Source organism: Triticum dicoccoides, chromosome 7A (assembly GCF_002162155.2).
Source record: "Triticum dicoccoides isolate Atlit2015 ecotype Zavitan chromosome 7A, WEW_v2.0, whole genome shotgun sequence".
Lineage (NCBI taxonomy): Eukaryota > Viridiplantae > Streptophyta > Magnoliopsida > Poales > Poaceae > Triticum > Triticum dicoccoides.
This window is the reverse complement of record NC_041392.1, coordinates 449,906,177-449,968,233: the sequence shown is the minus strand read 5'-3', so window position 1 is coordinate 449,968,233 and position 62,057 is coordinate 449,906,177. Positions and strand designations below refer to the sequence as shown.

Sequence of the window (62,057 nt, the reverse complement as noted above, 5' to 3'; positions counted from 1 at the left end):
AAACTAGGGTGGCCTGATGAGGTCCTGTATGAGGCTTGAGGTTCTATTTCATGTCATATTTATTAGTCCCTCCTGTATAATGCGTGTGGTTGATGCTCAAGTGACTTAGTTTCAGTAGGACTGTTGCCTAAATTATTTAAATGGTCATATTGTAGTTACAGTAATCTTGGGCATGTCTAATGGAGATTTGCACCTTTTCTTTGATTCAATTACTCAAAGTGACTTACTCAAAGCACCTTGTTACTATGCTTATTAATGCATCTTGTTGATGCTCATTTCAGTCATCAGTTAACTTCCTACACACTAAACAGTAGATATTATAGTAGAATTTTATCACATACATAATTCTTTTACACAAGAATAGACATTGAATTATGTGTATTTGGGCCAGGATATAGAATAAGAAACCCCATGTATTTTGCTGGGGCTTAATGTGAGCTGTGCAGTTTCCAACTTGTAGATGTGTGTGCTGATGATGTTGCTATTTTTGGCTTTTTTTATATGGACTCAAGATCGATGTTTTCTTGCAGAGTTATTATGAGTATTTGCTGCTTTCCAAGCTGGACTTAGATGCTAGCAAAGGAAAGATCTCAATTGCGAATGGCAATATGAAATGCAGCTAGCGAAATACAAACGTGGCTACCACCCTCTGTTAAACTTGGTTGTAACAGAATATTGTGCTGAGGACCTGTTGTTTTGGCCAATATAGCACTAGCCAGTATCAATATTGTGAGGACCAGTTGTTTTGTAGGTGTCGCCCTTAGTTTTGCTACTTTGCATATTCTGGGAGCAAGTAAAAGTGAGGTTATATGTTATTTTTGTTCACTTGATATCTGCACTGCCCTTCCTTGCATAATCTGCATATCTCACGTTGACCAGAAACATTTTTTACTTAGTGATGATATCTGCTACCCTTGTCTGCACATGCTCCTTTTGTTCTGCATACACTTCACTCAAACATCTACTACTTATTTGCCTTATGTTCTGCTAGGGCACTCGCTCAATTTGCAATTGCGAATCATGATGTTTGCTGGAAGGAAGCTTGAGTGAAAATACACATAATTCAATGGTTATTCTTCTAACCAAAAATTCAGTCTGTGCTTTTAAATATGATGTTGTTTTACTGGGAAAGATTGCATTTTTAGACGTTTGCACTATCTTATCTGAATATCTCACCTGCCAAACAAGTTTTTCATATGGAGAGAATTGTGGCTGGAGGGGTTTGGGGGTTTTGAGGGGATTGAGTGGAAGGAAGGAATTCACCCAATCCTCTGAAATCCCCTCCTCTCCAAACCTTCCCAGTCCACTTCTACCAAACAAAGCCTTAAGGGTTGAATATATCATCATTTAGATTTACCACATTGACTTCAAGAAACAAGTATAAATCTTCAACGTGCTCAACATATTTGTGGATTAGAAAAACAGAAAAAATACGATTCTTCCCTCTCTTTTTAAATCACGATTATTCCCTTTTGATGTAGCTTAGTTTCTAGAGACAAGAAAAAACAAATACTTCATTGCTCTGAATGTGTTTTCACTTGGCGCACAGAATTAGCTCGGTCCCTTGGATCATCTACAGCGGGTCCCCTCTTATCCTCCTTATATGTATCAGAGGACAGCCCGGTCATTGTCCAAGGGAGACAAACAAGTGACACATAAGTTACTTAGGAATTCATATGATTCAAATTCGTGTAATTTTATGGGATGATGACCCTCCGCAGTTTATCCTAGCTGAACTTGTTAATGATGTAACCATGCTTTGATTTGAATAAAGTGTGCCACAAGTTAAAAAAAAACTCCATTGCTCCCATGGTGTTTTTTTACTTCGTTGGAAACAGTTCGTCACATTATTCAAGACAGTACGGAAAGACTAGATAAACAGTACTGCTTACGTTTTGACGTTATCAGACAGCAAGAAACCAGTCCACATTTTGTATTCACGACATGCCTCTGGGGTTTGGAGGCATAGGACCAGTCCAGGTCCCAGATTACAGCTGAACAACCTGACTCAAAGAAGATAACTCGTTGATCTTAGACATCATGTTCTCGTCTACCTCCAGCCTAGTTGTGAGCTTTGGAAATGAATAAGTGGGCGCAACTGCGGGGGTTGATTCTTGGTCGCTTGACTTGTTTGATGTGCCCATGGAGGAGGAAGCAATCTCCTTCCCAAACAGCTGTGCGATGATATTGAGGCAAGGCTTCAAATCATCCTCACTCTGTGCTTTTGTCAACTTACCAAGCAGCTCGTTTGTTTTCGCGTTTCTCACTGTTTGCTGTTTTATGTTCCACTTCACCGGCTTTGTATGGTCATCTAGATTTTGGTCAGAGGAGTTGTCATCCTCGTAGGCACTGTTCTTCTCTTGCAGTTTCTTCAGCTTCTGGTCCAAGACAGTGGCAATCCTCTCTTTAAAGCCAGCTGCATTTGCACCATCAGATTTTAACCTCACCTTTGCCTCAGAGACCATTATTTCCATCATTTCTTCTGAGGAAGTTGCTTCAGTTTCATGTTCACCAGAAGAATCTTCTTTGAGATAGAATGTTTCCTCCAGCAATCCAATATTCTGTGTGTACCTATCATATGCTTCATTTTCAATATCAATATCTCCTTGCATATGTTCCTTTAGCTTCATAAACCTCCACTTGTTAATGCTTGCAATGTCCTACAACACAAGTACTGCAAGTTATTAACCACGGGAGTATAAAACTACTCTAAATAATCAAACAGGGTGGAACAGCCAACAACCTTCTTGGCAAGGGACTTTCTTGTTCGGATTGAATTCAGAAAATGATGGGGAAGCTTTTGTAGGGAAGACAGCCTCGACGAAGAACTACAAGAAATGACAAGCAAGCATTGGAAATAAGGACCCTTTCTTGCATAAAGATGAATTTTTACTAGTGGGGTTTCTGAAGATTACCCGGTTAAAGGTGAATTGGTTGATGGTTGGTCTGACAAAGGGATAGGAGCTGGTGGTGTCTTCTCTGGCAATGTGTTGTTCTGTTTGAGAACTGCAGTAATAAGTGGAGCAAGAAAAGATTAGTGCCATTTGTCCAAAATAAAGAGTTTAAAGATAAACTACTATTACCTCAGTTCCTAACTGCCAAAACATCATATATTTAGGAACGGAGGTAGTAATATATTTAATGCAGACATGATGCTGCACCAAAACAATGTAAAAGGATGTACTCCCTCTGTAAACTAAAATGTCTTATATTAGATCACTAATGATCTAAAACGTCTTATTTTAGTTTACAGAGGGAATAGAAACTAAGATAAATGAAGAGAGGCAGATTTAAATAGTATCATAAATAAAATACCGAGAGACATAAGCAAGTGTTCTACCTTAATAACTAGTAAGCCTGCCATGAAAAATGAGGGAGCGTTCTGATCCTAAATTCTCAAGGCCTAAAGCAAAGATCTCTTATAGGCTTGGCTGATTAGACTAGGCCTTTGAAACTGTAAAAAACTTGCTGATGCACTCTTGGCTACAATTGTCGGATTTCGGGTTCCGGCAGACCCTTGAGGTTCGAACATTGAGGTGCGCGCGGAGATTTCGCCTCCTACCTACCTGCACCCCTCCGCCATGCTAGGATCTAAAACTAAGGAAAGAACAACACGAGACACAGGGTTTATACTGGTTCGGGCCACCGTTGTGGTGTAATACCCTACTCCAGTGTGGTGTGATGGATTGCCTCTTGGGCTGATGATGATGAACAATACAAGAAAGAACAGCCTCGCGAGGGTCTGTTCTTGGCTAGGGCGATGAACTGCTCGGAGGAGTTCAGTCACCTTTCTCTCTCTCTCTAGCCAATCGACCGAACCCCCTCTCTCTCTAGAGCCCTTTTCTTTGTGGGTGGCTGGTCCTATTTATAGAGGCCCTGGTTCTCTTCCCAAATATCGAGCGGGAAGGGAGCCAACATTGGCGGGCTAATTTGAAGGGGGACAGCAAGTATCAGCTATCCTGACAAAAGTAGTCTTCGCCTGCGCAAAGCTCTGGTGATGACGCCGTCTTGGGCTCCACGATGACCTCCGTCTCGTAGTCCTCCTGGTCTTGGTCTCGTTGCACCGAAATGGCAACCTTTGCCTGATGCCTCGGTACTCCGCGGCTGCGCTTGCCCCCTTTGCACCAAAGAGGAAAGAAGGACGCTGCGCGGGCTGGCACCCGCCTGGCGCCCTGAGTCGTCATGGCTTGCGTCACGGGCACCTCGTGAGGTACCCCGCCTTGATCTCTCCGCCTCCTCGTGAGCCAGCCTGACGAGGCCGTGCCTGAGGAAGTTCCGCGTCGTCCGCCCCGCGAGGCTTGGCCCCTCGCGAGGGTCTTGGGTTTGTGTTGGTGAAGATGGGTCGTGCTGGGCCCCCCTTTGAGCCACGCCGCAGGCCGCAGGCAGGCAAGTCTGGGGACCCCCGTTCTCAGAACGCCGACAGTAGCCCCCGGGCCCAAGGCGCGCCCGGACTTGGCCGTGCAGGGAGGCGGAAGGGCAAGAGCGAAGCGCCGCGGGCCCTAACAGCCTGCGGCCTTGGGCACCGCGTGGCGGTTGACTGGACGTGGGCGGCACTGTTCCCCCACGCCCTCCTTATCTTGCGCCATGCTAGGCGGACCCGTAGTTGTACACAGTTGTTCCCTTTTCTGCTGCTTGAGTGCCCTCTGTCCTTCCTCCGCTCGAACTCCGGTTTCTGTTTTCAACCTGATCTCGAACCTTCCTCCCCCCTTCCCATCGCCATGGCTCCGACGAAGAAGGGGAGAGGGAAGAAACCCGTGTCTCTGCCTTACCCGCTGCCGTCGGCGGCCCCCGCCGAGGGCTTGGGCAAGGTCAGCTTGGCTCTGGCCACCATCTTCAATGAATGCGGGAGGACGACGGCCTGGCCCGCGTCCCACTTCTCCATCGACAGGACAGCCACCGAGGTCTCGTATCTTGCCGACGCCCTGTGGGCGGGTCTGGTTCCTCCCTTTTCTGATTTCTTCAACGTCGTGCTTTCCCACTATCAGATCCACATGATGCATCTGGGTCCTGAATCCATCACCCTCCTTTCGATCTTCGCCTTTGTTTGCGAAGCTATGGTGAGCATCCCTCCTTCAGTTGCCTTGCTGCGCCACTTCTTCTCGTTGCATCTTGTCGACCCTGCCCAATGCTGGGCTTGCGTGAGCTTCGCTGCCGCGCCTGAGACGGCGGCCTCTGGGATTTACTTCAAGCTCCCCCTGCCCGCGGTTGGGTTCCGCGAGCGGTGGCTGTATGTGGACGCAGGGGTGCCCAGCCCCCTGCTATCGGAGCCGACCTCACCTGCTGTTCCCAATTCGGGCTGGGGCCAGGAGACGCTCGAGAGCCCTCGGCTCGTCTTCGTCTGGCGCCGCTTCGCGCTCTTGAGGTCGCTTGGCGTGACAGCGCCCAAGGTGGTGAAGGAGTTCCTGCTATGCCGCGTTGCTCCTCTTCAACGCCACTCTCGCCGGATGTGGGCCTTCCGTGGGCGCGAGGATCGTATGAGGCTCCAGGAAGAGGACCTGGCTCCTGAGGTGCTGAGGACGGCGCTCTTGACCCTGGCTAGGGACCCCAACCCAGGCAGCGTCCGACAGGGAGGGGCCTTGCTGTACCTCTGCAGCAGGGGCGACTTTGTGAAGCAGATGCCCGTCTTTGATGAGTGGGGGCTGCGCCCCGCCGGCCTTCAGGGGCCTCGCGAGAACCCAGTGGTGGTGACTGCCCTTCCAGTCGGCCAAGGCGACTCGTCCTCGAGTGGCGGAGCAGGAAGGCACGAGGCGCCAGAGGCCGAGGGGGCTCCCGGCGCAGTGACAGCGCCGGGCGAGGCTCATGAGGAAGCAACTCTTGGGGCCCGTGCCGCTGAGGCTGAGGATGACGAGCAGCTGCCCTCAATGCCTGCGACTGGGGCCCCTGAGGCTCCAGCTGCGTCTCTTGGGGAGGTGATTGGCAGCGCACAGCAGACAGGCGTCCCTGCCGCAGATCGCCTTGACGCTCCGTCTTCGTCGCAGGTTGATCCATGCGCCCAACTCTTGGGCCGCTTCCGCGTGAACTTCGAGGCTCTCCGAAAGAGAAGAGAGACCCTGGGCGACGATTACCCTTGTCGCCTGCTGAAGCGTAGGAAGTACTTCACCACTGATGAGTAAGTCTTCTCCTTTCCCAGCCCCCGATCCTTCTGTTGCTCTTACTGACTCTTGCTCCGCAGGCCCCTTCCAGCCGAGCTTGCGGAGACGGCTGAGGAGCCGTCCCTCTTGACTTCGCCCCCTCCACCGTCCTCAAGTGCTCCAAGCAGTGGAGCCCTTGTGGTGAGGGCGACTGACGAGGCGAACCATCCCGAGGCGTATCGTGGCCCCGCGCACCTCGCGATCCTTCGCGGGCCTTCTCGTGGCATAGCCAGCCTGTCGTGGGCTTCTCACCTGGTCGTGGACTGCGATTGGCCGAGGCGCTTCCTGCGCTCTTCTCCTGAGGACGGGCTGGCTCCAGGCCAGGCTTCTGACGCGGCGTGCCCGGCCGTCGCGAGGGTGCCAGCCCCCAGCCCCCAGCCCGGAGGGGGAGTGCTGACTCGCGGCCCCCGGCGCTTGCTTGGGGCAGTTGATGGTGTGGAAGACGTGTTCGAGCGCGTTCGGAAGCGTCGCGCTCTCCGCCAAGGATTCCTTAGAAGGGCGACTGACGCAATGAGCCTGCTTGGTGAGGAGCTTGCTGATAAAGACGCGCGCCTTGAGGCCGAGGGCCTGCGCCTAGCTGCAGAGAGGCGTGAGCTGGAGGGCGCCATCGCCCTTGCGCGCCGTCAGCGTGATCTTGATGAAGCAGAGACCAAGGCGTCGTTGGTGGCCTTTCGGGAGGCCCGGTCTTGGGCCGCTGAGGAGGCTCGGGAAGCTGACCGGCAGCGAACGGCTGCGGAGGAGCAGGCTCGGGAGCTTCTGGCCTGATGCCACTCGCTGGAGGAGCAGGTGGAGCTGCGCGAGGCAGCCCTCGCGTCGATGAAAGTGGCCTCTGGCGACTCAGCAGAGCTCCAGAAGCGTGAGGAGGCGCTGACGCTGGAAGCCGCCGAACGTACCCGCGAGTACGAGCGTCTGGAGACGAGGGAGCGCTTGATGACGCAGGCGGAGGATGATGTTGCTGCACAGGAAGCCCGCGTCCTGGAGAAGGTCGGACGTCGAGTGGCGATGGCGCATTTGAACCTCGAGCACGAGTTCGAAGAGAAGCTGGGGTTGATCCGGACCGAAGCTGAAGGCAGGACTGCTGCCTTGAGGGCCAAGCTGGAGGAGGTGACGCGGCGGGCCGATGCTTCCCGGGCCGCCCTTGAGGTGGCGCAAGGTGAGTTAACCACTTCCCAGACCGAGGTGCTCCTTCTTCGCCAGCGAGTGGAGGCTGAGGCCGTCGCACGCCAGAATGCGGACGAGATACGTCAGCGGCGGATCCTGGAGCACGAACACGGACCCATGCTCACCATGCTCCGAGAGAGAGCCAATGCGGCAGTGGGCAACATCTGCAAGGAGGCCGTCAGCGAGCCACACGCAGTCAACTATGCTGGCAATCTTCAGTTCTTCACTGACGTGGTGACGCGGTCGACCAGGGCTGACAGGTTGGTGGAGGAGAGGAGCCGCGCCCTGCTCAGGCACGCCTTTTCTCGCGTCTTCAGCCACCTCTGGAACATGGATCCCTACTTTGATTTTGACGCCGTCATCGCCCCAGTCCCCCAGGCCGTCCGAGGCGAGCTGGCGCACTGGGTGGAAGACAATGTGGACGCTCTTGTCAGGGCCTTCGCCTCGGACAACGACGACGTGATCGTGGCGGCTGACGAGGGCGGCGTGATGGACGGCTCTGACGCCGTTGACGGCAACGCGGACAGCGATGGCGAGTTCAGCGACGCCAGCAACGATTCTGGTGGTGCTCCTGAGGACGCATTGGGGGATCCATCCGACTGATTGTGCATCGTTTCTGCTTCCTTACCCTGCATGAATAGAACTCAGGTTTTGACCTGATAGCTGTGAGAGCATTTTGGAAGGGGAGCCCCTCATGTAAAACTTATGTTTATCGTATCAGTAGAAGCTACATCGCCCATGCGCCCGCGCCAAGTGGCTGGCTTAAGCGACGCGCTGGTCGGCTAGTTTACCTTTGTTCCGTGTTGGCCCTGAGACAGCCAGCGGGGGTTGTGATTTCCTGATTGTCCCCTAATTGAATCCATAGGATCTGCAGTAAAACATCCTCCTGAGAGGACGCGGCGGCGGCAGTCTGGGCTGCGCGCAAGCTAGGCCTGACCCGGCTCGTGAGGGGCTCGCGAGGGGAGGCGGCTGAAGCGAAGTGGTAACCAAAACGCAAGAAATTGCTCGAACGAGACTAAGCACCCCTTTCCCAAACATACGCAAATTTCAAATTCAAATCCAACTTGAATTCAGCCGGGGAAAGCGACAACCAAGGGGAAGAGCAACGAAAGCAAACAAAAGGCCGCGTCCGGCACCTAGTCTAGTCTTGGACGTCTTCTCACCAGCGCGGAGCTAAGTGCTGCCACTGGGCATGGGAGGGAGCCCCAGGGCCTGAGGCCGGCACGCATGAGACTCTGGGGCGTGTACAGCCCCACTCATTATTACGTGAGTGTCACGGGGCGGCGAGCTTCACAGGCACTGGGCCTTCTTCACAGGTACTGGCCTTGCTTCATATCGCCAGATGAGGGCCCGCCTTGCGCCACACTAGTGCCATCAACGACGACCGGAAACCAGGACGCCGCCGATGGGGTAGAGCGGTCGCCAGCGGTTCCCCCGACGACCACGAGTCCTCCGCCGGGAGCAGGCCTTGGAGCACCTCCCCAGCGAAGGGCCTACCTCCTGAGAACACCTTGCTCCGAACACCGCGGTGGTGATGTCGAATCCCTGCCCCTCTTCTGCAACCCCCTGCGCCCTCCTCCCGAGGGGTAGGAGACTGTGGGAGCAGGGCAGCTGCCCGCTGTGGCAACCTGCACCTCCTGTGATCCATGGTTAGCGTATGCCTGCTGAAGAATTAGTGGTACCCGATAATCGTTGCCTCCAGCGTGCCCAGTGGGACCGTCCTGAGACTCCTGGAAGGGCTCAGCTTCTGGCGCCTCGTCCCCCCAGCTTGGGCTGAGGAGCGAGCCTTGTTCGCCCTCGTGTGGGTGTCCTTGGTCCATCATGTGGGGCACGTACTCCTCTGGCGCTGTCATCCCGAAGCCCACGCCGTAGTGCTCTGCGTGCCACGCGGTCCTGCCTGACGCGCCTACCGTGGGTTGGCAGCGCGGCTGTCCACTGGGGCCGCGGGTCGCGTCGAGTCCTTCTTCGCGGACCAGGAGCGGGGGCAGCGCCGCCGCCGGTCCGGTGCTGACAGCCTCGCTGGTGTTGGAGTAGCCTTGGAGCCCACGGGCGCGTGCGAGACCCCCGCGCGGGCCGCCCTGAGTTGGAGATGGGAGCTGGGTGCAGAAGGGGTGAGCCCCGAGGCGGCGAAGCCCAGGAGCTCTGCCACCCGCTCCAGCAGCACGTCGCGGCCGCCCTCCAGCAGTTTGCACTGCAGCAGCTCTCAAGCCACTGTGAGCGCGGCCCTCGAGTTCGCTTGCTCCCGGCGGGTGTACGGTGTCGTTGTCGCAGCGTGATTGGAGGCCCTTGCTGCCGACCGCGCCTGCCGCGGTGTGAGAGCTGTCGAAGCCTGTCCGCGTCGCCCGTGGCCCGCAGCGCCCTGCGGACCGCAAGCTGCCTGGGGCACGGGGTCGCCCGAGGCGAGCGGCTCTGCGCGGGCGGGCCATGCCGCCCATGGGTCTAGGTTGCCCTCCTGGTCACCGAGCATGGTGATGACGACATGACGAGGCACGAAGTGGTGGAAGACGAATTCTGGCACACCCCTACCTGGCGCGCCAAATGTCGGATTTCGGGTTCCGGCAAACCCTTGAGGTTCGAACACTGGGGTGCGCGCGGAGATTTCGCCTCCTACCTACCTGCACCCCTCCGCCATGCTAGGATCTAAAACTAAGAAAAGAACAACACGAGAGACGCAGGGTTTATACTGGTTCGGGCCACCGTTGTGGTGTAATATCCTACTCCAGTGTGTGGTGTGGTGGATTGCCTCTTAGGCTGATGATGATGAACAATACAAGAAAGAACAGCCTCGCGAGGGTCTATTCTTGGTTAGGGCGATGAACTGCTCGGAAGAGTTCAGTCACCTTTTTCTCTCTCTCTCTCTCTAGCCAATCGACCGAACCCCCTCTCTCTCTAGAGCCCTTTTCTTTGTGGGTGGCTGGTCCTATTTATCTTCTTCCCAAATATCGAGCGGAAAGGGAGCCAACATTGGCGGGGTAATTTGAAGGGGGACAGCAAGTACCAGCTATCCTGACAAAAGTAGTCTTCGCCTGCGCAAAGCTCTAGTGATGACGCCGTCTTGGGCTCCACGATGACCTCCGTCTCGTAGTCCTTCTGGTTTTGGTCTCGTTGCACCGAAATGGCAACCTTTACCTGATGCCTCGGTACTCCGCGGCTGCGCTTGCCTCCTTTGCACCAAAGAGGAAAGGAGGACGCTGCGCGGGCTGGCACCCGCCTGGCGCCCTGAGTCGTCATGGCTTGCGTCACGGGCACCTCATGAGGTACCTCGCCTTGATCTCTTCGCCTCCTCGTGAGCCAGCCTGACGAGGTCGTGCCTGAGGAAGCTCCGCGTCGTCCGCCCCGCGAGGCTTGGCCCCTCGTGAGGGTCTTGGGTTTGTGTTGGTGAAGATGGACCGTGCTAGGCCCCCCTTTGAGCCACGCCGCAGGCTGCAGGCAAGCAAGTCTGGGAACCCCCGTTCCCAGAACGCCGACAACAACTTTTTTATCTATAGAATGGGGGAAGATCATTCACTCTCCATCTCTATTAGCACCTTCTCTCCAATACAATCGCACCTTTCTAGTAAGATTCATGCAAGAGCCTCAGGACTTATCTTTTTTCATCTTAACCCTCCTCTTCCTCTATCCTTCATTAGATCAAGAAGGGCATTGCTCCTGTTCTGGTTCCACTATATACTAATGCAAGGCCAGATCAGTAACCTGAGCAAAGTGAGACTTCTATTATGATATTGATACCAAATGCCTTTCCTACCAAGTTTGAGAGAGACTCAAACATAACCTCAGTTTTTGACCAAACAAATGGACACTCGGAAGTTGCCCATTGCCATCAAGTGTAAAATAACAAAACATCATCCCCGGTTAAAATGAATTGGCTAATAATGGCTAGCTAGCCTAGCTAAGATAGAGCGAGTTGACTTGGCTACTGAACCACACAAATTGTGAACTATGACCATCAAACAAGGGAGGCTAAATGGTGAAGAAGCAGCTAGCCCAGCTAAGATACAGTCATAAGCTGCATATTAGCTAAGCATCCGAACAAAACCTGAACTATGACCATCAAACAGGTGTGGCTAAATGACGAGAGAGGCTAAGGGTGTGTTTGGTTTACAACCTATACTGATCACACCAAAAAAATAGCTTTCCCGTATGATTTGGCTGCCGTGTGGCCTGAGGCCAAAACTTTGGCTCGCCCATCGCTCCCTGGACGTCCCCGTGCTATTTTCGCCAATTGTTGGTGCACAGAGGGCACGGAAAAAGCTTGCGAAAAGCCGGCGAGTGTGAATACGTTTGGTGCTGTTAAAAAGGCAGGCAGATTATCCTGCTAAATTAAAGCTAACTGAATCCAAAGCGCCACGCGCTCACGCGCATCTTACCTGATTAAATTGCTTGGCTGTTTCCTCCTATAATTAACTGCAGCTTCTTTGCATGAGACTCGCTCCATGCCGTGCATGCCCAATTTTAACAACACGTGTATTGGCTGCATGCTTCGCAGCTTCGGAGGCTCCTCCCCTCTTAATTGATGTAATTTGTTTCCTACTTGCGCTTTCAATGCCGTGGACTTGGCCGGCTGACCCTATAATCATTTATGCGCCTCACTTTTTTAAAACCAAGCACTAATCAATCCAAGTTGCCAAACTTATCCTAACTCCAAATGGATGCCTAGCAATTTTGCCAAAATCTTGGCAGGTACAATGGCTATAATCTAAACAACAACTTACCAAATTTTTGGTTGGGCTGGTTGGGGCTCAAACCGAACACACCCGAAAACCAAAAGGAGGTCGCCATTGGGAAATTATTCCAGGCAGGCTGGGCTAAATTAGTGGCAATGCATATACTTGGAAATCTGCTAACTGCTCATCATCCTCACCGTGTGGTGGATGTGGAAGACGTGCAACGCCAAACAACCCACACTCACTTGTCTAACTCAGATCACCAGAGACGAGGCTTGTTCGCGGGCTCGCGCTGGAGCCACTGCTTTGGTTAACATGATCCCCGAGACGTAGCCATTTCCTCGCCTTGTGACCATTAGTGCTGCTCCCCGTGTCACATATGCTCAATGCTCATGTGCACGTGGAATATATGGTTGTCATGTATTGAACCTTTCTCCTATAATTAACTGCAGTTCTTTTGCATGAGACTTGCTCCATTCCGTGCATGCCCAATTTTACCAACACGTGTATTGGCTGCATGCTTCGGAGGCCTCCTCCCCTCTTAATTGATGTGATTTGTTTCCTACTTGCGCTTTCATGCCGTGGACTTGGCCGGCTGACCCTATAATCCTTTATGTGCCTCACTTTTTAAAACCAAACACTAATCAACCCAAGTTGCCAAATTTATGCTAACTCCAAATGGGTGCCTAGCAATTTTGCCAAATCTTGGCAGGTACAATGGCTATAATCCAAAAAACAACTTACCAAATTTTTGGTTGGGCTGGTTGGGGCTCAAACCAAACACACCCGAAAACCAAAAGGAGGTCGCCATTGGGAAATTATTCCAGGCAGGCTGGGCTAAATTAGTGACTGTGCATATACTTGGAAAGCAGCTAACTGCTCGTCATCCTCACCGAGTGGTGGCTGTGAAACACGTGCAACGCCGAACAACCCACACTCACACGAGGCTTGTTCATGGGCTCGCGCTGGAGCCACTGCTTTGGTTAACATGATCCCGTGAGGTAGCCATTTCCTCGCCTTGTGGCCATTAGCGCTGCTCCCCATGTCATATATGCTCAATGCTCATGTGCACGTGGAGTATTTGGTTGTCATGTATTGAACCTTTCTCCTATAATTAACTGCAGTTCTTTTGCGTGAGACTCGCTCCATGCCGTGCATGCCCAATTTTAACAACACGTGTATTGGCTGCATGCTTCACAGCTTCGGAGGCCTCCTCCCCTCCTAATTGATGTGATTTATTTCCTACTTGCGCTTTTAATGCCATGGACTTGGCCGGCTGGACCTATAATCCTTTATGTGCCTCACTTTTTAAAACCAAGCACTAATCAATCCAAGTTGCCAAACTTATGCGAACCCCAAATGGATGCCTAGCAATTTTGCCAAAATCTTGGCAGGTATAATGGCTATAATCCAAACAACAACTTACCAAATTTTTTGTCATGCCAAAATTTTAGTTGGGCTAGTTGGGGCTCAAACCAAACACACCCGAAAACCAAAAGGAGGTCGCCATTGGGAAATTTTGCAGGCACGCTGGGCTAAATTACTGACGGTGCATATACTTGGAAAGCAGCTAACTGGTCATCATCCTCATCGCGTGGTGGCTGAGGAAGACGTGCAACGCCGAACAACCCACACTCACCTGTCTAACTCAGATCACCAGAGACGAGGCTTGTTCGTGGGCTCGCGCTGGAGTCACTGCTTTGGTTAACATAATCCCCGAGACGTAGCCATTTCCTCGCCTTGTGGCCGTTAGGGCTGCCCCCCGTGTCACATATACTCAATGCTCATGTGCATGTGGCATATTTGGTTATGTGTTGAACCTCTCTCTCCCCCCACCCCCACCCCCTCAATGAAATGGTATGCAAATCTTTGTGTATTCGCGAAAAAAACTGCTCCGGTGTGGCTAACAAAAAAAAATGCAACTTATCATTGAAGATAAAATCTATTATCAGCAGCAGCGTTAGTGGCATTATTAGGCATACCATGAATGTGGCAAGGGTTCTGAGCTTTGTAGCAGCAGCTCTTGCAACACTGGAACGGGCACCTGAAAAGCCAACCAATGCACAAATTTCACGAACCCAGACAGATACAGAGATAAGCACCAGCGCGAGAAACAAATCCTGCCTAAGAAGCTTGAGAAGTCCTGGTCCCCTTACCGGGAGCGGGCGACGTTGCCGCACTGGATGCACTTAGGTTTGTTGAGGCCGCGGAGGTTGGGCTTGGGCATGTCGAATCCGGCGACGGGGGGCGGCTTCTGCGGCGTTCCATTGCCATTGGATACCACGGGGGAAGGGGCCGGAGGAGGAGCGGAGGAGTCGCTCGCCGCCTTGCCGCTGGAGGCCGGAGACGACGCGGCCATCGAACCCTGGATTGCGCGACGGTAAGGTCCGCGTAGGCGGTGGAAGGCGTCGGTTCCGTCGAGGTGTCAGCGGCGTCTCCGGCGAGACGTCGCTGGTGGAACCGGGCTCAAATTAGATGCGGCTCGCGGCTAGGGTTTCAGCTGATTGGGGATTTTGCGGATTTTGCGAAACGGTCTTTCGACTATTGTGATATCGCAAAACTACTCACTCACCCGTTCAAATAAAAAAAAACCTATAAATTCCCTCTATAACCATGACAATAAAATAGATATTATCACATTTTTTGCAAAACTTTCAATCTATTCATCTTCAAGAATAAAAATGGCAGTACAGCAAACAGCCGAAATAATAAAAATTACATCCAGATTTATAGACCACCTAGCGACGACTACAAGTACTGAAGCGAGCCGAAGGCGCGCCCGTCGTCGTCCCTCCCTCGCTGAAGCCGGGCAAAACTTATTATATTAGACAGTTGTGAATTCGTCGTGCTAAGATTTTATAGGACCAACACAACATAACAGCATCCGCCGCCATTAAAGAATAGCGTAGATCGAAAGGATCCAACCTGAAGACACACGAACATAGACGAACTACGACTAGATCCGAGCAAATCCACCAATGACGGATACCCCAGAGACACACCTCCACACGCACATCGATGATACTAAACACACCATTGAGACACACTTCCTTCAAGTAAGTTCTCATCGGTGCAAAAAGCAATAAAAATTGCTCCTAAATATGTATGAGATTTTATTATAAGGGGAAATAAACATTGTATGAGCTTGTGATGGTAAAAAAATAAAAAAGACGGGCTGAATAATAAAGGTTGCTATCATAAAGGGCAATATAACGTGACGTTTCTTTGCATTAAGGCTTGCACATCCAAAAATAAAAAAGTGCATGGCAACCTCTTCTTTCCTCTACGAAGGGACTATCTTTTATTTTTATATATTTACTTTTATGCAAGAGTCGATAATATTTCTTCTCATTTCAACCTCAAAAATTCTCTAGTTGGCAAGTACCATGTGGTGGGGAAAATCCAAGCACATATGGTCATTCAAATATATTTGATCATGAATTATTATTGTTGACAACTATCTATATGATAAATAAGTTGGGAGGCGAAACATTAAGCCCCTATCTTTCTCTGTGTTCGATGGATGCTATTTGTTCTAAAAATGTGCTTTGAGTGAGCAATCATGGAAGACTATATTGAGTATGTGAAATTTGCTAAATCAAAGTTCTTAAATAGACTCTTCCTGAAAATAAGATGAATTGCAATTGTTTGATGACTGAAAACATAGTTTGTTAGTTTTCAAGAAACTTTATGGTCTATACTTTAACTTGTGAATAGCTTGCTACTGATCATGAGAAGTTTTATGAGATAAGCTACTGTTTTATGATATATAATGATGCTAGAAAAAATGTTTGGAACTATCATTGATCAAACTTGTGCACTTGCTAGCATTCACATTTCATAAATTATTTCTTTTATCATTTATCTACTCGAGGACGAGTAGGAATTAAGCTTGGGATGTTGATACATCTCTAACGTATCTATAATTTATGAAGTATTCAGGCCATGTTTACAACAATTTTATATGGTTTTAGTATGATTTGATTAAAACTAATCCGGACTGACGTTGTTTTCAGCAGAACTACCGTCGTGTCATTTTTTGTGCAGAGATAAAAGTACTCGGAATGGGCAGAAAATTTGCGGTGATTTTTATGGACAAAAAGAGACCCCTGAAGCTTCAAGAAAAGGCCAGAAGAGCCACGAAGGCACGACAAGCCTGGGGGTGCGCCCACCCCCCTAGGGCGCGCTCCTCGAGCTTGTCGCTGCCTCATGGACCCCTTAACGTGAAACCGACGCTAAAATTTTCTATAAATATCCAAACCCCTAAAAAACCCTAGATGAGAAGTTTCGTCGCCGCAAGCCTCTGTATCCACGAAAACTCAATCGGGACCCTGTTCTGGCACCCTATCGGAGGGGCAAATCATCACCGGAGGCCATCTTCATCATCCAGGCGGTCTCCATGACAAGGAGGGAGTCGTTCACCCTCGGGGTTGGGGGTATGTATGAGTAACTATGTGTTTGGTCTCTCTCTCGTGTTCTTGATTTGGCACGATCTTGGTGTAAAGCACATGAAGAAACTCCATGCAGATGGACTTTTGGAATCACTTGATTATGAATCATTTGATACTTGTGAACCATGCCTCATGGGCAAGATGACTAAAACTCCGTAACGAGCTAATGACTTATTGGAAATAATACATACCGATGTATGCGGTCCGATGAGTGTTGAGGCACGCGGCGGGTATTGTTATTTTCTGACCTTCACAGATGATTTGAGTAGGTATGGGTATATCTGAAGGAAATATGCCCTAGAGGCAATAATAAAGTTGTTATTTATATTTCCTTATATCATGATAAATGTCTATTATTCATGCTAGAATTGTATTAACCGGAAACTTAGTATATGTGTGAATACATAGACAAACAGAGTGTCACTAGTATGCCTCTACTTGACTAGCTCATTGAATCAGTGATGGTTATGTTTCCTGACCATAGACATGAGTTGTCATTTGATTAACGGGATCACATCATTAGAGAATGATGTGATTGACTTGACCCATCTGTTAGCTTAGCACGATGATCGTTTAGTTTGTTGCTATTGCTTTCTCCATAACTTATACATGTTCCTATGACTATGAGATCATGCAACTCCTGAATACCGGAGGAACACTTTGTGTGCTATCAAATGTCACAGCGTAACTGGGTGACTATAAAGATGCTCTACAGGTGTCTCCGATGGTGTTTGTTGAGTTGGCATAGATCGAGATTAGGATTTGTCACTCCGAGTATCGGAGAGGTATCTTTGAGCCCTCTCGGTGATGCACATCACTATAAGCCTCGCAAGCAATGTGACTAATGAGTTAGTTGCGGGATGATGCATTACAGAACGAGTAAAGAGACTTGCCGGTAATGAGATTGAACTAGGTATTGAGATACCGATGATCGAATCTCGGGCAAGTAACATACTGATGACAAAGCGAACAACGTATATCGTTATGCGGTTTGACCGATAAAGATCTTCGTAGAATATGTGGGGTCCAATATGAACATCCAGGTTCCGCTATTGGTTATTGACCGGAGACGTGTCTCGGTCATGTCTACATAGTTCTTGAACCCGTAGGGTCCGCACGCTTAACATTCAGTGATGATTGGTATTATGAGTTTATGTGTTTTGATGTACCGAAGATAGTTCGGAGTCCCGTATATGATCACGAACATGACGAGGAGTCTCGAAATGGTCGATACATAAAGATTGATATATTGGACGGCTATATTCGGACACCAGAAGTGTTCCGGGTGATTTCGGAGAAAACCAGAGTGCCGAAGGGTTACCGGACGCCCCCCCCCCCACCCCCGGGGAAAGTTGGGCCTTCATGGGCCATACGGAAGAGGGGAGGCAGCCCACAAGGGGCAACCACGCCCCCTCCCTATAGAGAGTCCGAATTGGACTAGGGAGGGGGTGCGCCCCCTTTCCTTCTCCTCTTCCTCTCCCTTCCTTCCTTCCCCTTCTCCTCCTAGTAGGACTAGGAAAGGAGGAATCCTACTCCTACCGTGAGGAGGATTCCTCCTCCCTTGGCACGCCACTAGGGCCGACCGGCCTCCCCACTTGCTCCTTTATATACGGGGGCAGGGGGCACCCTAGGACACACAAGTTGATTGTTTCCAGTTGTGTGCGGTGCCCCCCTCCACCATAATCCACCTCGGTCATATCGTAGCGGTGCTTAGGCGAAGCCCTGTTCCGATAGCATCATCATCACCGTCATCACGCCCCTCGTGCTGACAAAGCTCTCCCTTGACACTCTGCTGGATCGTGAGTTCATGGGACGTCACCGAGCCGAACGTGTGCAGATCACGGAGGTGCCGTACTTTCGTTACTAGGATCGGTCGATCGTGAAGACGTACGACTACATCAACCGCGTTGTCATAACGCTTCCGCTTACGGTCTACGAGGGTACGTGGACAACACTCTCCCCTCTCGTTGCTATGCATCACCATGATCTTACGTATGCGTAGGGAAATTTTGAAGTTACTGCGTTACCCAACAGTGGCATCCGAGCCAGGTTTATGCGTAGATGTTATATGCACGAGTAGAACACAAAGGAGTTGTGGGCGTAGGTATATACATATTGCTTGCCGTCACTAGTTGATTCTTGATTCGACGGTATTGTTGGATGAAGCGGCCCAGACCGACATTACGCGTACGCTTACGCGAGACTGGTTCTACCGACGTGCTTCACACATAGGTGGCTGGTGGGTGTCAGTTTTTCCATCTTTGGTTGAATCGGATTCAATGAACAGGGTTCTTTTTGAAGATCAAAAAGCAATCATTATACTACGTTGTGGTTTTTGATGTGTACGTAAGAACGGTTCTTGCTTAGCCCGTAGCAGCCACGTAAAACTTGCAACAACAAAGTAGAGAACATCTAACTTGTTTTTGCAGGGCATGTTGTGATGTGATATGGTTAAGACATGATGCTAAATTTTATTGTATGAGATGATCATGTTTTATAACGGAGTTATCGGCAACTGACAGGAGCCATATGGTTGTCGCTTTATTGTATGAAATGCAATCGCCATGTAATTGCTTTACTTTATCACTAAGCGGTAGCAATAGTCGTAGAAGCAATAGTTGGTGAGACGACAACGATGCTTCGATGGAGATCAAGGTGTCAAGTCGGTGACGATGGTGATCATGACGGTGCTTTGGAGATGGAGATCAAAGGCATAAGATGATGATGGCCATATCATATCATTTATATTGATTGCATGTGATGTTTATCCTTTATGCATCTTATTTTGCTTAGTTCGGCAGTAGCATTATAAGATGATCTCTCACTAAATTTGAAGGTATAAGTGTTCTCCCTGAGTATGCACTGTTGCTACAGTTCGTTGTGCCGAGACACCACGTGATGATCGGGTGTGATAAGCTCTACTTTCACATAAAACTAGTGCAAGCCAGTTTTGCACACGCAGAATACTCAGGTTAAACTTGACGGGCATAGCATATGCAGATATGGCCTCGGAACACTGAGACCGAAAGGTCGAGCGTGAATCATATAGTAGATATGATCAACATAGTGATGTTCACCATTGGAAACTACTCCATCTCACGTGATGATCGAACATGGTTTAGTTGATATGAATCACGTGATCACTTAGAAGATTATAGAGATGCATATCTAAGTGGGAGTTCTTAAGTAATTTGATTAATTGAACTTTAATTTATCATGAACTTAGTACCTGATAGTATTTTGCATGTCTATGTTGTTGTAGATACACGGCCCATGATGTTGTTCCATTGAATTTTAATGCATTCCTAGAGAAAGCTAAGTTGAAAGATGATGGTAGCAACTACACGGACTGGGTCTATAACTTGAGGATTATCCTCATTGCTGCACAGAAGAATTACGTTCTGGAAGCACCGCTAGGTGACAAACCCGTTGCAGGAGCAAGGCCAGATGTTGTGAACACCTGACAGAGCAAAGCTGATGACTACTCGATAGTTCAGTGTGCCATGCTTTACGGCCTAGAACCGGGACTTCAACGACGTTTTGAACGTCATGGAGCATATGAGATGTTCCAGGAGTTGAAGTTAATATTTCAAGCAAATGCTCGGATTGAGAGATATGAAGTCTCCAATAAGTTCTACAGTTGCAAGATGGAGGAGAATAGTTCGATCAGTGAACATATACTCATAATGTCTGGGTACCACAACCACTTGACTCAACTGGGAGTTAATCTTCCTGATGATAGTGTCATTGATAGAGTTCTTCAATCACTGACACCAAGCTACAAGAGCTTCGTGATGAACTGTTGAAGGAAATATGCCCTAGAGGCAATAATAAAGTTATTATTTATTTCCTTATACCATGATAAATGTTTATTATTCATGCTAGAATTGTATTAACCGGAAACATAATACATGTGTGAATACATAGACAAACAGAGTGTCACTAGTATGCCTCTACTAGCTCGTTGATCAAAGATGGTTATGTTTCCTAACCATAGACATGAGTTGTCATTTGATTAACGGGATCACATCATTAGGAGAATGATGTGATTGACTTGACCCATTCCGTTAGCTTAGCACTTGATCGTTTAGTTTGTTGCTATTGCTTTCTTCACGACTTATACATGTTCCTATGACTATGAGATTATGCAACTCCCGTTTACCGGAGGAACACTTTGTGTGCCACCAAACGTCACAACGTAACTGGGTGATTATAAAGGTGCTCTACAGGTGTCTCCGAAGGTACTTGTTGGGTTGGCGTATTTCGAGATTAGGATTTGTCACTCCGATTGTCGGAGAGGTATCTCTGGGCCCACTCGGTAATGCACATCACTATAAGCCTTGCAAGCATTGCAACTAATGAGTTAGTTGCGGGATGATGTATTACGGAACGAGTAAAGAGACTTGCCGGTAACGAGATTGAACTAGGTATTGAGATACCGACGATCGAATCTCGAGCAAGTAACATACCAATGACAAAGGGAACAACGTATGTTGTTATGCGGTTTGACCGATAAAGATCTTCGTAGAATATGTGGGAGCCAATATGAACATCCAGGTTCCGCTATTGGTTATTGACCGAAGATGTGTCTCGGTCATGTCTACATAGTTCTCGAACCCGTAGGGTCCGCACGCTTAACGTTTCGATGACAGTTATATTATGAGTTTATATGTTTTGATGTACCGAAGGTTGTTCAGAGTCCCGGATGTGATCACGGACATGACAAGGAGTCTCGAAATGGTCGAGACATGAAGATTGATATATTGGAAGCCTATGTTTGGATATCGGAAGTGTTCCGGGTGAAATCGGGATTTTACCGGAGTACCAGGAGGTTACCGGAACGCCTCGGGGACTTAATGGGCCTTAGTGGGCCTTGGTGGAAACAGAGGAGAGGCGGCCAGGGCATGGGCCACGCCCCCTCCCCCTAGTCCGAATAGGACAAGGAGAGGGGGGCGGCGCCCCCCCCCCCTTCCTTCTTACGTGATGTTCACCATTGAAACTACTCCATCTCACGTGATGATCGGACATGGTTTAGTTGATATGGATCACGTGATCACTTAGAGGATTAGAGGGATGTCTATCTAAGTGGGAGTTCTTAAGTAATATGATTAATTGAACTTAAATTTATCATGAACTTAGTCCTGGTAGTATTAGCATGTCTATGTTGTAGATCAATAGCTCGCGTTTAGCTCCCCTGTTTTATTTTTGATATGTTCCTAGAGAAAACTAAGTTGAAAGATGTTAGTAGCAATGATGCGGATTGGATCCGTGATCTAAGGTTTATACTCATTATTGCACAGAAGAATTATGTCCTTGATGCACCGCTAGGTGACAAACCTATTGCAGGAGTAGATGCTGATGTTATGAACGTTTGGCTAGCTCAATATGATGACTACGTGATAGTTTAGTGCACCATGCTTAAACAGCTTAGAATTGGGACTTCAAAGACGTTTTGAACGTCATGGACCATATGAGATGTTTCAGGAGTTGAAGTTAATATTTCAAGAAAATACCCGAGTTGAGAGATATGAAGTCTCCAACAAGTTCTATAGCTAAAAGATGGATGAGAATAGCTCAAGCAGTGAGCATGTGCTCAGACTGTCTGGGTACTACAATCGCTTGAATCAAGTGGGAGCTAATCTTCGAGATAAAATAGTGATTGACAGAATTCTCTAGTCATCATCACCAAGTTAGTAGAACTTCATGATGAACTATAATATGCAAGGGATAACGGAAATGATTCCCAAGCTCTTCGTGATGCTGAAATCGACGAAGGTAGAAATCAAGAAAAGCATCAAGTGTTGATGGTAAATGAGGGAGTCCTGGATTAGGGGGTCTCCGGACGACCGGACTATATTCTTTGGCCGAACTGTTAGACTATGAAGATACAAGATTGAAGACTTCGTCTCGTGTCCGGATGGGACTCTACTTGGCGTGGAAGACAGGCTAGGCAATACGGATATGCATATCTTCTCCTTTGTAACCGACCTTGTGTAACCCTGGCCCTCTCCGGTGTCTATATAAACCGGAGGGTTTTAGTCCGTAGGACAACATACAATCATACCATAGGCTAGCTTCTAGGGTTTAGCCTCTCTGATCTCGTGGTAGATCTACTCTTGTACTACCCATATCATCAATATTAATCGAGCAGGACGTAGGGTTTTACCTCTATCAAGAGGGCCCGAACCTGGGTAAAACTTCGTGTCCCCTGCCTCCTGTTACCATCCGCCTAGACGCACAGTTCGGGACCCCCTACCCGAGATCCGCCGGTTTTGACACCGACATTGGTGCTTTCATTGAGAGTTCCCCTGTGTCGTCGCCGTTAGGCTTGATGGCTCCTAGTATTATCGATAGCGATGCAGTCCAGGGTGAGACTTTCCTCCCCTGACAGATCTTCGTGTTTGGCGGCTTTGCATTGTGGGTCAATTCGCTTGGCCATCTAGAGCAGATTGAAAGCTACGCCCCTGGCCACCAGGTCAGGTTTGGAAGCTTAAACTACACGGCCGATATCCGCGGAGACTTGATCTTCGACGGATTTGAGCCTCTGCCTTGTGCGTCACGCGGTCATGATGAGTACGATTTAGCTCTACCATCAGACAGTGTTCGGGAGATCGCACCGGCAGCCGCTCCGACCCTCAATTCGGAGCTAGTTGCGTCGTCCATGGACGGGTGGATGGACCCCGCCACGGAGGCCTTACCCTCAGCGGCAATCGAGCCGAACATCGACCTTACCTTGCACGAGAGTCGTATCGTTAAACTGTCGGATCTTTCTCCGGCCACGGACTCCGAACCGCCTGCGCCCGATCCTATTGAATCCGATTGGGCGCCGATCATGGAGTTTACCTCCGCGGATATTTTTCAGCACTCGCCCCTTGGCGACATACTGAACACATTAAGGTCCCTCTCCTTGTCAGGAGGATCCTGGCCGAACTATGTCTGCCAGGATTGGGATGCGGATGACGAAGAAATTTGCCGCCCACCCACCACCCACTTAGTAGCCACTGTCGATGACTTAACCGACATGCTCGACCTCGACTCCGAAGACATCAACGGTATGGACGACGATGCAGGAGACGAACAGGAACCACTGCCCACAGGGCACTGGACGCCCACTTCACCACATGACGTATACATGGTGAACACACCAAAAGAAAACGACGACGAGGAACGGAAGGACGCAACGAAGGGTTGTCCCCTCGAGAAGCAGTCAAAGCGGCGGCGTAAGCGCCGCTCCAAATCCCGCCTCGACAGAAACAACGATCATATAGACCCAGCGTTAGAGCAGGGTGAACCATCGCCGGATCACGGCAATACGGAGAATCAAACCGAATAACCTGACTCTGTCAAAGATAATAGTCCGGACCACCTCACACCGGACAGCACCCGGAGTAGCAGAATGCCCGTCAAAGGCTTGTTGCCACGCGAGGAGTCTAAAAAAGCAGAAGCAAAGACTCAAGGATGGACAAGACACACTCGGAATCAGATGGAGCAAAGTACTCAACGCAGCAGCGAAGTACGGCGGTAATTGCCCCACCAAGAGCTACCCGAAGCGGAAGTTGCTACCCGAATTCGATGAGGAGGCCTTAGATCCCCCACAACCAAAAATCAAAACGGCCACCTGGCCGGATAGATGACCTCACGGCAAACATAGAGCGGCAAACAACGCCATACATAAGCCAATACGCGATCTACGCGAGGGCTCACATCAAAAGGACGGTGCAACCAGATCCATCTATGGACCATGCAAGCGCGCTCCAGCATACGATGCAACACAACAAACATCCGAACAACGCGGTACACCCAGATACAGGGGTGCCGCACACCCCCTATGTTTCACCGATGAGGTGCTGGACCATGAATTTCCAGAGGGATTCAAACCCGTAAACATAGAGGCATACGACGGAACAACAGACCCTGGGGTCTGGATTGAGGACTATATCCATATCCATATGGCTCAAGGAGATGATCTCCACGCCATCAAGTACTTACCCCTCAAGCTCAAAGGGCCAGCTCGGCACTGGCTTAAAAGCCTCCCCGAAAACTCCATTGGAAGCTGGGAAGAGCTCGAAGACGCTTTTCGGGCAAATTTTCAAGGGACTTATGTCCGACCCCGAGATGCGGACGATTTGAATCATATAACTCAACAACTCGGAGAGTCAGCCCGAAAGCTTTGGAACAGGTTTCTTACTAAAAAGAACCAAATAGTTGACTGTCCGGACGCTGAAGCCTTGGCAGCTTTTAAGCATAGCATCCGCGACGAATGGCTTGCCAGACACCTCGGCCAAGAAAAGCCGAGAACAATGGCAGCATTAACAAGCCTCATGACCCGCTTTTGCGCGGGTGAGGACAGCTGGCTAGCTAGATGCAGCACTAGCGACCCAAGTGCATCCGAAGTTAGAGATGAAAACAGGAAATCACGACATAGCAAAAATAATAAGCGGAATAAAGAAGACAACCCGAAGAGAACGACGGTAAACGCCGGATTCAGAAGCTCTCGTCCAGGTCAGCAAAAGCCGCCCTCTAAAGGCGCCAGAGATGAATTGTCCAGCCTCAACAAAATTCTGGACCAAATATGTCAGATCCATAGCACCCCTGGTAAACCCGCTAATCATACCCACAGAGAATGTTGGGTCTTCAAGCAGTCCGGCAAGCTCAACGCCGTACACAAGGGGGAGGATACACCAAGCGAAGACGAGGATGAGCCTCTCAAGCAAGACACTGGGGAACAAAAGAAATTTCCACCAGAAGTCAAAACAGTAAACGTGTTACACATGATCAAGGGGAGAAACAAAGTGGCACTCCCAGATAAATATGCCCAAGGGCCTATCATCGCGGAGTCCTGCCACTGGTCGTTTCCACCGATCACTTTTGACCATCGGGATTACTCAGCAAGTATCCGGCATGCAGGATGGGCTGCCTTGGTATTAGACCCAATAATTGACGAATACCACTTCACACGAGTCCTGATGGACGGTGGCAGCAGTCTAAACCTGATATATCAGGATACAATCCGCAAAATGGGGATAGACCCAACAAAAATTTGCCTCAGCAATACTACCGTTAAAGGAGTAACGCCAGGCCCAGGGGCTCATTGCACGGGCTCCCTGCTACTAGAAGTTATATTCAGCTTCCCCGATAACTTCCGTAGCGAAAATTTAACCTTCCACATTGCTTGGTTCCAAAGTGGCTATCAAGCACTACTTGGGCGCGAAGCTTTCGCTCGCTTTAATGCAATACCGCATTACGCTTCCCTCACGCTTAAGATGCCCGGTCCACGTGGCATCATTACAGTAAATGGAAATATTGAGCGATCCCTGCGCGCCAAGGAGGGTGCGACTGCCGCGGCAGCCGCACACTAAAACGGCCTCACCAACTAAAGTATTCGATAGGTCGTCAAGACCACGGACACGGTTAGACGAGTCCGGCGCAGCTATATGAAATTCGTACAGGTTTGATGGCCACACCCCTATCATAAACACAAGGGGCTCAACGCGCGCAAACAAGTGGCAATTTTTACTCATCTTGAAATTTACACGGTTTCTTTGAAACCTACCTTTTTGCATGACAACTTTTCACCTAAGTTCCTCTCTTTTACAGATGACCACCGTGCTACACCCATCCAGGATATGGCACAACGGAGACACATGCGCAGACGTGCAGCAGGGACCCGTCCCAAGGATTCTTTTTAGATTAAGACCCTGCATCAACCTTTTTTACTGTCTCTTATTGATACGCATCCCTCGGATTCTCAGTACAATTGAGAAGGATGCTGGCGTCTTGGCATGTGGCCACGTCATAATAATGCACGTACCTGGACACCAGGGGCTTCTTACAAAGGGCACTATTTAGGCCTGGTTTATACCATAAAGACCGAATACCTTAGGGAGTGTTCGGCGTCGCGAGTTTGGCCTTATATGCATCAGCTCCGAATCATGTCTTTGGTCAAATGTTGGGTTTCCCCGGCTCCTATGTTTTGGTACCTTACGTTCCGCTCTATCGGCTAAGGTAGCACTAGGAGAATTGCTGCGATTGTGCCCCGGGTCATCCGGACGAGCACCTCAGTAGAGAAAGCCGAAAACTGACTGTCATGATATAGTGTGAGACTGGTCAACCACTCGATGACCTATCGGAATGTTAGAATTCCTCCGCCTTAACGAAGGGCCGTTTCTCGGCCAGGCATGTATGCGCCCCGAATTCGGGAGAGTGCGGAGCCACCAGGGGCTATATAGTAGCCCCACCGTCAAACTCCTATGGATAAGTGAAAGTGTTAAAGCATTATAGTCTGGTTGCCTCGTTCGCTGCGCTATCACCTCCTTAATAGGACCAAGACGTTGGGTTAAGTGTGAACACGTGTCTTCTATGAACACCTCCGCATTATATGCATGGGGGCTGAAGCCGACGACTGCAATCTTTTAGGTTATACACATGTATACATAAACGGTCGCACAGGAGGCATCATAATTACTTTCAGGCAAAAGTATAAACACAACCTTAATAAATTTCATAAAAACATTGTGTTTACAATGGGAATACATGTCACTCAAAAATAATATTCTTCGAGCACTGGGCCTCTATCAAACGAGCACCCTCGAGAACCTCTTCGAAATAGTGCTCGACAGCAACTCGGCCTATGGCCAAACCCTGCGCCGCAACAGTGGTAGCATCCATCTCCGCCCAGTATGCTTTAACATGGGCAAAGGCCATCCGTGAGCCTTCTATGCACGCCGACCTCTTCATCGCATTGATGCGCGGCACCGCACCAAGGAACTGCTGCACTAAGCTGAAATAGTTGTTCAGCTTCGGCTTTTCTGGCCACAGCTGATCCACGACAGACCTCATGGCGAGTCCGGACAACCTATTGAGTTCAGCCCATTCGGATAGCTGATCAGTAAATGGAAGCAGGCGCTCTGGAACGTTGAATTGCGACCAGAACAGCTTGTCCACTTCACGATCTGTTTGACCTTGGAAGTATTTGGCCGCATCGGCAATGCTCGCCGCCAAGTCCATATATGCGTCTGCCGAACTCCACAGCCGATCTAGAGGGGCATACCGTGGATCTCCGAACTTCCTCCGCAGCATGAAGGGCTTCCCAGCCGCAATATCCCCAGCTTCATGCAGCTCCTCCTTCTTCGCTCTCATAGCAGAGCGAGTGTCTTTGGTTGTCATCGTGGCCTTTTCAAGGTCCGTCGCCTTCACTCGGTTTTCTTCTTCAAGGAATTGGCAACGGTCGGCAGTGTCTTTTAACTTTACAGCCATCTTGGCCATTTTCTCCTTGCTCTCACAATGCGCGGCCTTCTCGGCCCTCAACTCTTCGGCCGCCTTCAAAGCAGCCGCATTACTACTCCTTGCTTGTTCTTTGGCCCAGGCGAGTTCCGCCCGAAGGGTCTCCACGGTGGCAGCTCCATCTGCAGTCACAACATATTAAAGATACTGGCATCATGTTGCTCTTACTATGTGACATTCACCAGAAAGCATTACTTACCCTGTGCCTCGTCAAGCCTCTTGTTAACAAGCTCGATGTCGACATCTGTCGCATCCAGTTGCCGCTTTAGTTTGGCAAACTCATTAGTCCGGCTAGCCACTGGAGCTTCCACCACCTGCACATAAAGGCGGTTTGGTTACTACCTGGGACTACGATCCTCTATTCGCCGCTATTCTCGACGACAACCAGAGTCTCAGGGGCTACTATCTACACAGGGCACACTTAAAAATGTGCGGTACTATCAAAAAGTATCACATACCTCAAAGCCTGTCAGTAGACTCATAAAGGCTTCATGCAATCCGCTTTCGGCGGATAAAATTCTTTCCATCACCATATCCATTAACGAACGGCGTTCTTCTGAGATGGCCGCTCGCTCCAACAGCTCCGTCAGTACGTCCGACCGCATACCAGATGGTGTCGGACTCTTTTGTTTGCTCTCTTCAAGAGCCGGACGCTGAGGACTTCGGGTGACTATAGGATTATCTTCTGGCCTCACCGGATCCGGAGTGGCCCTCCGTGACGACACTTCAAGGTCGCCCGCTTCTTGAGCGGGGGAGTCCGGGGGAGGCGTTTCGCTCTCCATCATCTCCGGAAGAAGATCCCCGAGGACGAGCTCTGCTGAGAAGGGCTAAGATCCGAACTGCAAGATAAATGCTTCGGTTATTTTCCTCAGAAGTGAAGTAGTAATATCTTCACTATTGAAGTACTTTTTGATTACTTACAGCTCGTTAGAGGGCAGATTCCCGCGCGGACTTTGTGCGGCAAGAGCACCCTCCAAGGCGGGACCCTCTGGTGGAGACTTCTTCTCCCGTTTGGAACCCGTGGTTTCCGGATCTTCAGGGGTAGTCCTCTTCCTTCCCCGGGGTGAGAGAATGCCAGATTCCTCCCCTGGGTTATCCTTCCTCATGGAGGCGTCGTTCCCTCGGTAGGAATGGGTAGCGGTGGAGGCCCGCTTTCGCCCTCTTTATTCCCCCCTTTATCTTCCTGTGAGGGCTCCGGGCAAGGTGCTAGCTCGAGCATCTTTTCCAGCACCGGATTCTCCAAGCCTTCCGGAAGGGGGGCCGAACACCGGATCATCTTCGCATTTGTTATCTAGTCCTGGTCAAAGAGCGATTTCTCAGAATGACGTCATGATAAATGAAAGACAGTGTGTTCGGCTAGAGGATAACTTACTTGGTCGGCGGTGCGGTTGCTGCTCAGGCCCACGTCCTCGGTAGTGTCCGGACACTCTATCTGGGGTCCGAAGAATGATTTATACATCTCCTCGAGCATCAGGCCAAGGAAATTCTGAATAGCGCGCGGTCCTTCTGGGTTGAACTCCCACATGCGGAGGGGCCGGCGTTTGCATGGCTGGATTCGTCGAACCAGCATGACTTGCATTACCATGATCAAACTAAAATCTCCTTTGAAGAGATCTCGAATGCGGCTCTGCAGTACAGGCACGTCCTTGGCTGGACCCCAGCTCAGCCCTCTGCTAATCCATGACATCAGTTATGGTGGAGGGCCTAAGCGGGAAGCAGGGGCAGCCGCCCACTTGGCACTTCTGGGAGCTGTGATGTAAAACCACTCCCGTTGCCATAATCCGGACACCTCTGGAATGGAACCCTTTGGCCATGGAGCTCCAGCGATCTTGCTTATTAATGCGCCTCCGCACGCTATATGCTGCCCCTCGACCATCTTCGGCTTCATATCGAAGGTCTTGAGCCACAGGCCGAAGTGAGGGGTAATGTGGAGAATGCCTCACATACGACAATAAATGCTGAGATATGGAGAAAGGAGTCTGGGGCTAGATCGTGGAAATCTAGCCCGTAATAAAACATCAACCCCCTAACGAAGGGATCCAGAGTGAGGCCTAGACCTCGGAGGAAGTGGGAGATGAACACGACGTCTTTGTTGGGTTCAGGAGTAGGGACGACCTGCCCTCGGCCTGGCAGCCAATGCGAAACCTCGGCGGTCAGGTATCTGGCCTCCCTCAACTTCTTGATGTCTTCTTCCGTAATGGAGGAGGGCATCCATCGGCCTTGAAGGCTAGATCCGGACATGATTAAAGGTCCGGAGCACCTGACCTGGGCTTTGGGTGTTAGAACTCGAGGCGGGGGAAGGATTCTATTGAGCACGGGAGGGAAAAAAGTAAAAGCCTTGTCCCTTTATAAAGAGGGTGAATATCAAGCGTCCTCTCCGTAGCCGTTTGAGACTTGCTTATAATCTAGGAGTCCTAGACACGGTTGGGTTACCCACGACCGTATTGATGAGAATCCCGTAATTAGGGGAACACGATCTCTGCTTTGACAAGACGTGTCACAAAAACTACCTCGCGTTATGTGCGGGGCTAGTTAAAAGAAACGGTTCGAATAAACACCGGGCCATGGCACAAGGTCGTGTTGCCAAAACAAGTCAGCAGATTAGATTTGTGGAAGTATTATTCTCTCTACGGTGGTATGTGGAACTTATTTTGCAGGGTCGGACACTATCCTTATATTCAAATTCTTCCGTGATGTATTCGGAGGAGGAACCCGCCTTGCAATGCCGAAGACAATACTGCACGCCGGACTCATCGTCATTGAAGCCTGGTTCAGGGGCTACTGAGGGAGTCCTGGATTAGGGGGTCTCCGGACAGCCGGACTATATTCTTTGGCCAAACTGTTAGACTATGAAGATACAAGATTGAAGACTTCGTCTCGTGTCCGGATGGGACTCTACTTGGCGTGGAAGGCAGGCTAGGCAATACGGATATGCATATCTTCTCCTTTGTAACCGACCTTGTGTAACCCTAGCCCTCTCCGGTGTCTATATAAACCGGAGGGTTTTAGTCCGTAGGACAACATAGGCTAGCTTCTAGGGTTTAGCCTCTTTGATCTCGTGGTATATCTACCCTTGTACTACCCATATCATCAATATTAATCAAGCAGGACATAGGGTTTTACCTCCATCAAGAGGGCCCAAACCTGGGTAAAACTTCGTGTCCCTTGCCTCCTGTTACCATCCGCCTAGACGCACAGTTCGGGACCCCCTACCCGAGATCCGCCGGTTTTGACACCGACAGTAAACAAAACCACTGGTTTCAAGTAAAGGGACAAAGGGAAGAAAGGGGAACTTCAAGAAGAACGACAAGCAAGTTGCTGCTCAAGTGAAAAAACCCAAGTCTGGACCTAAGCCTGAAACTGAGTGCTTCTACTGCAAAGGGACTGGTCACTAGAAGCGGAACTACCCCAAGTAATTGGCGGATAAGAAGGATGGCAAAGTGAACATAGGTATATTTGATATACATGTTATTGATGTGTACTTTACTAGTGTTTATAGCAACCCCTCAGTATTTGATACTAGTTTAGTTGCTAAGAATAGTAACTCGAAACGGGAGTTCCAGAATGAACAAAGACTAGTTAAGGGTGAAGTGACGATGTGTATTGGAAATGGTTCCAAGATTGATATGATCATCATCGCACACTCCCTATACTTTCGGGATTAGTGTTAAACATAAAATAAATGTTATTTAGTGTTTGCGTTGAGCCTGAATATGATTGGATCATGTTTATTGCAATACAGTTATTCATGTAAGTTAGAGAATAATTGTTGTTCCGTTTACACGAATAAAACCTTCTATGGTCATACACCCAATGAAAATGGTTTGTTGGATCTCGATCGTGGTGATACACATTTTCATAATATTGACGCTAAAAGATGCAAAGTTAATAATGATAGTGCAACTTATTTGTGGCACTGCCGTTTAGGTCATATTGGTGTAAAGCGCATGAAGAAAATCCATGCTGATGGGCTTTTGGAATCACTTGATTATGAATTAGTTGATGCTTGCGAACCATGCCTCATGGGCAAGATGACTAAGACTCCGTTCTCCGGAACAATGGAGCGAGCAACAGATTTGTTGGAAATCATACATACTGATGTATGTGGTCCGATGAATATTGAGGCTCGTGGCAGGTATCATTATTTTCTGATCTTCATAGATGATTTGAGCAGATATGAGTATATCTACTTGATGAAACACAAGTCTGAAACGTTTGAAAAGTTCAAAGAATTTTAGAGTGAAGTGGAGAATCATCATAACAAGAATGAAAGTTTCTACGATATGATCGCAGAAGTAAAATATTTGAGTTACGAGTTTGGCCTTCAGTTAAAACAATGTGAAATAGTTTCACTACTCACGCCACCTGGAACACCACAGTGTAATGGTGTGTCCGAACGTCGTAACCGTACTTTATTAGATATGGTGCGATCTATGATGTCTCTTACCGATTTACCACTATCGTTCTGGGGTTATGCATTAGAGACAGCTACATTCACGTTAAATAGGGCACCATCTAAATCTGTTGAGACGACACCGTATGAACTATGGTTTGTCAAGAAACCTAAGCTGTCATTTCTTAAAGTTTGAGGTTGCAATGCTTATGTGAAAAAGTTTCAACCAGCTAATAAGATCAAACCCAAATCGGAAGTGCGTCTTCATAGGATACCCAAAAGAAAATGTTGGGTACACCTTCTATCACAGATCTGAAGGCGAGATATTCATTGCTGAGAATGGATCCTTTCTAGAGAAGGAGTTTCTATCGAAAGAAGTGAGTGGGAGGAAAGTAGAACTTGATGAAGTAACTATACCTGCTCCCTTATTGGAAAGTAGTTCATCACAGAAATCTGTTCCTGTGACTACTACACCAATTAGTGAGGAAGCTAATGATGATGATCATGTAACTTCAGATCAAGTTACTACCGAACCTTGTAGGTAAATCAGAGTGAGATCCGCACCGGAGTGGTACGGTAATCCTATTCTGGAGGTCATGTTTCTTGACCATGACGAACCTACGAACTATGAGGAAGCGATGATGAGCCCAGATTCCGCGAAATGGCTTGAGGCCATGAAATCTGAGATGAGATCCATGTATAAGAACAAAGTATGGACTTTGATTGACTTGCACAAAGATCGGCGAGCCATTGAGATTAAATGGATCTTCAACAGGAAGACGGACGCTGATAGTAGTGTTACTATCTACAAAGCTAGAATTATCGCAAAAGGTTTTCGACAAGTTCAAGGTGTTGACTACGATGAGAGTTTCTCACTCGTATCTATGCTTAAGTCTGTCTGAATCATGTTAGCAATTGCCACATTTTATGAAATCTGGCAAATGGATAAACAAAACTACATTCCTTAATGGATTTATTAAAGAAGAGCTATATATGATGCAACAAGAAAGTTTTGTCAATCCTAAAGGTGCTAACAAAATATGCAAGCTCCAGCGATCCATCTATGGACTGGTGCAAGCATCTCCGAGTTGGAATATACACTTTGATAAGTTGATCAAAGTATATAGTTTTATACAGACTTGCGGTGAAGCCTGTATTTACAAGAAAGTGAGTGGGAGCACTAGAACATTTCTGATAAGTATATGTGAATGACATATTGTTGATCGGAAATAATGTAGAATTATTCTGCAAAGCATAAAGGAGTGTTTGAAATGAGTTTTTCAAAGAAAGACCTCGGTGAAGCTGCTTACATATTGAGCATCAAGATCTATAGAGATAGATCAAGACGCTTGATAAGTTTCTTCAATGAGTACATACCTTGACAAGATTTTGAAGTAGTTCAAAATGGAATGGTCAAAGAAAGAGTTCTTGCCTGTGTTACAAGGTGTGAAATTGAGTAAGACTCAAAGCCCGACCACGGCAGAAGATAGAAAGAGAACGAAAGTCATTACCTATGCCTCAACCATAGTTTCTATAAAGTATTCCATGCTATGTACCAGATCTATTGTATACCATACACTATGTTTAGCAAGGGAGTACAATAGTGATCTAGGAGTAGATCACTGGACAGCGGTCAAAATTATCCTTAGTGGAATAAGGATATGTTTCTCGATTATGGAGGTGACAAAAGGTTCGTCTAAAGGGTTACGTCGATGCAAATTTGACACTGATCCAAATGACTCTAAGTCTCAATCTGGATACATTTTGAAAGTGGGAGCAATTAGCTAGAGTGGCTCCGTGCAGAGCATTGTTGACATAGAAATTTGCAAAATACATACGGATCTGAATGTGGCAGACCCGTAGACTAAAATTCTCTCACAAGCAAAACATGATCACACCTTTGTACTCTTTGGGTGGTAATCACATGGCGATGTGAACTAAGATTACTGACTCTAGTAAACCCTTTGAGTGTTGGTCACATGGTGATGTGAACTATGGGTGTTAATCACATGGTGATGTGAGCTATTGGTGTTAAATCACATGGCGATGTGAACTAGATTATTAACTCTAGTGCAAGTGGGAGACTGAAGGAAATATGCCCTAGAGGCAATAATAAATTTATTATTTATTTCCTTATACCATGATAAATGTTTATTATTCATGCTAGAATTGTATTAACCGGAAACATAATACATGTGTGAATACATAGACAAACAGAGTGTCACTAGTATGCCTCTACTAGCTCGTTTATCAAAGATGGCTAAGTTGAAAGATGATGGTAGCAACTACACGGACTGGGTCCATAACTTGAGGATTATCCTCATTGCTGCACAGAAGAATTACGTTCTGGAAGCACCGCTAGGTGACAAACCCGTTGCAGGAGCAAGGCCAGATGTTGTGAACACCTGACAGAGCAAAGCTGATGACTACTCGATAGTTCAGTGTGCCATGCTTTACGGCCTAGAACCGGGACTTCAACGACGTTTTGAACGTCATGGAGCATATGAGATGTTCCAGGAGTTGAAGTTAATATTTCAAGCAAATGCTTGGATTGAGAGATATGAAGTCTCCAATAAGTTCTACAGTTGCAAGATGGAGGAGAATAGTTCTATCAGTGAACATATACTCATAATGTCTGGGTACCACAACCACTTGACTCAACTGGGAGTTAATCTTCCTGATGATAGTGTCATTGATAGAGTTCTTCAATCACTGCCACAAGCTACAAGAGCTTTGTGATGAACTATTGAAGGAAATATGCCCTAGAGGCAATAATAAAGTTATTATTTATTTCCTTGTACCATGATAAATGTTTATTATTCATGCTCGAATTGTATTAACCAGAAACATAATACATGTGTGAATACATGGACAAACAGAGTGTCACTAGTATGCCTCTACTAGCTTGTTGATCAAAGATGGTTATGTTTCCTAACCATAGACATGAGTTGTCATTTGATTAACAGGATCACATCATTAGGAGAATGATGTGATTGACTTGACCCATTCCGTTAGCTTAGCACTTGATCGTTTAGTTTGTTGCTATTGCTTTCTTCACGACTTATACATGTTCCTATGACTATGAGATTATGCAACTCCCGTTTATCGGAGGAACACTTTGTGTGCCACCAAACGTCACAACGTAACTGGGTGATTATAAAGGTGCTCTACAGGTGTCTCCGAAGGTACTTGTTGGGTTGGCGTAATTCGAGATTAGGATTTGTCACTCCGATTGTCGGAGAGGTATCTCTGGGCCCACTCGGTAATGCACATCACTATAAGCCTTGCAAGCATTGCAACTAATGAGTTAGTTGCGGGATGATGTATTACAGAACGAGTAAAGAGACTTGCCGGTAACGATATTGAACTAGGTATTGAGATACCGACGATCGAATCTCAGGCAAGTAACATACTGATGACAAAGGGAACAACGTATGTTGTTATGCGGTTTGACCGATAAGGATCTTCGTAGAATATGTGGGAGCCAATATGAACATCCAAGTTCCGCTATTGGTTATTGACCGGAGACGTGTCTCGGTCATGTCTACATAGTTCTCGAACCCGTAGGGTCTGCACGCTTAACGTTTTGATGACAGTTATATTATGAGTTTATATGTTTTGATGTACCGAAGGTTGTTCGGAGTCCCAGATGTGATCACGAACATGACGAGGAGTCTCGAAATGGTCGATACATGAAGATTGATATATTGGAAGCCTATGTTTGGATATCGAAAGTGTTCTGGGTGAAATTGGGATTTTACCGAAGTACTGGGAGGTTACTGGAACCCCCCGGGGACTTAATGGGCCTTAGTGGGCCTTGGTGGAAAGAGAGGAGAGGCGGCCAGGGCATGGGACGCACCCCCTCCCCCCTAGTCCGAATTGGACAAGGAGAGGGGGGCGGCGCCTAATAACGCACAAGTATAGTGGATCAATTGTAGCCTCTTTCGATAAGTAAGAGTGTCGAACCCAACGAGGAGCTAAAGGTAGAACAAATATTCCCTCAAGTTCTATCGACCACCGATACAACTCTACGCACGCTTGACATTCGCTTTACCTAGAACAAGTATGAAACTAGAAGTACTTTGTAGGTGTTTTTGGGTAAGCTTGCAAGAAAGTAAAGAACACGAAAATAAAAGCTAGGGGCTGTTTAGATAAAGACACAACTAAATTAGTTTTGGTAGAGAGCTTTTGTCAACAAGAAGGTTATTTGTCCCTAGGCAATCGATAACTAGACCGGTAATCATTATTGCAATTTTATTTGAGGGAGAGGCATAAGCTGACATACTTTCTCTACTTGGATCATATGCACTTATGATTGGAACTCTAGCAAGCATCCGCAACTACTAAAGGTTCATTAAGGTAAAACCCAACCATAGCATTAAAGTATCAAGTCCCCTTTATCCCATACGCAAACAACGTACTTACTCAGGTCTGTGCTTCTGTCACTCACGCCACCCACCATAAGCAAATCATAAGCATATTGCAAACCCTACAGCGGGAAACCCTCACGCTTGCGCGACACGGAGAGCACCATAGGACATCACCAATAATAAAACATACAACTCAAACCAATCACGGTCATCAAATAGCCATTAGGGCAAAACAGATCTACTCAAACATCATAGGATAGCCATACATCATTGGGAAATAATATATAGCGTTGGGCACCATGTTTAAGTAGAGATTACAGCGGGTAAGAGAGAGGTTACACCGCTGCATAGAGGGGGGAAGAGTTGGTGATGATGGTGTTGAAGTTGTTGGTGAAGATGGCGGTGATGATGATGGCCCCGGCAGCGCTCCGGCGCCACCGGAAGCAAGGGGGAGAGGGCCCCCCTTCTTCTTCTTCTTCCTTGACCTCCTCCCTAGATGGGAGAAGGGTTTCCCCTCTAGTCCTTGGCTCCCATGGCGTGGGAGGGGCGAGAGCCCCTCCGAGATTGGATCTATCTCTCTGACTCTCTCTGTTTCTGCGTTCTCTTCTGGCTTTGTTTCACCGTTTCGTATATATATGGAGATCCGTAACTCCGATTGGCCTAAAACCTTCGCTGTGATTTTTTCCCGAATAATAGCTTTCTTGCGGCAAAAGAAGAGCATCAACCGCCTTACGGTGGGCTCACGAGGGTAGGGGGTGCGCTCTAAGGGGGGGGGCTGCCTCGTGACCACCTCGGGCACTGGTTCGCGTTGATTTTCCTTCTGAATTTTCCATATTTTCCAAAAATAAGCTCCGTCTGTTTTTATCCCATTTGGACTCCGTTTGATATGGATATTCTGCGAAACCAAAAAACATGCAACAGACAGGAACTCGCACTGGGCACTTGATCAATATGTTAGTCCCAAAAATAATATAAAAAGTTGCCAAAAAGTATATGAAAGTTGAATAATATTGGCATGGAACAATCAAAAATTATAGATACGACGGAGACGTATCAACATCCCCAAGCTTAATTCCTACTCGTCCTCGAGTAGGTAAATGATAAAAAAATAATTTTTGATGTGGAATGCTACCTAGCATAATCTTGATCATATGTCTAATCATGGCATGAATATTAAGACGAGTGATTCAAAGCAATAGTCTATACTTTGACATTAAGACAATAATACTTCAAGCATACTAATAAAGCAATCATGTATTTTCAAAATAACATGGCCAAAGAAAGTTATCCCTACAAAATCATATAGTCTGGCTATGCTCCATCTTCACCACACAAAATATTCAAATCATGCACAACCCCGATGACAAGCCAAGCAATTGTTTCATACTTTTGACGTTCTCATACCTTTTCAACTTTCACGCAATACATGAGCGTGAGCCATGGATATAGCACTATAGGTGGAATAGAATATGATGGTGGAGGAGACAAAAAGGAGAAGATAGTCTCACATCAACTAGGTGTATCAACGGGCTATGGAGATGCCCATTAATAGATATCAATGTGAGTGAGTAGGGATTGCCATGCAACGGATGCACTAGAGCTATAAGTATATGAAAGCTCAAACTGAAACTAAGTGGGCGTGCATCCAACTTGCTTGCTCATGAAGACCTAGGGCATTTGAGGCATCCCATCATTGGAATATACAAGCCAAGTTCTATAATGAAAATTCCCACTAGTATATGAAAGTGATAACTCAAGAGACTCTCTATATGAAGAACATGGTGCTACTTTGAAGCACAAGTGTGGTAAAAGGATAGTAATATTGCCCCTTCTCTCTTTTTCTCTCATTTTTTTGGTGGGCTTCTTTGGCCTCTCTTTTTATTTGGGCTTCTTTGGCCTCTTTTATTTTTTTTTGTAAAGTCCGGAGTCACATCCCGACTTATGGGGGAATCATAGTCTCCATCATCCTTTCCTCACTGGGGCAATGCTCTAATAATGATGATCATCACACTTTTATTTACTTACAACTCAATATTACAACTCGATACTAGAACAAAGATATGACTCTATATGAATGCCTCCGGCGGTGTACCGGGATGTGCAATGATCTAGCATAGCAATGATATAAAAAACGGACAAGCCATGAAAACATCATGCTAGCTATCTTACAATCATGCAAAGCAATATGACAATGAATGCTCAAGTCATGTATATGATGATGATGGAAGTTGCATGGAAATATATCTCGGAATGGCTATGGAAATGCCATAATAGGTAGCTATGGTGGCTGTTTTGAGGAAGGTATATAGTGGGTTTATGGTACCGGCGAAAGTTGCGCGGTACTAGAGAGGCTAGCAATGGTGGAAGGGTGAGAGTGCGTATAATCCATGGACTCAACATTAGTCATAAAGAACTCACATACTTATTCCAAAAATCTATTAGTCATCGAAACAAAGTACTACGCGCATGCTCCTAGGGGGATAGATTGGTAGGAAAAGACCATCGCTCGTCCCCGACCGCCACTCATAAGGAAGACAATCAATAAATAAATCATGCTCCGACTTCGTTACATAACGGTTCACCATACGTGCATGCTACGGGAATCACAAACCTCAACACAAGTATTTCTACAATCCACAACTACCCACTAGCATGACTCTAATATCATCATATTTATATCGCAAAAGTATTGCAAGGAATCAAACATATCATATTCAGTGATCTACAAGTTTTATGTAGGATTTTATGACTAACCATATGAATGACCAGTTCCTGTCATCTCTCCAAATATATATAAGTGAAGCAAGAGAGTTTAATTCTTTCTACAAAAGATATGCCCACGCTATAATAAATCTAAGTGAAGCAAAAGAGCATTCTACAAATGGCGGTTGTCTATGTAAAGAGAAACATGCAATCTAAACTTCAAATGATATAAGTGAAGCACATGAAGCATTCTATAAAGCCATACTCAAAATATATAAGTGAAGTGCATAGAGCATTCTATAAATCAACCAAGGACTATCTCATACCAGCATGACGCATAAAAGAAAAATGAAAACTAAATGCAAAAGACGCTCCAAGATTGCACATATTGCATGAACAAAACGAATCCGAAAACATACTGATACTTGTTGAAGAAAGAGGGGATGCCTTCCCAGCATCCCCAAGCTTAGACGCTTGAGTCTCCTTGAATATTTACTTGGGGTGCCTCGGTCATCCCCAAGCTTGAGCTCTTGCCTCTCTTCCTTCTTCTCACATCGAAACCTTCTCAATCTTCGAACACTTCATCCACACAAAACTTCAACAGAAAACTCGGTAAGATCCGTTAGTATAATAAAGAAAATCACTACTCTAAGTACTGTTGCAAACCAATTCATATTTTGTTTTTTCATTATGTCTACTGTAATATAACTTTTCCATGGCTTAATCCACTGATATAAATTGATAGTTTCATCAAAACAAGCAAACTATGCATCAAAAACAGAATCTGTCTAAAATAGAACAGTCTGTAGCAATCTGAACATTCACCATACTTCTGATACTTGAAAAATTCTTCCAAAATTAGGAAAAATAAACAATTTGTATAGGAAGATAGTGCAAAAAGAATCAGAACCATTTGACGTTCCAGATAAAAATGTAAAATCAAGCACTAAACCAAAGTTTCTGTCCTGCACCGTACAAATCATCAAGCAAATGTAAACATCCTAAAGGCAAACCTTGGCACATTATTTTTATAATACAATGGAATTGTACAAGGGGATAATTATTTTTGTTGAAAGGTTTCTGTAATTAAGATTCAAAAAGTTCCCATGGGCATGAACAAAGTTCAAGGACGTCCCCCACTTTCACAATGTTCGTCTCTCTCACTTTCACTTTTCTTTTAGAGAAAGTTTTGGGTTCCCCTCTTTATTTTTGTTGTTTTTAAACTATATGAAAGCACTCAACAGAAATAAATGACTCTCTAAAACTTCCGGGTTGTCTCCCTGGCAGCGCTTTCTTTAAAGCCATTAAGCTAGGCATATAGTGCTCAAGTACTGAATCCACCCGGATCCCAAGGTATATCAAAGCCAATTTTAATTAGCAATGATTTGGCATTTAGTAGTGAGCACAAAGCAACATATATCATGCAACAATGAAGTCTGACTCTCTTCCTATGCATCGGCATGTCATAAAAGAACAATTCATGCACACAAAGTAAAGGCCAATGCATAGTATAAACAGTTTCTTGCAATTTTACCATGTTGGAAACATAGAGAGGTGGAGATATAGTTCCTCTCTCATAATAATTGCAAGTAGGAGCAGCAAGCACATGCATATTATACTCATTAAAATCATCATGTGCAACGGTAAAAGGCAACCCATCAATATAATCCTTAATAAGTGCAAACTTCTCCGATATAGTGTAGTCGGGAGAATTCAAAAAGATAATAGGACTATCATGCTTGGGTGCAATAGCAACAATTTCATATTTAACATAAGGAACTATAGCAAGTTCATCTCCATAAGCATAATCCATATTGGCATCTTGGCCACAAGCATAGCAAGCATCATCAAAAAGGGATATTTCAAGAGAATCAACGGGATCGTAACAATCATCATAGCAATCATCCTTCGGTAAGCACGAAGGGAAATTAAACAATGTATGAGTTGAAGAGTTACTCTCATTAGAAGGTGGGCATGGGTAGCTAATCCGCTCTTCCTCCTTTTGTTCTTTGCTCTCCTCCTCATCTTTTTCATCCAATGAGCTCACAGTTTCATCAATTTCTTCTTCCATAGATTCCTGTAAAATATTAGTCTCTTCTTGGACAGCGGAGACTTTCTTAATAAGCGCATTAATTTCATAATTGTATTCATAATTCTCATAACAATATTTCAGGATAGCTAAATTTTCAGGTCTATAAACAACATCATCAAAATCTTCAAACTCTTTAAACATAGATTCAATTTCATAAGCACCCTTAAAAGCAACAAATTCTTCTATTTGTTCCACATCATAGTAATCATATATACCATTAGCATAAGAAGCTAAGGTTTCATTATCATTAAATTCACATGAAAAGGGTAGGTGTGGAGCCTTCACCTTAGAGCAACAAGTATAATCATACCTCAAGCATAGTTGCCTAGCATACCAATTCAATATATGAATTTGATCCCATAATAGTTTCCCTTTTTGTGTCAAGCGATAATCCCTAAAGTATTCACGTTGATCCAACGTTACTCCCATTACATAATTGAATGGGGTTTTCTCAGGATTATAGAAGTAGTACATAATATCTTTCACATAACCAGCATCGAGGGTTTTGGGAGGTTCCCCATCTCCATGAGTAGCAAGTACACCTATTTTTTTGGTATTTCCTGTTCCATATCCATAACTAAAGATAAAGAACAACTAAGAGCAACAAATAAAAATTACTTAGTGATAAAGCAAACAAGCACACACGAGAAAATTCACCCCACGCTATTGCTCCCCGGCAACGGCGCTAGAAAAAGGTCTTGATAACCCACAAGTATAGGGGATCAATTATAGCCTCTTTCGATAAGTAAGAGTGTCGAACCCAACGAGGAGCTAAAGGTAGAACAAATATTCCCTCAAGTTCTATCGACCACCGATACAACTCTACGCACGCTTGACGTTCGCTTTACCTAGAACAAGTATGAAACTAGAAGTACTTTGTAGGTGTTTTTGGGTAAGCTTGCAAGAAAGTAAAGAACAAGAAAATAAAAGCTAGGGGCTGTTTAGATAAAGACACAACTAAATTAGTTTTAGTAGAGAGCTTTTGTCAACAAGAAGGTTATTTGTCCCTAGGCAATCAATAACTAGACCGATAATCATTATTGCAATTTTATTTGAGGGAGAGGCATAAGCTAACATACTTTCTCTACTTGGATCATATGCACTTATGACTGGAACTCTAGCAAGCATCCGCAACTACTAAATATTCATTAAGGTAAAACCCAACCATAGCATTAAAGTATCAAGTCCCCTTTATCCCATATGCAAACAACCTAATTACTCGGGTCTGTGCTTCTGTCACTCACGCCACCCACCATAAGCAAATCATAAGCATATTGCAAACCCTACAGCGGGAATCCCTCACGCTTGCGCGACACGGAGAGCACCATAGGACAGCACCAATAATAAAACATACAACTCAAACCAATCACGGTCATCAAATAGCCATTAGGGCAAAACAGATCTACTCAAACATCATAGGATAGCCATACCATCATTGGGAAATAATATATAGCGTTGGGCACCATGTTTAAGTAGAGATTACAACGGGTAAGAGAGAGGTTACACCGCTGCATAGAGGGGGGAAGAGTCGGTGATGATGGCGGTGAAGTTGTTGGTGAAGATGGCGGTGATGATGATGGCCCCGGCAGCACTCCGGCGCCACCGGAAGCAAGGAGGAGAGGGCCCCCTTCTTCTTCTTCCTTGACCTCCTCCCTAGATGGGAGAAGGGTTTCCCCTCTGGTCCTTGGCTCCCATGGCATGGGAGGGGTGAGAGTCCCTCCGAGATTGGATCTATCTCTCTGTCTCTCTGTTTCTGCGTTCTCTTCTCGCTCTGTTTCACCGTTTCGTATATATATGGAGATCCGTAACTCCGATTGGCCTGAAACCTTCGCCGTGATTTTTTCCCGAATATTAGCTTTCTTGCGGCAAAAGAAGAGCGTCAACCGCCTTACGGTGGGCCCACGAGGGTAGGGGCGCGCCCTAAGGGGGCGGCAGGGCGCCCCCTTCCTCGTGACCACCTCGGGCACTGGTTCGCGTTGATTTTCCTTCCGAATTTTCCATATTTTCCAAAAATAAGCTCCATCCATTTTTATCCCATTTGGACTCCGTTTGATATGGATATTCTGCGAAACCAAAAAACATGCAACAGACAGAAATTCGCACTGGGCACTGGATCAATATGTTAGTCCCAAAAATAATATAAAAAGTTGCCAAAAAGTATATGAAAGTTGAATAATATTGGCATGGTACAATCAAAAATTATAGATACGATGGAGACGTATCAGCGCCCCCCTTCCTTCTTCTCCTCCACCTCTTTCCCCTCTCTCTCCTAGTCCAACAAGGAAAATGGGGGGAGTCCTACTCCCGGTAGGAGTAGGACTCCTCCTGGTGCACCCCTCTCTAGGCCGGCCGCACCCCCCTTGCTCCTTTATATACGGGGGCAGGGGGAACCCCAAAGACACAACAATTGATCTCTTGATCTCTTAGCCGTGTGCGGTGCCCTCCTCCACCATAATCCACCTCGATAATATCGTAGCGGTGCTTAGGCAAAGCCCTGCGTCGGTAGAACATCATCACCTTCACCACGCCGTCGTGCTGACGGAACTCTCCCTCAAAGCTCGGCTGGATCGGAGTTCGAGGGACGTCATCGAGCTGAACGTGTGCTGAACTCGGAGGTGCCGTGCGTTCGGTACTTGATTGGTCGGATCGTGAAGACCTACGACTACATCAACCGTGTTGTGCTAAAGCTTCCACTTTCGGTCTACGAGGGTACGTAGACAACATTCTCCCCTCTCGTTGCTATGCATCACCATGATCCTGTGTGTGCGTAGGAATTTTTTGAAATTACTATGTTACCCAAAAACTATAATATGCAATGGATGGATAAAACGATTCCTGAGCTCTTCGCATTGCTAAAGGCTGCGGAGGTAGAAATCAAGAAGGAGCATCAAGTGTTGATGGTCAACAAGACCAACAGTTTCAAGAAAAAGGGTAAAGGGTAGAAGGGGAACTTCAAGAAGAACAACAAGACAGTTGCCGGTCAAGTGAAGAAACCCAAGTCTAGACCTAAACCTGAGACTGAGTGTTTCTACTGCAAAGGGACTGGTCACTAGAAGCGGAAATGCCCCAAGTATTTGGCGGAGAAGAAGGATGGCAAAGTGAAAGGTATATTTGATATACATGTTATTGATGTGTACCTTACTAATGCTCGCAGTAGTGCCTGGGTATTTGATATTGGTTCAGTTGCTAACATTTGCAACTCGAAACAGGGGCTACGGATTAAGCGAAGATTGGCTAAGGATGAGGTGACGATGCGCGTGGGAAATGGTTCCAAAGTCGATGTGATCGTCGTCGGCACGCTGCCTCTACATCTACCTTCGGGATTAGTTTTAGACCTAAATAATTGTTATTTGGTGCCAGTGTTGAGCATGAACATTATATCTGGATCTTGTTTGATGCGAGACGGTTATTCATTTAAATCAGAGAATAATGGTTGTTCCATTTATATGAGTCATATCTTTTATGTTCATGCACCCTTGATGAGTGGTCTATTTTTACTAAATCTTGATAGTAGTGATACATATGTTCATAGTATTGAAGCCAAAAGATGCAGAGTTGGTAATGATAATGCAACTTATTTGTGGCACTGCTGTAAGAGCATCTAGTGCCACCCCTAGTTGGTTTTGGAGTATTGACGACAAACCTGGTTGAGGGACTAATGTGTTTGTGAGAATTGCAGGATAACACATGTAGTAGTCCCTCATTGATTCGGTTTACCTACCGGAGATGACCCCTAAAAATGTATGAAGACATTGAAGACAAAGGTGGTATGTGAAGACATTCACATTGAAGACTATGACAAGAGAAGACATTGCGTGAAGACTATGGAGCACGAAGACTTAGTTGTTTCGTTGTTTCCTTTTCTTCTTTGTTGAGTCATAGGAACCACTGTACTGTTAAGTGGGGTCCCAGTGAACAAAGTCAGAGTGACTGAAGTGATGCTTAACCAAAATCCTATGTCTTCGAGCGAAGACAATGAGAGCAAAACTTATCTAGAGTTGGATAAGTCAGCTTTACTTGTAGCCCAAGTAAAGTTGTCGCGTGTGTTTGAAATCTGACCATTGGAACATGTGTCAGTTCCTTAGTGACCCAGGGTCATTTCGGACAAATCAGGTCGGGTTGCCTAGTGGCTATAAATAGCCCACCCCCACACCATAAATTGGTGGCTGCTCAGAGTTAGTGCACGGCTTTTGTCGTTTGAGAGCAACCCACCTCGAAGCCTTTGAGAGAGAAATCCTTGCGAGGACAAAGCCCTAAACACCCAGAGCCAAAGAGTGTTAGGCATCACTGAAGTCTTCCTGTCTGTGTGATCTGAAGACTTGTTACACTTGAGGACTGTGAATCCTCCAGCCGGTTAGGCGTCGCATTCTGAGCATCCAAGAGTCATTGTGGATTGCCGTTGAACGAAGTCTGTGAAGGTTTGGAAGTCTACCTTGAAGACTTACCAGAGTGATTGAGTGAGGACTGGGTGTCCTTAGCTCAAGGGGAATAAGGTGAAGACACGGTATTCTGAGTTAAATCTCAACCTCCCTAACCAGACGTACAGTTGTCACAGCAACTGGAACTGGAACAACAAATCATTGTCTTTAACAAGCAACTGGTTCTATCCTTCCCATCTCTTTATTTACAGTTGGTCCGTGTGAAGTCATTGCCTGTTTGCATTGTCCATTTGTCTTCACTGTGTGACTGTTTGTTCTAATTGGTTTCATACTATCTTCCATCCTGATCCGTACTGCCTAACTGCTATTAGTCTTCGTGCTCTCACTTCATTGAATACTTGACTATGGCTTGTCTAGTGTAGTCTACCTTCTGCTACATGGTTATAGGTTCATTTCTATCGTTTGTCTTCGAAACTCCCATGTTTTGAAGGCTTTCATAAAAATTGCCTATTCACCCCCCTCTAGTCGATAACTAGCACTTTCAGTTGGTATTAGAGAGAGGTACTCCCTTGTTCTATGTGATTCGGTTTAACCACCTGGAGTTTTAGCTATGTCGACTGCAGGGATAACCAAAGTCTCCGCTGCGTGCCCTGTCTTCGATGGCACTGATTATCCCAAATGGAAGACTATGATGAGGAAGCGACTCCTTGCAATGGACAGTGAGCTTTGGACGGTCATAGAGATTGGCCTCACCGACTTATGCAAGATGGCGGATGCCGACGACATTCGGAAGTTCACTCTGCTGGATGTCAAGGCGAAGGACATTATATGCTCCTCTCTGTCTAGAGATGAGTTCAGGCGCATCATGCATCTCTACAATGCAAAGCTTATATGGGATCAGATCTCTGATGTTTATGAAGGTCATCGAACACGTCAGGATCCCTGGTTCCTCGACTTCAAGGAGTCACTTAAAACAATTTCTCCCAAACCCGAGCCATCCTCTACCACCTACTGCTTCATGGCACGTGGTGCCAAGGTAAACTCACGCAATGCTCACTATCAAACATCCAGTGAAGATGACTTTGACTATGGTTCCAAACCCAGCTACAAAACACTTGCTAAAATTGCAACTGAACAACAGAAAGCTATAGAACATATTCAAAAACTGTTAGACAAAAGCGATGACATGTTGGACACTGAAATGACTCGATCTCAGTCCTTAATTGAAGACATAAAAAATCTTCATGTTAAGTATGAGTAACTTGAAAGTCGTCATGAAACGCTCTCAACAACTCATGAAAAGCTTTCCTATGATTATCTTCAAAGGAAGCAAGAACTTGAGAAATTGGGAGCGGTTCATGAAGATCTTAAAAAGGAAAACGAGTCACTTCACGCTGAACAGATCAATCCCGCTCCGAAAGGATTTGAACCACCATGTCTTAAATGCCTTGAGCATGATAACGCTGCTTCTGTTGCTGAATGTTCTACTGGTGCTACTGTTGCAATATCTTCAACTGTTGATGTGGTAACTAACCCCTCTGCTGAGGATGCCACTGCTATTGCTGATGAAAATGCTTGGTTGAAGACACTACTTTAAACAGGGATGCACAAAAGTCTCAAAGGGCATCAGACACTATGTGATGTCCTTAAAAGGCAGATTCTGAACCGAAACCCTAAGAAAGAGTGTGTTGGGTTTGAAAGGAAAATGAATGCTGATGGCTCTTACTGGAAGCCTGAGCAATACCCCAAAACCACATGGGTTGCTGCAAAGGAACCTTCAGTGGATCCATCCACCCTATCTGGCTTCACTTGTGCTAATCCTATTATCATTGATGAATCCTTTGATGCAAACTATAAACTGTTTAAGAATCAGAATGGTGAAGTGTTTGCCAGGTATATTGGTAGTAACTACAGGAATGGGCCACCTACGAAGAAAGTCTGGGTGCCCAAAAGGTGTCTGGAGAATCTTCCTGTGAATGTCGTCATGACACCACAAGGGAAGAAGACAAACCCCAGACCACATGCTTCATATGGTCCAAAGGCTTCATACAGACAGAGGACTCACCTGAGTCGCACTAACACAAATGTTTTGCAGGGAAATCATACCCAGGCCTATGAATATGAGCGTGTTTCATCGAACCGCCATGTTCATAAGACCAAGAACTACTCTGCTTACTCTTATGAGTATTATTCACCACCTGCAAGACTATTTGCTAGGTCTTCAAAGCCAAAATTCTCAGATGCTGCACTTAGACTCATTGCTTCGAAGCCACCCCTGAAGATGTGGGTGGCTAAGAAAACCTAACTCTCTTTTGCAGGGAATGGTCTCTAGCCGGAAATCAAAGGCGTCTAAAGCTATTGCTGGGGACCTAAAACATCGTGTGGGGCACAAGATAAAATGCCCAAATGATCTTAGTATGTATTTCATTTTTGAGTCGCTTAACATGCATCCTATCAGTTCTAACCTGGGTCTGGGCTTTCATAATTCACTTGCTCGTCAAATGCTTATGCTTCACAATACTCTTTGTGAAGCCTATCCCCCTAACTGCACTGTAGGGCATGACACCAGCTACTTTAGAATGGATTATTGATAGTGGATGTACTAATCACATGACTGGCGAACGAAGTCTTCTCATGGACTCAACCTTACATCCATCTGACAAAAGTCACATCACATTTGCTGATACTGGTAAGAGAAAGGTATTGGGTCTAGGTAGAGTTACAATCTCAAAGGATCAACACATGGATAAAGTGATGCTTGTTGAATCCCTTGGTTTCAACTTAATGTCTATCTCAATGCTTTGCAATTTGAACATGATTGTGATATTTGGAAAATATCATTGCCTTGTTCTAATGGAATCTGACAAGTCTCTAGTCTTTGAAGGGTATCGGAAAGATGATTTGTACATGGTAGATTTCTTAGCAGGACCACAGCTTACCGTATGTCTTCTTGCAAAAGCTTCAGAGTGCTGGCTCTGGCATCGGAGGCTAGGGCATGCTGGCATGAGGAACTTGCATACTCTTGCAAAGAAGAAGCACGTCATAGGCATCGAGGGCGTCAAGTTCAAGAAGGATCACTTATGCGGTGCCTGCAAAGCTGGAAAGATGACGAGGGCCAAGCATCCCTCGAAGACAATCATGACAACGACTCAACCCTTCGAACTGCTACACATGGACCTCTTTGGCCCTACTCACTACTCTACCCTTACTACTACTGCTTGTCTCTATGGCTTCGTCATTGTTGATGATTATTCAAGATATACATGGGTACATATAATCCTCTACAAGACTGAAGTGCAGGATGTCTTCAGACGCTTCGCCAATCGAGCCATGAACAACTATGGCGTCAAGATCAAGCACATCAGAAGTGACAATGGCACTGAATTCAAGAACACCGGCCTCGACACTTATCTTGATACATTGGGCATCACTCATGAGTTCTCAGCTACATACACGCCACGGCAGAATGGCATCGTGGAACGCAAGAACAGAAGACTCATTGAGATGGCTCGGACGATGCTCGATGAATACAAGACACCAAGAAAGTTCTGGCGTGAAGCTATTGATACTGCATGCCATGTCATCAACCGTGTTTATCTTCACAAGCTTCTGACGAAAACATCCTATGAACTCCTCACTGGTAAGAAGCCAAATGTCAGTTACTTCAGAGTATTTGGTGCTAGGTGTTGGAGCAAGGATCCACATCACACTTCAAAATTTGCACCGAAAGCACATGAAGGTTTTATGCTTGGTTACGAAAAGGATTCACACTCCTACAGAGTCTTCAACCTCTTTCACTATAAAGTGGTTGAAAATGTGGATGTGCGGTTCGATGAGACAATGGATCGCAAAGAGAGCACCTGCCAAATGTGCCAGATGAAATTCCACCTAGTGAATCCATCAAGCTTATGGGAACTGGAGAAATCATACCGTCTAAAGTATAGCCTGAAGAGGAACTTATCATTTGTGCACCTAATCAACCTGAAGACAATGCTCAGCCTGAAGACAATCCTTTAAACGATGACAATGATCAGCAAGAGCAAAATCTTCGTCCAGTTCATCCTCGTGTTGCAAATGAAGTACATATTGAGAAGATAATTGATAGCATCAATGCACCTGGTCCACTCACTCGTTCAAGGGCAACACAACTAGCAAATTTCAGTGGGCACTTTGCATTCGTTTCAATATCCGAACCCAAGAAAGTTGATGAAGCCTTCATGGAACCTGAATGGATTCAAGCTATGCAAGAAGAGCTTCAACAGTTCGAGATGAACAATGTATGGGAACTAGTCAAGCGTCCTGATCCTCGTAAACACAATATCATAGGCACTAAATGGATATATCGCAACAAGCAAGATGAGCATGGTCAAGTTTTTAGAAACAAGGCTCGTCTCGTTGCTCAAGGATACACTCAAGTTGAAGGAATTGACTTTGATGAAACATTTGCTCCTGTGGCTAGGCTTGAAGCTATTCGCATACTGCTAGCCTATGCAAATCATCATAACATCCTTCTGTATCAAATGGATGTGAAGAGTGCCTTTCTCAATGGCAAGATTGAAGAAGAAGTGTATGTTGCACAACCGCCTGGTTTTGAAGATCCATAACATCCTGACATGGTTTACAAGCTCAACAAGGCACTGTATGACCTCAAACAAGCCCCTCGTGCTTGGTATGACACACTCAAAGACTTCCTGAAGAGCAAAGGCTTCAAACTTGGTTCCCTGGATCCCACACTCTTCACGAAGACATATGATGGTGAACTGTTTGTGTGCCAAATATATGTGGATGACATTATCTTCGGCTGCACTAATCAAAAATACAGTGATGAGTTTGGACACATGATGCAAGATCAATATTAGATGTCCATGATGGGTGAGCTAAAGTTCTTCCTTGGTCTTCAAATACGGCAGCAACGCAACGACATCTTCATATCTCAAGAGAAATACCTCAAAGATTGCCTGAAGAAGTTTGGAATGCAAGACTGCAAAGGTTATACGACGCCAATGCCAACCAGAAGTCATCTGGGTCCTGACGCCAATGGTAAAGAGTTCTATCAAAAGGTATACCGCTCCATGATTGGTTCTTTGCTTTATTTATGTGCATCTAGGCCAGATATCATGCTTAGTGTTTGCATGTGTGCCCGATTCCAAGCGGCACCGAAGGAATCGCATCACTTAGCTGTGAAGCGAATTCTTTGATATTTGGCTTACACCCCAACACTAGGATTATGGTATCCAAAGGGCTTAGAGTTTGATCTAGTTGGATTCTCGGATGCTGATTATGCTGGTGACAAGGTGGATCGCAAGTCTACATCAGGCACATGTCACTTTCTGGGACGATCACTTGTTTGTTGGTCTTCAAAGAAGTAGAACTATGTATCTCTCTCCACTGCTGAATCTGAATACATTGCTACTGGATCTTGCTGCGCTCAGCTTCTATGGATGAAGCAAACACCCAAAGACTATGGCATTCATCTGAAGCAAGTGCCACTCTACTGCGACAATGAAAGCACCATCAAGATTGCCAACAACCCAGTTCAGCACTCGAAGACAAAGCACATTCAGATCCGTCATCACTTTCTCAGAGATCATGTCATGAAGGAAGATATTGATATCATTCACGTCAACACTAAAGAGCAACTGGCAGATATCTTCACAAAGCCCTTAGATGAGAAAAGGTTTTGCAAGTTGCGGTATGAGCTAAATATCTTGGAATCCTCAAATGTCCTGTTGAAAGTGCAACTATCCCTAGGTGGTTTTGGTAATTCATAACAACATATAGCTCATTGAGCTAATGCTATTCCAAGATGACTATTTCAGGAAAGCTCAATGATTGGCATGGCATGGATGTGAAAGTGGAACCCTCAAAATGCTAAGGACAAAGGATTGGCTCAAGCTCAAAAGCTCAAGACTCTTCATTTTATATTTTAGTGATCCAAGATCACATTGAGTCTTTAGGAAAAGCCAATACTATCAAGGAGGGATGAGGTGCTGCTTAATGAGCCTCTTGCTTCATGTGCTTAGTGATATGCTCCAAAACCCTCAACTACTTTCCCATATCCACATATGACCTAAACCCTAAGCCAAACTCGGTCCTACCAATTCTTTCTATCCGGTGCCACCGAGTTTCACTTGTCATAAGCCACTGCCAAACCCTAGCAATTCGGTTCTACCGATAGGGATCTCGGTCTCACCAAGATGGGATTGCAAACTCTCTGTTTCCCTTTCGTAACTTTTCGGTCTCACCGAAAGAGCGAATCAATCCCACCGAGATTGCAGTGTAAACTCTATGTTTCCTTTTTGTAACTTTTCAGTCTCACCGAAAGAGCAAATCGGTCCCACCGAGTTTACCTGACCAACTCTCTGGTTAGCTTATTACCAAACTCGGTCTCACCGAGTTTGTGTAATAGGTCTCACCGAGATTACGTTATGCCCAAACCCTAACCATATCGGTCCTACCGAGTTGCATGTCAGTCCCACCGAAAATCTCTAACGGTCACTAGGTTTACCTTTTTGGTCCGACCGAGTTTGTTGATTCGGTCCCACCGAGATTGGAAAACTGTGTGTAACGGTTGGATTTTGTGTGGAGGCTATATATACCCCTCCACCTCCTCTTCATTCGTGGAGAGAGCCATCAGAACGCATACACAATTCCAACTCATATGTTCTGAGAGAGAACCACCTACTCATGTGTTGAGACCAAGATATTCCATTCCTACCATATGAATCTTGATCTCTAGCCTTCCCCAAGTTGCTTTCCACTCAAATCTTCTTTCCACAAAATCCAAATCCTATGAGAGAGAGTTGAGTGTTGGGGAGACTATCATTTGAAGCACAAGAGCAAGGAGTTCATCATCAACACACCATTTGTTACTTCTTGGAGAGTGGTGTCTCCTAGATTGGCTAGGTGTCACTTGGGAGCCTCCAACAAGATTGTGGAGTTGAACCAAGGAGTTTGTAAGGGCAAGGAGATCGCCTACTTCATGAAGATCTACCGCTAGTGAGGCAAGTCCTTCGTGGGCGATGGCCATGGTGGGATAGACAAGGTTGCTTCTTCGTGGACCCTTCGTGGGTGGTTGCTTCTTCGTGGACCCTTCGTGGGTGGAGCCCTCCGTGGACTCGCGCAACCATTACCCTTCGTGGGTGGAGCCCTCCGTGGACTCGCGCAACCGTTACCCTTCGTGGGTTGAAGAGGTCCTTACTTTGATGGTACTAATTTTGCTAGTTGGAAGCATAAAATGAAAATGCATATTCTTGGACATAACCCCGCCGTTTGGGCTATTGTGTGTGTTGGTTTGCAAGGTGACTTCTTTGATGGGAAAGAACCAAACCGTGAAGCTACCGCGGATGAGTTGAAGATGTTGCAATACAATGCTCAAGCTTGTGATATTCTCTTCAACAGATTGTGCCCCGAACAATTCAACAAAATCAGCCGTCTTGAGAATGCAACGGAAATTTGGGACACTTTGATTGATATGCATGAAGGTATCGACTTCGTCAAGGAATCCAAGTTGGATGTGCTTCAAAGTCAACTTGACAAGTTCAAAATGAAGGATGGTGAAGGTGTTGCTGAAATGTACTCTAGGCTTGCTCTCATCACAAATGAGATTTCCGGCTTAGGAAGTGAAGAGATGACCGATAGATTCATCATCAAGAAGATTCTAAGAGCCTTGGATGGAAAATATGATACCGTGTGCACATTGATCCAAATGATGCCCAATTACAAAGATCTCAAGCCAACGGAGGTGATTGGAAGAATTGTTGCTCATGATATGTCACTTAAGGATAAAGAGGAACTTCACAACAAATCAAGTGGTGCCTACAAAGCCTCATGTGAAGCCCCTACATCATCAAGTGAGAAACAAAACTTCAATGAAGAATTGAGCTTAATGGTGAAGAACTTCAACAAGTTCTACAAGAGTAGAAGCAAAGATAGAAGCTTCAAGTCAAGGTCCTACAATGACAAAAGATCTTCTAGTCGAGAGCGAAACTGCTACAGTTGTGGAAGACCCAGACACTATTCCAATGAGTTTACGGCTCCCTACAAGAGAAGAGAAGATTCTCCAAAAAGAAAAGCAAAGAATCACCACCAAGAGAGAGAGAGAAGGAGTAGAGATGATCGTTATGAACGAAGATACTCACGGAGAAGCAAGGATTTGGAAAGGAAGGAAAAATCATCAAGGAGCTACACAAAACGAAGACATCAAGCTCATGTTGGTGAATGGGTATCCGGCTCCGACTCCGACAGCCACTCCGAGAGAAGTTATCACTCCGACTCCAAAGATACTCAAGATGAAGGTGTTGCCGGTCTAGCACTTGTTTCAACCAACTCCTACGACATATTTGACTCACCAAATGAAGGAATTGGAAGATGCTTCATGGCCAAAGGTCCTAAGGTAACACACCCCGAGTATGTTGATTTCAATAGTGATGAAGATGACTTGCTAGGTGATGATTTGCTTGTTGACAACTCTAGTGATGAATACTATGATGAAACGTCAATTAATCATGCTAATCAAGATAAAACGAATGACAATGATAAGGAGAAGATTGAGGCTCTAACTAAAGAACTAAACACTCTTAAGTTAGCTCATGAAACTATCTTCGAAGATCATCGAGAACTTTTAAGAGCTCATGAGAAATTACGCTTTGAAAAGCTCAATCTTGAGCAAGAGCATGAGTTCTTAAAAGCAATCAATGATGATCTCCGCAAGAAAAGTTCTTCTTACATTGCCAAGCGTTTACTCTTATCCACTTACATGCCTCAAGTCAAGTCTAGTAACAAGAACAAGAAAGATTCTTCCTCTAGCAGTAACAATGATCATGCTAAATCCAATATTGTTGCTTCTAGTAGTTCTGTTGATTCCACTAATGATTCTCTTAGCCAAGTTACACTTGAGCAAGAAAATAGCTTATTGAAGGGAATTATAGAGAAAGGAGTGTACAAAAGCCTTGCCGGGAGTAAGCAATTCGAGGAAATTGTGCGCAAGCAAGGAATGCACCGGAAGAATCAAGGTGTTGGTTTTGAATGAAAATTCAATGCCAATGGAGTTGAGTGGGAAGAAGATCAATACCCCAAGACAAAGTTTGTTCCTCAACAAGAGAAGTATGATACTTCTTTCAAGGGGACACAAGCTCAAGATGATCTTCCACCACAAGACTACAAGCAAAAAGGCAAGGACAAGCTTCAAGAGGAAATTGATGCATTTGAAGAAGCTCCTAAGACCTTAGTCAAGTGGATTCCCAAGACTAATTCAAGTTCCACTTCATCAAGTATGACTACAACTCCAAGGATTCCCATCAAGATGGTGTGGATCCAAAAGAAGAAGAACTAGAGAGTTCTTGAGGGTGACTCCGCCAACATACTTCACTCTTATCATTTTGGCAAGAACAAGTGCAATCAACTTCCACATCTTGCACTAGTTCAAGGAGTCACAAACCCTCTTGTTGGTAAGACAAGGGACAAGGTAACCTAAAAGTTTTCATGGACATCATCTTGTGTGTGCGTCACTCTATGTCTATGGATATCCTTGTTTGTTCCTTGTGGGACTAACCCATGTAGGTATTGAAAGTGCAATTCACTCAAATGGATAGCTCCAAGTGATCTACATCAACATTGAGCATCCACATCTTCAACATCTACATGAAGTCATCATCGACAAAACCCGAGGTTAGTTCATCCCTCTAAGAGGGGATATCACATCTAGGGGGAGCTTTACTCTAAGACTTGAGCTAAAGCAACTCTAAAGATGTGAACACAACAATGCTTTATGTAAAAGTGGTAACCCCACTTGAGCTTAAACGATGAGTATGACCTATGATCAAGTGTTCTCACTTGACTCCTAAGTCAATATACTCATATATAGATGACCTTGTCATCGCAAATTGCTTGATAGATGCTAGAATTGGTTGTGCATGCCTTGTCACATATTTCATTTGCCATCTTATTGTGTGAGCATGCTGGTTGCATATTTTACTCATTCGAGGACATCCACTTGTTGTTTTGATTTTTTAGTTTTATTTCCTTTTGCCAAGTGGATGGACAAGAATGCCTAAGAACCTCCTCTAGCTATCTATGCTTTTGTCGTCTCAAACTCTATTCATGCTACATCACAAAATTTGATCAAGTCAGATTCGAACCACTCTGTGTGAGGAGCGCTCGGAGTCCCCGATTCGTCATAGACTTAAACTTCCAAAACCTCTTTATGATTCTCGGTCTGACCGATACCCTACTTTCGGTCCTACCGAGATCATTAAGTTGATCTAGGTTTTCGATCTCGGTGCAACCGATTTGAACCATTCGGTCACACCGAGTTGCAACAACTGTATACAGTTTTGCATCTCGGTGCCACCGAGTTGTTCCACTCGGTCACACCGATAGGGTCGGGCTATATATAGGCACGGGCAAAAAAATGGAAATTTCTCCGAACCCCTTCGCCCGCGCGATAGCCTGCTCTGCCAACTTGGTCTCCGGATCGTCTCCTCGCCGCCAGCCGCCTCCAGTTGCTGGTCTCCTTCGCCGTCAACGGAAATTCAACCCCGCCGTTGCCGCCGTAGCGAGTCTCCGCCGAACTAGGGTATGGACTCGATCTTTGTGCTATTCCCCAATCCGATTCTTAGCACATTGTGATCATCATGATTCTTGCCACGTTTGTTAAACTTCTATCTAGTCAATGAACTCGTAGATTAGGTTTAATTCGAAAATTTTAGGGTTAGGTTTCCGCCGAAACCATCTCGGACCCACCGAGTTGAAAAACTCGGTCCCACCGATTTGGCTTATGCCATTGCACAAGTGAGACTCGGTCTGACCGAGAATTACTTATCGGTGTGACCGATTTGGGAACTCTATGAAACCCTAGCAGTCTCGGTGCCACCGAACTGTGACTCGGTCTGACCGAGTTCACTAGTTTAGGTGCCAAAACTGCTTCGGTATCACCGAGTTTAGAAATCGGTAGATCCGAGATGCTTTCAGTGGGAAACTAAAACTAAGTTTTTGAATCATTCTTTTGCAAAAATCTCTGCATTTTGTGATGCTCATCCACTCTACCTCATCTATAAACTATTCACAGGGTCAGCAGTCAGCTTGTTCATCATGTCAGACCAAAGTGATAGCTAGAACATGTCAGAACAGCCAGTGCAGATGAGTGAGGGCACTAGTCCCTCAAGTTCTTCAGATGAAGGCAGCAGGAGCACCCCTAGCAATCTACCAAAAGCTGCCACAAGACAAAGGAAGAAGAGAACCTCAGAATCAGAGGATGAGGACTATGTGGCAGAAGAGGAGGCATCTGAGTATTTCTTGAAAACCAAACAAGAGCAACTTGGTTACTTGATTGCATCCACACTGAGGATTGAGCAAGGACTGGCCACCCTCACTCAGAATCAGCAGAGCTTAGAGAGGATCATGGAACAAAAGTTCTATGACTTGGATGTCAAAGTAACAAAGATTCAGTCTGCAGTGGAACAACTTCAGGATGACATGCAGGAGAGGAGAGGCAAGACTACAACTGATGCATTTGCCAGAGTGCCAAGAGCTCAGAGATCACATGCAGTGCCAGTTGCTGACACCAGAGCCACCACTTCTGCACCAGCTACAGCCTCAGTTCCACCAGCTCCAGCATCTACTTCAGCCTCAACTCCAACCACGTCTACAGAAGGCTTCGTCCTTGGAGTGCTCCGGACTCCACCACCACCTGAAGATCAAGCCTGAGTGTCGACTTAGCACTATGCATTTTCTAGGAACTTTTTGGTAACTTGTTGCCAAAGGGGGAGAAAATGTATAGATCATAGGCTTCGAGAGAGAGTGTTGCTTTTATTCTCTCTTGTTTTATTTTGTGGTTTTTCGAACTTTGTTTGCTTTTGTGTGAGATACTATGTCATTGCTCGTGAGACATCGATGATCATGTGTTTGATCATAAGCTACACTTAATGCTTGCTTAATATTATCATCTTATCTATCTTATGTGATCATTCACTATTCTTGGTGATGAGTGCATGTATTTCATTCTTATCATTTTAAGCGCTCCACCAAGATCTATGTGACATGGAAGAGTAACCCATGACTCTAACTCTTTGTGCATTTGCAGTCCAAAGCAAATTTTAAATATGCACAAATTTAGGGGGAGCTCTTACTTGTCACATACTTCTCAAAGCGACGATATATTTCATGCTTATTATCATTTGCCAAAGCTTTGATCTATATGTTGTCATCAATTACCAAAAAGGGGGAGATTGAAAGTGCAACTATCCCTAGGTGGTTTTGGTAATTCATAACAACATATAGCTCATTGAGCTAATGCTATTCCAAGATGACTATTTCAGGAAAGCTCAATGATTGGCATGACATGGATGTGAAAGTGGAACCCTCAAAATGCTAAGGACAAAGGATTGGCTCAAGCTCAAAAGCTCAAGACTCTTCATTTTATATTTTAGTGATCCAAGATCACATTGAGTCTTTAGGAAAAGCCAATACTATCAAGGAGGGATGAGGTGTTGGTTAATGAGCCTCTTGCTTCATGTGCTTAGTGATATTCTCCAAAACCCTCAACTACTTTCCCATATCCACATATGACCTAAACCCTAAGCCAAACTCGGTCCTACCGATTCTTTCTATCCGGCGCCACCGAGTTTCACTTGTCATAAGCCACTGCCAAACCCTAGCAATTCGGTTCTACTGATAGGGATCTCGGTCTCACCGAGATGGGATTGCAAACTCTCTGTTTCCCTTTCGTAACTTTTCGGTCTCACCGAAAGAGCGAATCGGTCCCACCGAGATTGCAGTGTAAACTCTATGTTTCCTTTTTGTAACTTTTTGGTCTCACCGAAAGAGCAAAAATCTCTAACGGTCACTAGGTTTACCTTTTCGGTCCGACCGAGTTTGTTGATTCGGTCCCACCGAGATTGGAAAACTGTGTGTAACGGTTGGATTTTGTGTGGAGGCTATATATACCCCTCCACCTCCTCTTCATTCGTGGAGAGAGCCATCAGAACACATACACAATTCCAGCTCATATGTTCTGAGAGAGAACCACCTACTCATGTGTTGAGACCAAGATATTCCATTCCTACCATATGAATCTTGATCTCTAGCCTTCCCCAAGTTGCTTTCCACTCAAATCTTCTTTCCACAAAATCCAAATCCTATGAGAGAGAGTTGAGTGTTGGGGAGACTATCATTTGAAGCACAAGAGCAAGGAGTTCATCATCAACACACCATTTGTTACTTCTTGGAGAGTGGTGTCTCCTAGATTGGCTAGGTGTCACTTGGGAGCCTCCGACAAGATTGTGGGGTTGAACCAAGGAGTTTGTAAGGGCAAGGAGATCGCCTACTTCATGAAGATCTACCGCTAGTGAGGCAAGTCCTTCGTGGGTGATGGCCATGGTGGGATAGACAAGGTTGCTTCTTCGTGGACCCTTCGTGGGTGGTTGCTTCTTCGTGGACCCTTCGTGGGTGGAGCCCTCTGTGGACTCGCGCAACCATTACCCTTCGTGGGTGGAGCCCTCCGTGGACTCGCGCAACCGTTACCCTTCGTGGGTTGAAGTCTCCATCAACGTGGATGTAGGATAGCACCACCTATCCAAACCACGGGAAAAACATCCGTGTCTCCAATTGCGTTTGAATTCTCCAAACCCTTCCCTTTACATTCTTGCAAGTTGCATGCTTTACTTTCCGCTGCCAATATACTCTTTGCATGCTTGCTTGAATTGTGTGATGATTGCTTGGCTTGTCCTACAATAGCTAAAATCTGCCAAGAATTAAAATTGGGAAAAGGTTAAGTTTTTATTTGGTCAAGTAGTCTAATCACCCCCCCCTCTAGACATACTTTCGATCCTACAAGTGGTATCAGAGCTTTGGTCTCCATTTGCTTTGATCTCCATAGCTTTTGGTGGTCATAGCCTTGGTTTTACAACCTAGGAGAGTATGGCGTCTAGCGAGGGAAATTATCACCGTAGAGGTCCTTACTTTGATGGTACTAATTTTGCTAGTTGGAAGCATAAAATGAAAATGCATATTCTTGGACATAACCCCGCCGTTTGGGCTATTGTGTGTGTTGGTTTGCAAGGTGACTTCTTTGATGGGAAAGAACCAAACCGTGAAGCTACCGCGGATGAGTTGAAGATGTTGCAATACAATGCTCAAGCTTGTGATATTCTCTTCAACGGATTGTGCCCCGAAGAATTCAACAAAATCAGCCGTCTTGAGAATGCAAAGGAAATTTGGGACACTTTGATAGATATGCACGAAGGTATCGACTTCGTCAAGGAATCCAAGTTGGATGTGCTTCAAAGTCAACTTGACAAGTTCAAAATGAAGGATGGTGAAGGTGTTGCTGAAATGTACTCTAGGCTTGCTCTCATCACAAATGAGATTTCCGGCTTAGGAAGTGAAGAGATGACCGATAGATTCATCATCAAGAAGATTCTAAGAGCCTTGGATGGAAAATATGATACCGTGTGCACATTGATCCAAATGATGCCCAATTACAAAGATCTCAAGCCAACGGAGGTGATTGGAAGAATTGTTGCTCATGATATGTCACTTAAGGATAAAGAGGAACTTCACAACAAATCAAGTGGTGCCTACAAAGCCTCATGTGAAGCCCCTACATCATCAAGTGAGAAACAAAACTTCAATGAAGAATTGAGCTTAATGGTGAAGAACTTCAACAAGTTCTACAAGAGTAGAAGCAAAGATAGAAGCTTCAAGTCAAGGTCCTACAATGACAAAAGATCTTCTAGTCGAGAGCGAAACTGCTACAGTTGTGGAAGACCCGGACACTATTCCAATGAGTGTACGGCTCCCTACAAGAGAAGAGAAGATTCTCCAAAAAGAAGAAGCAAAGAATCACCACCAAGAGAGAGAAGGAGTAGAGATGATCGTTATGAACGAAGATACTAGCCTTCCCCAAGTTGCTTTCCACTCAAATCTTCTTTCCACAAAATCCAAATCCTATGGAGAGAGTTGAGTGTTGGGGAGACTATCATTTGAAGCACAAGAGCAAGGAGTTCATCATCAACACACCATTTGTTACTTCTTGGAGAGTGGTGTCTCCTAGATTGGCTAGGTGTCACTTGGGAGCCTCCGACAAGATTGTGGAGTTGAACCAAGGAGTTTGTAAGGGCAAGGAGATTGCCTACTTTGTGAAGATCTACCGCTAGTGAGGCAAGTCCTTCGTGGGCGATGGCCATGGTGGGATAGACAAGGTTGCTTCTTCGTGGACCCTTCGTGGGTGGTTGCTTCTTCGTGGACCCTTCGTGGGTGGAGCCCTCCGTGGACTCGTGCAACCATTACCCTTCGTGGGTGGAGCCCTCTGTGGACTCGCGCAACCGTTACCCTTCGTGGGTTGAAGTCTCCATCAACGTGGATGTAGGATAGCACCACCTATCCGAACCACGGGAAAAACATCCGTGTCTCCAATTGCGTTTGAAATCTCCAAACCCTTCCCTTTACATTCTTGCAAGTTGCATGCTTTACTTTCCGCTGCCAATATACTCTTTGCATGCTTGCTTGAATAGTGTGATGATTGCTTGACTTGTCCTACAATAGCTAAAATCTGCCAAGAACTAAAATTGGGAAAAGGTTAAGTTTTTATTTGGTCAAGTAGTCTAATCACCCCCCCTCTAGACATACTTTCGATCCAACACCTGTGATCATGCACACATTCTAACACTTATGCATGTTGATGACTTAGATGTGCAACACACGAAGTAACGTATATCTTCAACTAATGAAGACTTACACTCTAAGTGTGAATACATTAACACGGAATTTGACTTCGGAGCGCCACGATAATTGTGTGCCGTGTCTGGGTCTAATACTTCCTATACGATGGGTAACACCACCAAACTTTTGCTTGAAGTATTTTCTGTTGGCGTTACATTTACAAAATCTTCGCGTTTGGTTTGTATTCAATATTAACATGACTTCATGTTTATCTTCACTATATTGATTTGGTCTTATTCGGATATATTCATATATTAGCGTTCTGTCCTCTACATCATTCACTTATAGCTATGTCTTCTTGTTTGAATCTTTTGAACTAAGTGAATGTGATCGGACCCTAACCTCTCTATGCTCCCGTCTCAAATCTATCTGTCCAAATCATATGCATTCTATTGAAACTGTCGAATGTCTTCTCTGCGTCCTGGTCAACAGAAGACACAGAGACAAACATTAAATCTGATTTAAATGCTCTATCTTTTTACCTGAAACCCAGAGAAGCGGGAACGACCACCCGACAATCCAGGCGTGCGTGGGAACGTTGAACAACCTCCAATGTGTTGCATGTTCGCCACGTGTCGTTCAGATGTGAACCGCCAGGGGCACCTGCGTAATAATGTTGCGCCATCCCTGTCCTTATAAATACACGCCACACCCCAGTCATTATCTCTTCTTCCACTTCTCCTTCTCGCACAAACCCTAGCGCCACCGCT

The 62,057-nt window shown here is 46.0% G+C and overlaps 1 protein-coding gene across 1 annotated transcript; it reads right to left on the bottom strand.

Annotated features, from left to right (window-relative positions):
- Positions 1 to 1,785: 1,785 nt before the first annotated feature.
- LOC119329205 lies at positions 1,786 to 14,474 on the bottom strand. The gene is made up of 5 exons (XM_037602210.1): positions 14,113 to 14,474; positions 13,939 to 14,000; positions 2,916 to 3,006; positions 2,744 to 2,828; positions 1,786 to 2,660 (listed from the first exon to the last, which is right to left on the bottom strand). Exons 1-5 carry the CDS (start codon positions 14,313 to 14,315, stop codon positions 1,989 to 1,991), a joined length of 1,113 nt encoding a protein of 370 aa, XP_037458107.1. The 5' UTR covers positions 14,316 to 14,474; the 3' UTR covers positions 1,786 to 1,988.
- Between the last annotated feature and the right edge of the window lie 47,583 nt (positions 14,475 to 62,057).

Coding starts and splice junctions, on each gene's coding strand:
- LOC119329205 (XM_037602210.1), bottom strand. CDS start 14,315: ATGGCCGCGTCGTCTCCGGCCTCCAGCGGCAAGGCGGCGAGCGACTCC. Junction 3,007..13,938: donor GAACCCTTGCCACATTCATG/GTATGCCTAATA, acceptor TTATTACTGCAG/TTCTCAAACAGAACAACACA. Junction 2,661..2,743: donor GAAAGTCCCTTGCCAAGAAG/GTTGTTGGCTGT, acceptor CTTGTGTTGTAG/GACATTGCAAGCATTAACAA.